The following is a 72089-nucleotide window of genomic DNA, read 5'->3' on the forward strand; positions in this document are numbered from 1 at the left end:
TGGAAAGAAGCAGTGGAGCCACGCGACGCCACACGTTACAGAAGAAGCAGAACCCCTCGCTGATGCTACAGTCTCTGATCTTGGAGTAGCAAACAGCGCTGTGAGTGCGTCAGAGAATTTCTCTGAGCCTGAGGAGCTTGGGGAACAGTCCATTTCGTCTCCGCACTCTCTTGAAAAATATCTTCCGGAAAACACTGTTTCAAACTCCGTGACTTCCGTCGCCTCCGATACGTCGCTTCCCTCAGGAAGTGACGACACCTTACTTTCGGATCAGACAATCTTGGGTACCACCAGGTACAACCTTCGACGAAGGAAATAGAACTACGGCAAGGGTTTTTCCGTGCATCTGGAGAAAGGAAGTGATTGGAAGATTTCTTTTGAATAAGAAAGTTCTGTTGAGCAAAAAGGGATTCTGCTGGCTAGGGTTGGGAAGGACTAAGAAATCGTGCAACCGTAGCGTCGCCAGCAACGAACATTGGGGTCGTCGATTGAGGAACTACGATGCCTGCCGCCTCCACTGCTGCTCCCCGCACTGGATTTATGAATAAGGGGGTGACCAACTTGGACAATGAACAATGTGCCTGGGCCCCAAAAACGTACTGCTGTGTTTTGATAATGATAATTGTTATTTTTGCAACTACTGCTGTAGGACTTTGGTATTTTGAAGAAATCTATCCTCTGAAACCTTTACTACCGACCGAAATTGTACCAACTGTTTTGACTCCCTCTGTACACCTTCACACTCTGTCCCCTAGAGACTCCCAACATAGACAAAAGTATCATAATAACACTCTAATGATAGTAATGAATGCAACTCATGCCATTTTTAATAAGAGTAATTGTTGGATTTGTACTCATGGGAACAAGGGACTGGGATGGTGTATACATCCTTTACCTTTAACGACTGCTTGCTATGCCTCTCTTAGAGCACTATTCTTTGGCCGATGGAATGATAGCATCTCAGGGAACTTTGATGGAACTAATCTGAATGATTTCGAGAAACGTGAATTAACTCCCCTGGGATGCTCGCTTTTTGCAAATAGAAGTAAACCTAATGTCGCTTCTATTAGGCCGTCTGATAAACTATCTCTTCCTTTTCAAACTCTAATTTCCTTTAAAATGGCTCCGATAGGCAATAAGGACGTCGTACCTCCTTCTTATTCTATAAATCATAGCCCTGACTCGGTCCCCTTTTGTGTACAAAGAAATGGCACTCGGCCAATGGGAGATTTTGAAGGTTGTAAGAACATTGTAAATTTGACTGGAGAAAACAGGCCTCTGTATGTAGGGGGGCCTGTTTATTTTGTTTGTGGTAGTTTAGCATTTCCCTGGTTACCCAAGGATTGGCAGGGAACCTGTTATTTAGGAATATTGTTACCCGGGGTATTTGTAGCTAGTACATTGGAGGTTTCTAAGGCTCGCCCACGGCGAGACAAGAACGGAGATACCCCTGGGCAAGTATTGGGAGATATAGTGAAATCAGTTGTGCCCTTTGGGGACAAATAACAAACTCTGAGAACATTAGGGGATTAGCAAGGGTACTGGAGAGAACGATCAACCGGACCACGGACATACTCTACAATATGACATTAGAGCAAAAAGCAATAAGATTGGTAGCACTCCAAAATCGGATGGCATTAGATGTCATTCTGGCAGAACGAGGCGGAGTATGCAAATTAGTGGGGTCCGCTTGCTGTCTTTTTGTCCCAGATTCCTCGCCGACAATTTTTAAAGCAATACAGAACTTGCATACTCTTAGTTCTGAAGTACATATCCCTGTAGGAGATTGGAATCTTAGCACCTGGTTCTGGGATTCTTTACGATCTTGGGGTTGGAAGGTGCTTTCTGTTTTTCTAGCTATTTTGGGGATCCTTCTATTCCTTTGTTGCTTTTTTCAATGTCTTCCGAGTATATGTGGAATGCTAGGGGGATGTTGTGCCCAAGCAGTGAGCACAATAGGGCATAGAATATATGCCCCAGATACAGCTTCTAAAGAATTTGTGTTACAAGAGGTTCTGATGAACGACCTAATGGCTATAGATATTACAGACAATGATTCGGGATGTATGGATGACAACACATGGAGTTATTTGCAAAAGCATTAGAAATGATGTTAGCACTTGGCATAGGCCAAAAGGAGGGTCTGTTGGAATTGAAATGATATTTTGCCTCCTATCGCAGTATTTGAAAGTGTGTTGGCCTACGCCAAGTTGTCTAAAATATCATGTAAAAAGACTCCGCGGCAAGGTCTTGACCTTAACGAAAAATTGTGTAAGTCGCCATCTTGGATTTAGCCGCCATTTTAGGTTCTCTTGTAATGTGGAAGTCACCCTGAACATCAAAATGGAGGCCGAATGACATTCTGAGTGAGATTCTGGCCGTTGTGACCTCCGCACACATGAATAAATAATATGCCTGCAGGCCATTTGTCGGGGTCGCGAACTGAGACCTTGTCCTATCCCTGACCTATGTGTAAATGTACAACTATATCGGCGAAACTGATCAAATTGCATAAATTATAGTATTGACCTGGCAAGCAACCCTAGGCCTGGTCTTAAGAATGGTTAACCCACGAAGGGGTTGGCCAGGGCTGGATAAAGAGTATAAAAAGCCCAAATATTCCAATGTACGGTCTCTCTACTAATGCATCGAACCTTCGTTGAAGTTCGTTACGTTACTCTGAGAGCCAAATAGCTATCCGTTTGTCAATTGACTTTTTGGTAACTGTTGTAGCTTTTAAATAAAGCACTTTATATGTCCTTTGTAACCTGTGCTGGTGTGTTTCCTTTGGGCTTCCCAGCCTCATATCAATTTCTTTGTTTTCACACCACGTAAGAGAGAGGGTTGGGTGGTCACACGATGCCCTCTTGGAAGCATCAAGGTCGCTGACTTTTTCAGCAAGAGGGATATTACTGCATAGGTAATCAAGAGTAGCCTTCGCCCATCTCGCAAAATAAGTAGGCTTCCCTGGAATATCCCCTTGCGTTCTTCCGTTCAAAATGTCCAATTTCCACTCCCTCAAGAACCCCAGCCACCTACGTCCTCTAGCATTTGTCTTGCCCACAACCATTTTGCTCTCCATCTTGATGGTCCTAAAACTGCTAGGGGATGTTTGATCTGGTGTTCCAAGTCACCTCCCAATATGATACAATCTACTGATGGGTCCCTGACCCAATCCGTAATAATTTTATCTATATGGACAAAAATGTCACTGTGCCCCACCCCCCGGGGGGGTTGTATACATTGATTAGTAGTAAGCAGTTGTTTCTAGAGAACCCCTCCCAAGTTATTTCGACTGCCAGGCCATTCCCTTCAAATTCCGAGGGGTATATTTTATTTGAAGGACTGGTTTACCCTGATGATTAAGCCCCCAAACGGGTGCCCTTTGGGGTCCTTATACGCTGACAGGGAATACATTACAAAACCATCCACATGGAAGTTGGCTATGAGCCACGTTTCTTGCAGCATAAAGGCAGTATGTTTAAATAATCTTGGAAGGAACCCTTCTCAAGGAAATGCGAGTGGCCTTGAGTGTTCCAAGAGGATATGGGTTGTTTGACCTAAATAAACTTGACCTACTGCCCATTTGACCTAATGTTTTTGACCTAACGTTTGGCCCCCTGAACCCACCCTAATGTGGGGGGAGACCCCCATTACCTCCCTGACAACCACCACCTCAACCTATTGCCTTACCCCACCCCACAACTATTCTTTAATTAAAGTGTACCATTTGAGCTACCAAATGAGGTCAAAAAGATGCAATCAAATGGGAGTAGGTCAAGTTGGCATTAGGTCAACTATGCCAATACCTTCCAAGAGGCCAGAGTGAATTTTCATTTTGGACCGCGCTCGACCCCAGATAGCATACCCTTCAGTCACCTCCATCCCTTTTCATTATCAAAATTCTCAGGAGTTTAACTTTTGCTGAAATCTTGCAAATGTGTGCCTCTGCACAACAGTGATCACAACTGTACCCCACTTGACTGGGACGGGTAGCTTGATCCAATTCCAACCCTAGGAACTCAAGAGATCCACATTGCGCTCTAATAAGGGAAGCCATCATAGGGAGACGACAATGAATCCAAGCCCACCCCCCCCCGCATTCTTCACAGATTCAATACATTCAAAATCACAAGAGTTTGGCAATCGAAGTGATGGCATTTTAGAGAAGGTCCTCAATAGTTCTTTTCTGTTCACGTGGCCCTTGTTACAGGCCAACCCTTTTCTGTTGATAGACAGTACACAGATGTCTAGACCTGGAGGGTTAGCACTAGACTGGGGGCGCGTAGTAGGTACAAACACAGGAGATTCCATATTTATTTATTTATTTATTACATTTGTATAGCCACAAATAGCCCGTGGGCATCGAGGCACTGTTACTTGCAAGGAACTTAGTTACAGGGAGGGTACAGCAGGTAAATGCATTAGAAAGTGTTTGTACACTGATACATGCATGGTACATAGTTGAAGGAGTACAAGTTACACAATACATTTGAGGTCATTCAGGCTGGGTTGATGATTGTGGTGCATATTTATGCGAAGAGAACAGTTTTATGGCTTTGCGGAAAGCCGTGAGGGATACCAGAGCATTCCAGTGTGAGGGTGCTAGGTAGGGGAAGCTGGAGCCACCTGCTCTAGTTCTTTTTACCAAGGGTACTCAAAGCATGTTGGCGTAGGGTGATCTCTTTGGTCTTGTTGAGGTGGAGGGGTGGATCCTTTTGGATAGGTATTCGGGTGCGGTGTGGTGGATGCACTTGTGAGTCAGAGTCAGAGCCTTAAATATGATTCTTTGTCTTATTGGGAGCCAGTGGGCTGATTTCCTGTCTGCAGTGATGTGCTCCTTTTTGGAAATGCCTTGAGCCGCGATCATATCCCCAACAATTGTTGATCTTGAGGTTGTCACTGCAGGTTTCACCGGTGGAACATTGTGGGAGACCACCAACGTCTCCAATTCAGACACGCTTGCATCATGGTCCTTAATAAGCCAACTGGTGAGTGTCCGTTCTTGCTGGGATTGTCTCTTCTTTATACAGAGGGCTCGCTTCCTAGATTTCCTGCTTTTTGATTTGCGATTAACAACGTAAGATTGACACTGGGTGCAGTTTTAATTGCAGGCTTCGTAGACAATACTCTCTTTAATTTAGCGGTTCTCTGTATTTGTTTGCAGGTTTTATAAGTGAGGGGCATTGAGTAGATCCTACAGATGGACCCTGGGACACCGCCCAGTCCTGTGATGGAACCACAATGGGGGTGTTCATGCCAGCCCGGATCTTCAGCTCGTTGGGGGTGCAGGGAATTATCTCAGACGGAACAGTAGCACGTTGTGAAGGCATGTATGAATGTACCTCACTCATAACCAGACCTTGCCTCTTAACATCTTCGCGTATGCGGCCACATAATTTTAAAATATTTTTTATCGCATAGTGCAAAACCTCAAGAGACAGATCATTGCCAGTATTTCACGACTCATCCTGGCCCAGCATACTGCTATTGTCAGCTGATTCCGCTGGTTCGTCTCTTAAGCATCATGCAATGAAAAATCCAGGTTATCCCCGCAATCATTTCAGGGAGGCATGGGTCCCTTCAAAAACATGTGTGGGGAAGCCGACAGCCTCTGTGATGGCACATCGGTCAGTGGGACAGCCAGGGAGGAAGTGTGCGACCCATTATGAACAAGAGCTTCCACAGTCACAGTAGGTCCAGATTAACCATAGAATCACTTCGACTTTTGTAGGGAGTAGCATCATTTCAATACAGTGTTTCCATCGATGTCACAAAAGGACCCATCAGATGCCAAACTCCCTCCACTCCTTGCATTCGGCCCCTCCACAGTGGGTTGATCAGTGTCTGTGCGGCAACTGGCTGCCCTGGTCACACACCCGCTTTTAGTAGGTTTAGTAGGTTTAAAATACGCTGTAATGTGTCCAGCGGCCACCACACTTTCCTCGGGGGGAAGGATCCTTGGAGGTGACCTGTTCAGAAAGTCTTGCAGACTCTTCTGGTCTTGAGGCATGGAGCTCTCGGTTTACAGCCCTTTCATGTCCATTAGACCTCAAGTAGGACTTACCATTCCGGAAATTATAGTTAGTGTCTCTACCAGAGATTTTACCCGGCATTTCCACGTACCAAGAGCAGAGAATAGGAGTAGCACTAACAATCCTCAGGCAAGTAACAGGAAGGAACAGCAAGCCCAGCAGCCAGTACCACCTTTAATGGAAACTTAAAGTACCTGCAGTGCCTGACTGCAGAGCATAAGCTCAAGGGCATCCACTCCGAAGACTCTGCCAACGCTGAGCACGATATTAACAGGTTTATCATCCCGGCAGCCACAACCTGGTATTTACAAAGCCCCAGAAGCACACTCCTCGCCACACTCCGCGATGCTCTGCCTCCGGCCATGGCGTTTTAGGCTCTCAGCACACGGCAATGGCAATGAAAGAGTAGAAAGACTCCGGAAGTCTCCAAGAACAGCTGCTCAGTAGCACGAAGAGCCCTCATCGCCACACTACGCAAGCCTAGATAGCTGATGTCAAAGAGCATATTTCCTTAGTGGGCACAGAGCTCATTGCTATGGGAGTGACTACTGTCTGCATTAAACAGTGAAGTACATGCATCAACCTGTATTTTCACTGAGGTTAAGTAGATGGGTGTTAAACTATTTATAATGGATCTATGTGATCACTGCGTCCCTCACAATTGCGACAGCCGAAAATGACGACTTTCTTTTTTTTAAACCCTCTTTCCACCGTCCCTCACAATTGCGACAGCCGAAAATGACGACTTTCTTTTTTTTAAACCCTCTTTCCACCACATATATATGCGGGGGGAAACCCCTTTTATCCCCCATATTAATAGTATATCATATACCCCCCCCCCACTTATATATGTGGTGTAAAGGGGGTCAAAAAAAAATAAGTCGGCATTTTCGGCCGTCGTAATTGTGAGGGCGACATTTTGGCCCATTACCTTTATAATGAGGCCACAAACGCACACTAGTTTGCACATAACACCCACGCATATGCACACACACGCTCATGCAGACACACAAACAGGCGCAGGCATGCACACACACGCACAGGGCCAGTGCCCACTCACACCATTGTAGCGGTACTTTGACCCTTATAGATAACCAATGCCCTTCAAATATAACCCACAACAACCGCTCCTGCACCAGCAATGGAACCCACACAGGGCTTCATTACCATTTATGCATATAAATCCTGCAATGCTACTGCAAGAATCCACAAAGCACTTCCTGTTATTCCAATTGTAGGACACACAACTGAACACACATCTATTGTTACTCCTGAATCCTTGCATTCCAATATTAGGACCCACACACATTTTTGCAAGCAATGGCAGCATCAGCAGTTTAAGCTCCCTCACATGCAGCAGGCACAGCACAGAGAGCAGCAGTGCAGGCTTCACTGAGCAGCAGGCGAAGTAGCAGTACAAGCACAAGCCTACACACACACACACACACACACACACACACATACACCAAGACCAGGTAGCAGTTGGACACGGATCCCTCACACGCCTAGAACAGGTATTGTGTAGTCAAAAGAAACAAACACACACGTGAACACACCACAGTGTCAGCAGTGCAAGCTTCCTTCAAATATGCCTTAGAGGAACAGCAGAAATAAGGCGCCCTTCTTCCATGCTCCCTTTGTGTTCTCGACCATTCCACTTTTGCTTCATCTCTTTCTTCTCCTCTTGGTCATTTGAGAAATAGCAAATCACTTTGTGGGATGACAGCTATGCCTCTTTCATATTCTCTCTGGTATCTCACCTCCATCTCTACCTCTGTTATCAAATCCACTGTGTCTCAGGTTCCCCTATGCCCTTCCGCGCTCTTTTCACCCAGCAATGGCTCCCTTGTTCTTCTTCTCACTACCATCTCCTCCTTACATTGGCCCTGATCCAGCATTGGTTGCACCATATTCTCTCTGTCACCCTCACATCTGTCACCCCTTCCTCTTTGACTCTTTGATGTCTTCTTTTTTCGTGTTCTTCCCCTCTTAATTCCCATTCACCCTCCCTCCCTGCCTTCCACTTGTCCTCTTCCCTTTCTTTCATCCACTCCTTGCTTTCTTCCTGTTCCTCATTCTATCCTTCTGCCATTCTTTCCCTATTTCTCTCTCTTCGTCCTTCTTTACCTCCTTATCAGCCATACATCTTTTTCCTCTCCTTTTCTTCCCTTTTCCTTTCCAGTAGCTTCTTCAATGTTTATTTCTTTCCCTCGTCCTTGCTCCCACTCTCACATTCCTTCTTTCTCTCTTTCTTAGTCCCTCTCTTGCTGTTGGATTGTAGATGCCTTTCCCAAAAGGCGAGGCTCTGCCGGACTGTGCATTTCACTTAAATGTTCCTGAATGCCAACTTGCACACCGATGTAGCCCCTCGTACCAAAAGGCGAGGCTCCGCCGGACTGTGCATTTCACATAAATGTTCCTGAATGCCAACTTGAACACCGATGTAGCCCCTCGTACCAAAAGGTGAGGCTCCGCCGGACTGTGCATTTCACATAAATGTTCCTGAATGCCAACTTGAACACCGATGTAGCCCCTCGTACCAAAAGGTGAGGCTCCGCCGGCCTATGCATTTCACATAAATGTTCCTGAATGCCAACTTGCACACCGATGTAGCCCCTCGTACAAAAAGGCGAGGCTCTGCCGGACTGTGCATTTCACTTAAATGTTCCTGAATGCCAACTTGCACACCGATGTAGCCCCTCATACCAAAAGGCGAGGCTCTGCCGGACTGTGCATTTCACTTAAATGTTCCTGAATGCCAACTTGCACATCGAAGGCGAGGCTCTGCCGCACTGTGCATTTCACTTAAATGTTCCTGAATGCCAACTTGCACACCGATGTAGCCCCTCGTACCAAAAGGTGAGGCTCCGCCGGACTCTGCATTTCACATAAATGTTCCTGAATGCCAACTTGCACACCGAAGGCGAGGGTCTGCCGCACTGTGCATTTCACTTAAATGTTCCTGAATGCCAACTTGCACACCGATGCAGCCCCTCGAACCAAAAGGTGAGCTCTGCCGGACTGTGCATTTCACATAAATGTTCCTGAATGCCAACTTGCACACCGATGTAGCCCCTCGTACCAAAAGGCGAGGCTCTGCCGGACTGTGCATTTCACTTAAATGTTCCTGAATGCCAACTTACACACCGATGTAGCCCCTCGTACCAAAAGGCGAGGCTCTGCCGGACTGTGCATTTCACTTAAATGTTCCTAAATGCCAACTTGCACACGATGTAGCCCCTCGTTCCAAAAGGCGAGGCTCCGCCGGACTCTGCATTTCACTAAAATGTTCCTGAATGCCAACCTGCACACTGATGTAGCCCCTCGTACCAAAAGGCGAGGCTCCGCCGGACTCTGCATTTCACTAAAATGTTCCTGAATGCCAACTTGCACACCGAAGTAGCCCCTATACTATGAGGCTCTGCCGGACTGTGCATTTCACTTAAATGTTTGTGTGTGCCTATTGATGTAACTATATGCTTGGTCCTGCATACTGCGGAGTGTGACACTGCGCTTGTACTGTAACTAGCACCTAGATATCCAAGGGCGTTGTGCGCTTCTATAAATGTAAAAATTCATTAGTAAATAAATTCGATACAGGACATGCTGATCCGGGTCAGTTTTTTTCTTTGTATTCTGAAACCGGTACATCTAGATTTGTAATGTGAAAATCCAGGACTAGAAGTCTCAGAATGCAGAAAGGAATGTGCCTTGTTGACCTGAAAACGTATCTTTCTGCTGTCGGTAAAGTATAACCAAGACATTTTGCAAATGCTTGATGAGCATATGCAATGGAAGCTGCAAAACCTGACCAACAAAAAAATCATGTATAGACTTAAATTGGATCCTAGCCGACAGAGTGACAATTCAACAGCTTAATTACAGCTTGAATAACCGGCTTTCCATTTCAGTATATTGCAGTGCAGTAATCAATCTGTTTACAGGTGACAAACAAAATACTAACATCCGGTTTCTCCCAACACAGCAAATATGCTGCTGTGTTCCGTTTAGAAATAAATAGGGTGGCTGCTACTGCAGATCAATGAGAGCAGACTGGAGAGTAGAGCGTAGCATGACAGGTCGCCTAGCAACCAGACGGAGCCAGGAGGCAGACACAGGCAGCCCCGCTCACTAGGGCGCAGTCAAAGGAGGGCGGTTTAACCCATGAAGCGACACAACTGAAAAGCTGAAGGCAACGCAGCTACTACAGGTTTGCGTAATAAAAAAAGGGGGCGTCGTGGGGTTTCGTTGCAGCTATTCTCATTCAATGTAGACATCACGGTGCAGGCAATAAGTGGCACATTTTTAATTGCATCATTTAGACACAGCAAATTCAGATCGTTTTCAGAGTGCTCAATGCATTTCGTTTTAATGCAGTTGTGCCCCTAAATGCTTTAATACTTTAAAGTCGAAACACGTCTATGGCCCGAGATACGGAATGAACAATAGAAAACCGCACTTAATGAATCATACGGCCCTTAAAACATAGCTTTGTATTCGCTAATGCTGCACACCCACGGCATTTGCACTACATGTAATGTGGAGAGTCGGAAATCCAGTTGCTACCATGCCTTGCAACATTCAGACTCACTGGGCACAATAATGGCACTCACTGCCAGTAATTGCCTCCTCGTATGCATCTTAAATCGCCAGCTGCAATGTGCAGACTTGCAAATCCAGTTGCTGTTCTATGCCACATTCCACGAATTACACACTAATGCCATGCAAGGGATGTTATTACCACATATGCAGGCTCTAGTCATCATTGTCGCATAAAGACTCACAAATCCAGTTGGGTATCTAGTGATATTTTCGAATGGAAAATATCGAAAATAATTTTCAACGACATGAAAATACCGAATAATATATATATATATATATATATATATATATATATGGGGGTGGGGTGAGGTAGTAAAATGGGTGGGGAGGGGTTTCGGGTGGGGTTATTGACATGGGGAAACAGTGGGTTTGGGGGGGAATCCCCCAAATAAAAACATAAATAATACAATTCGGTATTTTTCAGTGTTTAAGTTTCGTGAAAAATGTTTTCGGTAAAACATTTTTCGAAAACATCACATAGCTACATCCAGTTGCTGCCATTATGTGCTGCTTTAATCCTCTAATATCACAGGAATGCCATACTTATACATGGTATGGCCATGATATGTAATGTGCATCTTCACATGTTTAGTTTCTGTCCTTCTATACTAAGATCATCCTCACATTCCCAGTAATGACATCCAGTGGCAATTAACCTTTTAGGTTTACACTACATTTTGTTGCTCATCGAGCGCATGACAACTAGATGTTGGACTTTTCAGTGTTACCTGTGAACTTCACCTGTCGGCATGGTAAAGTTCAGATTGGTAACTTCATGACTGTTATTAGTCTATGTAACTCTGAATGCGTTCCAAATCTTCTCTGAAAGTGCATTGAAACAGCTGAAAGGGCATTTTGCTTGATTTTAGCTCCCCAGCGGGTAGGGGGAGGGGGTGCCGGCCTCCCAGCCAATCAGAAGATCTGAGCCTCCTCGGAAGTGGGAGGACGCCATGTTCCTCGCTGGGACAACAGGTACCTGCGTGCCCTGCTCCCTTTCTCTCCTTTCCTCCACCTCAACCTAATTTCCATATCCCTCACCCACCCCTCCCACACTTAACTGGCACTCCCTTGTCCCTTGCCGGCGCCGGGAACACTTGGCATTCCCAGCACATCTCCGTCATGGCAATGGCTGCAGAAGAAAGGAATAAGGGACTATGTGTAGTTCCCTTCTCCCCAGTTCGGTTTGTCGTTTTCTTTCAAGTTACGGAACGGCAAGCATGCTGTTTCTCCACCTGAACAAAATATTAGCATCCCTGTAAAACATGCCCCTATGCTTTTGGCAATAAAACTCTTCGGGCAGGGGGGCTTTACCAGGACAGGTAAGGCCCAGTCTCCCGGTAAAGTAACTGGCCTGGGCATTACCTGGCCTGCTAAAGCCCCCACCATTTTCTCCAAACTTTTCTGCACTGGGTCTGGTAACCCTTGCACCAAGATGTGATAAAAGATTGCTATCGTCTTCTCCCATGGCTCTCGAGTTTCAAGGCACCAACGCTCTTGAATCTCTTGAATGTAACTAACAGGATCTTCGTCGTCACGCATTTGCGTGACGTAATAGACCCTATGCCTGACGTGTCTGGGTATTGGTTCCCGGAGCGTTTGCCACACTGCTGCTCTGCAGTTTGCAAATGGTGACCCGTCGTGGGCAGTGTTTTGTATAGTCACCCCTGGGAACCCTGCCCTCTTCCAAATGTCATCAGCTGCGTCACTCAATATGGAGACCTGCAATCCTTTGACGTCACCCACTGCCAGTCTGTGTCCTGCTGTTGGCTTCTCCATTTCATATATCCGTTTGCCAGCCCCTGCACTTGGTGAGGGAAGTCCGCATTTAACATTTTCCTTGTCTGTGTGTTTCCAGGGTACATACTGTGGTCTTATCCCTCCCCTCTCTAGCAGGGGCATCTGAGAATATGCTGCTCTTTCCTCTGGTGTTCATCTATACTGTCTAATATGGATGGGGCCTCTTTCATCCTCGAGATCTGTACATATGTCTATAGGCTCTATTGTGGGTTTCCATTGTAGTTGGTCATGTGCTCTAGACAGTCATCCTCTATAGTGTGCTAGTGCTGTTCATGTACGGTGTGGTGGCCCCAACCCTATTTGTAGTGTGTTGCGTTGGTTCGTCTGTGTCCTGTCCCCTTTCCCTTTGGTCCTGTAACCTACAATCCCATGATGTTCCTTCACACGTTCTTGTGAGGTAGAGTTTGCTTTGCCCCCTTCTCTCATCATCACTGCGGTTGTCGTCATTGTTAGACCCTTCATCCATGTTGCTGCAGAATCCCTCAGAGAGATTTCATTTTCGTGTGAGAAGGGCTGGAGTTATGCTCTAGATTTACATCGATCTCTGTCAAATCAAATTTGTTCTCCCCTTCTCGCACTCCCATGCGTGCTGCGCCACTTCCTAACAAACCTTCCCTAAGTACAGCCATGCTGTCTGGTTCCATTCACCTCTCCTCATCCCGTCTTTTCCTGTCCAATTCCAGTGCAATCTGTTCACCTAATGCCATTATTGATCGCGCATCCTCGTCCTACAGTGCCCGTTCCCTTGCCAGCCTTTCCAACTGTAACTTCCTCAGCCTTCTCGCCTTACACCTGTGTGTTTCCTGTTGTAATAATCTCTTACGCCACCATACCATTTCTTACTACTTTTCATCTTTCCCCTTTTTCTCCCATTCTTCCCTTTCCTGTGCCTTCTTTTCACTTTCGATCTTCTCCTTTCGTTCCCATTTCATTATCTCCACCTCCCTCTCCTTTCTCTGCTCCTGCTCTACGTTTTCCACCTTCTCTTCCCTTCTCCGTTCCCTGTCTTCCTGCTCTACCCTTGTTTCCTTGTCCCGCTGTTGCTGTTCCTCCTCCTCCACCTGAGCTGCTCAGTCACCCATTCTCTGTCCCAATTCCAAGCTTTCTATTGCTTGTGTCGCCCCTTCGGCTGCCCCTGTTGTCGTCCCCCTTAATTTCAGCAGTATATGTGCGGCTATCCATTCTTCCACCCCTATTCCCTCGAACTCTGTTTTCGCGTGCCGCAGCCCCTCCTCATTATGTTTGCAGCGGCTGTCGGCCTGCCCTGTTCCTCGCTGCTGTTCATCTTTGGTATATGGTGGTGGTTTATGCATTGGGTTTGAATACCCCGCTGCTGCCCTTAGTTCTCTCACAGGATATATTCCCTGTTCATAATCTGTGTCATCGGAAATTACACTAGGCGGAGCATGGGGAGGCGCAGATGTTAGGGAGAATTCTCTGTTTAGGCTGAATTTCCTAACCTAGTGAGTCCCCCAGCAGCTTTGCTGGATTTCTGGAGTTTGTTTTTTCTCTCCTGCCAAGAGTGAGTCTCTTTTCTTCACACTCTTGGACATGATTTGAGGGGTTCCTTTGACTGTTAATGTGTTTTATGGGCTATGGGGTCTTTTACTCCATAGGGTCTCATGTGTTTTTACTATGTGTGTTACACAGGACCCTCCGTGCAGTGACACAGGGGTGTCATAGTGACACCCCACCATAGACTCCATACCCTGGGACTGACTACTGTCTCCCAGGGCATGTAAAGTCACCATTGGCTTTACTAGTCCCTAATTATGAACAGAAACCAGTACAAACCATCATATTGTGGACGTACTAGTTGGGGCAATTCGATTGCCCCGGGGTCTGTTAGTCGAGGGGGCACGTCTCCGTCCCCCCTGATCGAGTTTTGGCTGGTGGCAGTGGATACTACTTTTTATATTCGACTGCAAATATCTCTCTATGGGATTTTCCCATTGTTCGAGGCTACCAACTTTAATTATTTAATTCTCATAGCCTCGAACATACCTTTGGTTTATATATTTAATATTAATTCGCCGGTTGGTATTTTTTGCCAGAACTCGATTCTAAAATGGCGTTTGTGTTCTCTTCTGTGACTCCAACCCAAGTCGAGCCCTTTGTTCCACTTTTTGGCGGGCTTCTCCACAGAAGCCTCCAAAAGTGGTGCCCTCTGTCTGGGTACCAAAGGGGGTGTGGGAGGGGGTTTAGGCACCCTGGACTGAGTTACCTTGGTAACTCAAGTCGCACTCTTGTGTGATTGGCCCATGTTTGATTGACAGCTAGGCTGAATGAATGGGGCTGTGCTGCATAAAAGCAGGGCTTTTGGGACTGGAAATTCAGAAGTCGCCACAGGACCTGAGAATCCGACGAGGGAGAAGCTGAGCCGACCTGCTACGACGACACCACCGGTGGAGACCTGCGGAACCGACTCACCACTTCCCGACGACAGAGAAGATCTCCCGGCTGGAGAGTCTTCTTCCCCTGACTGGTGGGCACAACCAGTTTACCTTCTTTTCCTCGCATCCCAGGACGTCTTGTGGTCGAATTGCTCTTGCCAAGCACCCCGGCAACCGGATAGCCACTTACCACTGGACCGCGAATAAAAGGACCGCTCCTTTTAACTGAGAACTCTGCGGCTGGTTTCTTCCCTGGCAGTGCAACAGACTCCTGTCTTCCTCCCCGACGAGATCCTCTCTTCCTCCGGACGAAGCACTGACTTGCATCTGCTGCCAGGAACAACTGCCCCCGCTGGAGTATTCTCACCACTTTAATGTACCGTGTCCGCCAGGCCTCCCTTTCTAAAGATTGCTACAAGGTAGTAATGATCCCTTAACCTTCTGGACTGGGCTGGCCGCCTTGACCATCTAACTGGTCCCTTTCTTTTGGTCCAACTTCTTTCTGAACCTTTTCGAGACTTTTGTGCACTTTTCAACCGTGTGACCTTGGACACATTTCGTTCTGATCCTCTTAAAGTGGATCCGGCTTCCTGAACTCTAACTTCACGGTTTGACCCTGCCTTTCTCTCTTGCTGTGTTCTTTTGAAAGTGTTGGGATCTGTTTCAATTTATGCTCTGCCTTTCTCTCCCTTTTAAACCGAATTATTAGAGTGCCATCTGCGTTAAGCGCTCACCGCTGTCTGAAAATAAGTGGGGCTTTACTTAAGACTTGTCTAATATTCTTTTAAGGGAGTGTATATCTTTTAGTGACCATGTTTTTGAACTGCTTAAAATTAGTGCCTGTGCGTTTTATTAGATGTGGTTTTAAATAAATACTTATATCTCTTTTACACCAAGCTCTGGTCAGTGTTATCTTGTTCTACTGTGTTCTTTTGACCTATTGTGAATACTCTGCATACTGCCTAACTCTTCTTGAGGGAAGTCTGACTGCTCAGCCACAGCTACCAAGTGAATCTGTGTGGTACAGACTACTACCAAGTGGGTTTACTGCCAAACACCTGTAGTCTTAAATCTTTTGCAGCGGTCCCAGAGGGAACTGCACAGGTTTCTGCCTAACACTGGTGTACAGCGGTGGGATTTGTATTGAGTATACACTTTAGTGTGCTTTTTGAATACTTTAGGACAACTAACCACAAAGCTTAGCACTAAAAAGCTGATTTCTAACTATGTCTGCTATGGAGAGTTATACCCTAGAATCATTGTCTGCCAAAACTGCTGATTGCTTAAAGTATTGTGTAGACATAAGAATCTCTCTGAGAAGGGCAAGAAAATAGAACTTATAGAAAGATTGTTAGAAAACCAAAGTCTGAGAGGTATAGAGGAATCTACCCCCCCCAGCAAATTTAGAAAACAGTGATGGTATTGATCTAAATCGAAGTCTTGATAATGAGTCAGAAGAGGAAAGTGAACCTAATGAAGTTAGCCACTCTGAGTCTCTGTCTGCCTTACCTACTGTACCTCCTGGGCCTATACCAGGTCCTACATTTAACCCTGCTTATTTTGAACTTGAAAAAATGAAGCTTGAATTAGAGTACAAACATTTTATTGCTCAATCTGAAAGAAGCCAAGAGCTAGAGTTCAGAAGAATGAATGCCCAGGCTGAGCAGAAGCAAGCTGAGTTAAGACTCAGAGAAATAGAGCTTAATCATGAACTAGAAATGAAGAAGTTGTCTGTGGAAAATGCTTCTCTCTCCTCTGGTTCCTCTAGGAGTTCCAGTCCCAAAAGAACCCAGATGCCTAATGAATTAGTGGATATGTATGAACCTAAGTTGGATGTGTTGGATTGGTTAAAAATGTTTGAGTATAATCATGGGCTCCAGGACATCACAGGGAATGAGTTACTTCCCTGGTTGTTCTCTAGGCTTCCCCATGTTGCAACTGATGTGGTAGTGGAGTTGGGGGAGTTGGATAAGAAGGATTATGAATGTGTGAAACTAGTTTTGATAGCTAGATTTGGGAAGACCCCTTCCCAGTACCTTAAGAGGTTTAGGACCCTCAAAAAGCATGATGGTACCCCTTGGGCTACCTGGGTGAATGAAAGTTTGAAAAACTTAGAGGGATGGATTAAGGGTTACAGAGTTAACACTTATGAAGGAATGAAGAATCTTGTAATGTTGGAGTCAATTTATGATGCCTGCTCTCCTGAGCTCAGACAGCACTTGGCTGATTCAAGGGAATTGGATTCCAGGAAGTTAGCTAAGGCTGCTGACTTGTGGGTTGCAAGAGGGCCACTCATAAGGATTCTGGTGCTACTCAGAAAAAGGATGAGGGAAAACAGCCTAAAAAGGACTCCAAAGAGAATTCTAATAATTCCAATTCCAAGGAGGGCCACAAACAAAACCAAAAGGGTAAGCCACAAGGGAAACCAAATCAGGCTAGTGTACCTTCTGGTGCCAAACCAGAAGGAGGTCAGAACAAGCCACCATTCTAGAAAGCATTTGGTAAATGCTTTGTTTGTGGCTCTATCGACCATGTGAAAGGAGATCCCAGATGTAAGGGTAAACCTTCAGGGGTCCAGCTTTTCTCCTTAGCCTTCGCTCCAGAGGAGGAAGTACAAATGGCAAGTGGAAACTTTCTATTGCTGGCTGATGAACCCATGGAGTCTCAGCCAGTGTTTCTTTAGTGTCTCTGGGTTTGTGGGAACAACAGAACTTAGATGTCTATAATTCTATCCCAGTTAATACTAAAGAGTATTATAAGGACAGTGTCCAGGTGAATGGGCAAGAGACTCCTGCCATTAGGGACACTGGGGCCAGCATAACTGTGGTGGACAAATCGTTTTTTTTTTCAGGCTGAGGATGTTGCTAAGGCACCCAAACGTCTCACCAAGTTAGCTGGAGGGCCTGTGCAGATGCTTCCCCAATTACCAGTTCTCATCCAGTGTAATGACATGACTGTGAAGATACCTGTCAGCATACAAAGTGAGGTGCCAGGAAGGGTTCTGTTGGGTAATGACCTGAAAACTCTTGGACCCCAGACCTCCTAGTAAAAGGTTACAGGAGCTCACCAGACCTGCAAGGGAGAGCACCATGAGAGGTGCTCCCAAGGAGATGATGAAGAAAGAGATCACTCCTGCTCCACTGGAGATGTCAGCTGCTGTCTCCAAGAAACTAAAAGGAAAAAGGAAACCTAAAACCTCTAAAAAGAACCTCACAGCCAGCACTCCAGTGCAGCCAACAAGGACTTCCCCTAGGTTGTCCAAAGTTACACCAGTAACTCCCCCTCCAGCTGAGGCTGAGAGGGAGGTACAACCCTGTGTGGTTGAACTAGACTCTGAAGAAGAGCTAGTGGGAGGCCAGGAACTCATTGGAGATCTGGATCCTGTTGACCATCCTGAGCTGCAGTCTTTACTGGCAGAAGGTGGACCCAACAGGGCAGACTTCAGTAAGGGACAGAGAGAATGTCCAACTCTGGAAGGTCTTTGCCACCAGGCAGATGCTCAGGCTGAAGGGCAAGAGCCTGGGAAATATAGGTTACACTGGGAAGATGGCCTCTTGTACAGTGAACCAACGGAGTCTGCACCTGGGGACAACAAACGACTTGTAGTACCCCAAGAGAACAGACCACAGTTCTTGCAGTTAGCCCATTAGATTCCTTTGGCTGGTCACTTGAGTTTCAAGAAGACTAAGGAAAGGCTCTCACTCTACTTTTATTGGCCAAAGATGGGGGCTGAAGTAGATAAGTACTGCAGGAGCTGCCACACCTGCCAGACTTCTGGTAAGGTGGGCTCCAAGAATGTGGCACCGTTAGTGCCTCTCCCTGTAGTGGGAGTCCCATTCGAGAGAGTAGAGATTGACATTGTTGGTCCCCTTGATCCTCCAACCTCCTCAGGCAACAGGTTTATACTTGTTGTGGTAGACCATGCTACTAGGTACCCTGAGGCAATTCCTATGAGGACTGTTACAGCTCCGGCTGTGGCTAAGGCCCTCCTTGGTATTTTTACCAGGGTTGGGTTTCCTAAGGAAGTAATCTCTGACAGGGGGTCGAATTTTATGTCCCACTACATGAAAGCCATGTGGAAAACCTGCAGAGTTACTTACAAGTTCTCAACCGCATACCACCCTCGGACAAATGGGCTGGTTGAAAGGTTCAACAGAACCATGAAGAGCATGATAGGTGCTTTAGAGGCCCCCCTTAAAAGAAAGTGGGACCTTCTACTTCCATGCCTTCTCTTTGCTTATAGAGAAGTTCCTCAGGAGGGAGTAGGTTATTCTCCCTTTGAACTTCTTTATGGTCATCCGGTCAGAGGTCCATTGGCCCTGATCAAGGAGGGGTTGGAGAGTGCTCCTTTCCCCAAGCCAGTCAGAGTGACTGACTATGTGATAGGTCTCCGAAGGAGAATGTCACAAATGATGGCAGAAGCAAGTGCTAACTTGAAAGCTGGACAAGCATTGGTCAAGCACTGACATGACCAAAAGGCTAACATGGTTGAATTTACTCAGGACCAGCTATGTTCTCGTTATGATTCCAACAAGGGAAAGGGCCTTGCAAGACAAATGGATGGGACCCTTCAAGGTTGTGGGTAAAATATCTGGTGGACTTGGGCAATCCCAAGGAGGCTCCAACAGTCTTCCACACCAACAGACTAAAAGCGTATGTCTCCAGACCTGATGTGGGAGCTCTGCTTCTAGCATCATCAGAGGAAGAAGAAGAGAGTAAAGCTCTTCCTGATCTCCTCAGAGGCTTACCTTTAGAAGAAAAGATTGAAGGAGTAAATCTCTCTTCAAATCTGACACCTGAGCAACAGGAAGAGTGCAAATCTATGTTAAATCAGTTTGCCTCCCTGTTCTCACTTTCACCAGGCTTGACCCCTTGGGGACAGCATGACATACTCACTGGTGACTGTCTGCCAGTCAAAAGCAGAGGATATCGAATGTCAGAGAATGTAAGAACCCACATCAAAGGTGAGGTCAGCAAGATGCTTGATCCCGGGGTAATAGAGCCCTCTACTAGTCCATGGTCTAGCCCAGTTGTGTTAGTACCAAAGGCAGGATCTAAAGAACTTAGATTCTGTGTGGATTAAAGAGCTCTTAATGCAGTCACTAAGACTGATGCCCACCCTTTGCCAAGGACAGATGAGTTGGTGGATAGACTTGGTGCAGCCAAGTTCCTCAGCACATTTGACTTGACGTCAGACTATTGGCAAATAGCCCTGACAGACCATGCCAAGGAGAAAACTGCCTTTTCTACCCCAGTTGGCTTATACCAGTTTAAGGTTATGCCTTTTGGCTTGACAAATGCACTTGCTACATTTCAAAGGATGGTAAACCAGGTTCTGAACGGGATGGGGGACCTCTGCATGGCATACTTGGATGACATAGCAGTGTTCAGCAATTCCTGGGAAGAACATGTGGACCACCTGAGATATGTTTTGCAGGCTCTTGGAAAGGCCAATCTCACCATAAAGGCAATTAAATGCCAGATTGGACAGAGTAAAGTGGTCTACCTTGGACATGAGGTAGGAGGTGGAGAAATAAGGCCTTTGCCCAGTAAGATTGAAGCTGTGCAAAACTAGACAACACCTACTACTCAGACCCAGGTGAGAGCCTTCTTAGGCCTCACCGGATATTACAGGAATTTCATTGAGAACTATGGGTCCATAGCTTCTCCACTGAATGTCATCTCCTCTCCTAAATTCCCTAAAAAGGTTAGGTAGAATGAGGAATATAATCAGGCCTTTGAAACCCTGAAAAAGGCTCTTTGCCAAGCCCCAGTACTCAGAGCTCCTGACTACCACCAAACTTTCATTGTGCAAACAGATGCTTCAAATGTAGGAATAGGTGCAGTCCTCGGTCAACTGGATGGGAAAGGTAGGGAGCACCCCATTTGCTTCATCAGTAGAAAACTGAAGGAGCCTGAAACAAGGTGGGCAACCATTGAACGAGAGTGTTTTGCTATTGTGTGGGCTCTGAAGAAGTTTAGGCCATACTTGTATGGTTCTACTTTTGTCATTCAGACTGACCACCAACCATTGAGATGGTTAATGCAAATGAAAGGGGAAAACACAAAACTATTGAGATGGTCAATCTGCCTGCAAGGGTTTGATTTCACCATTGAGCACAGGTCAGGGTGTCACCACCAAAATGCTGATGGTCTCTCTAGGATGTATGTCATCGACTAGAGGTATGAGATTCATCCAGGAGTGGATTAAATCCGCCTGTCCCTTAGTCTGGGGGGGCGAGTGTTAGGGAGAGTTCTCTGTTTAGGCTGAATTTCCTAACCTAGTGAGTCCCCTAGCAGCTTTGCTGGATTTCTGGAGTTTGTTTTTTCTCTCCTGCCAAGAGTGAGTCTCTTTTCTTCACACTCTTGGACATGATTTGAGGGGTTCCTTTGACTGTTAAATGTGTTTTATGGGCTATGGGGTCTTTTACTCCATAGGGTCTCATGTGTTTTTACTATGTTTGTTACACAGCACCCTCCGTGCAGTGACACAGGGGTGTCATAGTGACACCCCACCATAGACTCCATACCCTGGGACTGACTACTGTCTCCCAGGGCATGTAAAGTCACCATTGGCTTTACTAGTCCCTAATTATGAACAGAAACCAGTACAAACCATCATATTGTGGACGTACTAGTTGGGGCAATTCGATTGCCCCGGGGTCTGTTAGTCGAGGGGGCACGTCTCCGTCCCCCCTGATCGAGTTTTGGCTGGTGGCAGTGGATACTACTTTTTATATTCGACTGCAAATATCTCTCTATGGGATTTTCCCATTGTTCGAGGCTACCAACTTTAATTATTTAATTCTCATAGCCTCGAACATACCGCTGGTTTATTTATTTAATATTAATTCGCCGGTTGGTATTTTTTGCCAGAACTCGATTCTAAAATGGCGTTTGTGTTCTCTTCTGTGACTCCAACCTAAGTCGAGCCCTTTGTTCCACTTTTTGGCGGGCTTCTCCACAGAAGCCTCCAAAAGTGGTGCCACTCTGTCTGGGTACCACAGGTGGTGTGGGAGGGGGTTTAGGCACCCTGGACTGAGTTACCTTGGTAACTCAAGTCGCACACTTGTGTGATTGGCCCAAGTGGTGAGCCGGCCGGCTCACCACTTACCATGTTTGATTGACAGCTAGGCTGAGTGAATGGGGGTGTGCTGCATAAAAGCAGGGCTTTTGGGACTGGAACTTCAGAAATCGCCACAGGACCTGAGAATCCGACGAGGGAGAAGCTGAGCCGACCTGCTATGACGACACCACCGGTGGAGCCCTGCGGAACCGACTCACCACTTCCCGACGACAGAGAAGATCTCCCGTCTGGAGAGTCTTCTTCCCCTGACTGGTGGGCACAACCAGTTTACCTTCTTTTTTCTCGCATCCCAGGACGCCTTGTGGTCGAATTGCCCGTGCCAAGCACGCCGGCAACCGGATAGCCACTTACCACTGGACCGCGAATAAAAGGACCGCTCCTTTTAACTGAGAACTCCGCGGCTGGTTTCTTCTCTGGCAGTGCAACAGACTCCTGTCTTCCTCCCCGACGAGATCCTCTCTTCCTCCGGACGAAGAACCGACTTGCATCCGCTGCCAGGAACAACTGCCCCGGCTGGAGTATTCTCACAACTTTAAGGTACCGTGTCCGCCAGGCCTCCCTTTCTAAAGATTGCTACAAGGTAATAATAATCCCTTCACCTTCTGGACTGGGCTGGCCGGCTTGACCATCTAACTGGTCCCATTCTTTTGGCCCAACTTCTTTCTGAACCTTTTCGAGACTTTTGTGCACTTTTCAACTGTGTGACCTTGGACACATTTCGTTCTGATCCTCTTAAAGTGGATCCGGCTTCCTGAACTCTAACATCACGGTTTAACCCTGCCTTTATCTCTTGCTGTGTTCTTTTGAAAGTGTTGGGATCTGTTTCAATGTATGCTCTGCCTTTCTCTCCCTTTTAAACCGAATTATTAGAATACCATCTGCATTAAGCGCTCACCGCTGTCTGAAAATAAGTGGGGCTTTACTTAAGACTTGTCTAATATTCTTTTAAGGGAGTGTATATCTTTTAGTGACCGTGTTTTTGAACTGCTTAAAATTAGTGCCTGTGTGTTTTATTAGATGTGGTTTTAAATAAATACTTATATCTCTTTTACACCAAGCTCTGGTCAATGTTTGCTTGTTCTACTGTGTTCTTTTGACCTATTGTGAATACTCTGTATACTGCCTAACTCTTCTTGAGGGAAGTCTGACTGCTCAGCCACAGCTACCAAGTGAATCTGTGTGGTACAGACTGCTACCAAGTGGGTTTACTGCCAAACACCTGTAGTCTTAAATATTTTGCAGTGGTCCCAGAGGGAACTGCACAGGTTTCTGCCTAACAGCGGAAGGGTCAGATCCCTCTGTCTTTACCTCCTGCTAGTTCATCATCCCTACCCTTTCCCCCGCTCCCTCCTGGAACATACGCCAGAGTTCAAATATGGCCATGCGGTTGGCTAATTTCTTCCCCTTGTATGTGCTCTGTAAGTGTGTGAGTAGTGATTGTAGCACTTCTTTTGAAAAACTGCCGTTAGACGACCATGAGTTCCAGCTTTTCGGCTCAGTGTCCTTTGACCACTGTATAATATATTTTTCAATTTTGTTCTTGTACGGTAGCAAATGTTGTATTGGCATTACTCCTCCCACATCCCTTTATACATTGGATACATATTTTATGATTTTATCCCTTCTTTTACCTGACCTCTAATGAAGGATTTCGATACTACCCTCTTAATGGAGGAAAGTTACAATATAATGGTTACCACATTCAATTGCTACAAGCCCCGGCGGCTTTGCACCTTACACGCCGTACTCCGCGTACAGCACCTCCTTCCCCAGTACTGCCGTTCTCTGGCACACACCCTCAATCCTGCGCATGCGCCGGCCACGCACCACCACTCGTTCATCTCTCTACCAATCACAAGTTCACAATGCTAGCTCCTCACCGTCCCAACACGTCCTATGCACCAACCTATGGGTGATGTCACCAAACTAAAGTTCGAACAAGTAACATAGAACACTGACCTGTTGCTGTAGCCCCACACAAACCCCACGATAATCCCACAAAGAAAAACCCTTACAGCTGTCTTCCCGCCTCTCCAGGGCAGAGCATACTTTTATTTCTCGTGACTAACTGCACCCGTTGCATCACCTAACATGTGAAACGCCTCTCTCCAGGAGACTTAACCAGCTAGTTCACCTTCCGCAATGTAGGATACCTCCAGCTAACCCTTACAGGGATACCGTCATCTATGCTCCATGCTAAAACACCCAATTCATAGAAATACTTTATTTACATACTTCTATAGTCCACGCCAATCAAGTCTATAGTCCCGGTTCTCCACCTGAGCCTTTTACCTCAAAGACCGAACGCTGGTCTCTAACGACCTGTGGTATGGCCCTTCAGCGCTTTAGTCAATTCTGTCCATGTAGCTGTCTCTGGTCCCATCTTGTGCGTCTTCATCCACTCTGGGCAGTGTTTGCACTGTTCCTGGGCTGTAGGGTGGACTGAGAGGATACTTCCCATGGTACTTATCCATTGCGGATGTAGCAGGGATTGGTGCCAGCTCGTACGATCGGCAGCCATGTTGCCTTTGGTCCTTGTACCGGTTGGGGTGTCTTCCGGAACGGGGGTATAGTTTGGCCTCTCCTCTTCAACAATTAAACAGCATTAATTATACAATTCCATAAAAAATTGGGTTAAAACCTTCCATATTCATAACAAATTACAATAAAATGTATCATACAAATTATACAGATTCACCTAATAAGTTAAACGACTTAATAAAGCCAACAATCGCAATCATATCTGATGAGGACCTCCCACTCAAACAATGGAACCAAAAACCTTTTAAGTCAGTCACACTAACCACCAATAACATTTTCTAAAAGTAGACAGAACGATTTGCAATTTGTGCAGGACATCTGGTTAAAAGATGCTCCATCATTTCAGCAACATCCTCTTTACAATAACGTCAAAATGCTTCATTGCGAGTTATTTTTTATATACCTAAGCATCAGCTGTCTAGATGGAAGTACATTTAATCTGCACCAAATAAACTAATTTCTTATGTGCCCGTTGGGGTAGAGTTTTAAAAAATGGCGCTAGTCGGCACTAGGGTGGATTTCTACCTTGTATATATCATGCAGAACTTACTTGAAGGCAACCTGATTAAATACTTTGACAAAGATGGAATGAATAGGAACACAGTGACTCCACAGTGTGTACCTATTTCCTCGGATAAGGCTTCCTTTTAACATGCACGGTCTGGTACCTTCATATTTTACTCTCTCGAAATACCCCTACTTTATGTCTCTGTAATCCGCATGAGATCAGAATTTTCATATAACCCTGGGGCCGCATTCTTGGGCTGTGGTCTACCTGGGGTTTCATAGATGTATGCTATGTACCTGAACTACAGCAAATAATCCACCTTTTGAAGTGCTTCTCTCCCTTTGTCATTCAATACATCAAACATGGTGAGGATAACAGATGCCTAATGATGTCCCAGAGGACTTGCCAAGGTTCTATGTTATCACAACAAAATAAATTACTTTGTGGTCATTTATTTCTTTGCAATCACTTCGAACTTTGTTTGCGAATTGTATTTTTTAATTTGGGGGGGGGGTCCCCCCATGTTCCCTTTCACTTCCCTTCCTCATGTCCCAATTCTCTTTACTACTACCCCTAACCGAATCCCCGAATCCCCCGTTTTACCGCTTATCCCTTAGATACATATACCAAATTTGAAGTGTTTGCAAATAATTTACTTAGTTAAAACAACGAGAGACCCTTGTCAATATTCTTAGGACCGATTCACAGAAAAATGCACATCTCTGTGCAGTGTAGGTGCACATTTGTGAATAAGGTAGTGTGCGTATTTGTTAATTTCTCCTTATGCATACATGAAAAAGAAGTTTATAAACCTGCCTCCAAGTTTAGTTTCGTGGGTGGACGAGCAAAGGGCTGGCAACACGAGTAACAGGTGAACAGGAATCCCCAAACCTGAGTCAGGCTTGTTATGGTTTCATGACGATACAAGTATTGGCCTCACCCAACACGCACTGACTAATGAATAGCATTTGCATCAGTATTTGAAGCAAAAATAAACCACCATTCTACCACTGCTGGTAGAATGATAACACTACAATGGCTGAAGCAGGATTACAGTACCATGATGCCAGGGAACTCAAATTGAGGGCTGTGACCAGAGTGCCACTGTGCCAAGCATGGGCTTTGAGAACCTCAGGGCAAAAGGAGCAACTGCCCCACTTTTCTTTCACAAAGGAGGCAGGAGCCTCACATTACCCTGGTAAAGATTTTTAAAGTTATTTCTTTCAGACCGGTTTTTGCAAAATATAATTGTGCACAGTTTTGATGTTGCTGGAGATGAAACACCATTAGCATGCAAGCTTTTTCCAGGAACGGCACTGTTGGCAGTGAAGCAATGCTGTCCACCATCAGGGGTTGCACATCCAATGCTGGGTTCTTTTAAAGTTGAGTGATGAGACCCGAGACACAAAGCTGGAAAGGTAGCTACAGTTTGAGAAATGTCATGTGTTCAAATCTGTCTGTAATTCTTATGGTTGTTCCCAATTGTTTCTGAAAAATGTCCTATAAAACTTAAACTTTCTACCAACCTTTTTGAAAATATTTCTGGTTGTAGAATGAGTCTCATCCTCCAGAGAGGGGGGAATTTCAGCACTGATAGTGAAAATCTAAAATTGGTCTGATGAATGGTAAAGCTCCCGGGATCTGCTGGTGATCATGCTGATCCCAGACTCTGCTTTGAAGCAGGAAATAAGGCATTCTGTGGGTGCTGCCCCTCAGGTTAGGATTTAAGGGGTTTTGATTTCTAAGGGACAGAATACTGTGGGAATGCCTCCACAAAAGATGCATGTCAGAAACCAAGAATGTTAAACGTTAGTTGTATATGGGGCCCCCTTTCCCTATCAAGTACATTTTGACAGGTGGGCACACCCCTTTGTGTCTTTATTCCCACCCCCTTTTGATAGGGTTTTGATATCAATTTAATATACAAATATGAACATTATATCAAATTTATATCAGATTAATATAAACGGCTATAAAGTGTGTTTGTGTGTTTTGATATGTTTTGATAAAAAGTGAATCTAAACTTTATATAAAATGATTTTAATATAAAATGTCTATTAAAATGATTTTAATATCGGAGAGCGCATGTGCGCTACTGCTTGGTCAAGGGCATAGTGAGTTGTGGGGAGTTAGCTGTCAAGTGTTAGGTGGTGGTGATGCTTTAATGACGCAGGAGTTGTTTGGGGCCTTTATGGTATGATGTCAACATTTTATAACAGATTTTATACGAGGTTGTTGTATATTTGATATGCCTTTGAATAATTTTATATTCTTTTTATATAAAGCTAGCAGGGATTTTGATAAGAACCCAAATAATGTTTATATAAACGTTGAAAAATAATTTTATATAAAGCTGGTAGCATTTTGATAAGCACTTTAATGTTCATCATTTTATATAGATTTATTGGAGCTGTAATATAAAGCGAGGCAGATGGGGTGATTTTATAGATGTAATATAAAAAGGGTTTTGGCCTTTTCTAGGCATGCTGTTATCATTTTATAATGTGAAGAATAGGTCTGGAAGGGTTGTAGCTTTAAAATGTGAATAAAAATGATTTTATAATGGTGTGGACACACCCGGGCATGTTTTGTTTTTGAAGCGGACATTAAACCTTTGAAAATATAGACAGGCAAAAATGCCGGGGCAATGGCTTTTACCTGGGTTGCAAAGAACATTGTTCAGAGCAGCACAGCTGCAGGTTCATAGGCAAACATGAAACCATTTGAAAATATACAATGTTCACAGCAGAGTGCGAACAAATTAAAGGCTGTATTTCAGGGGTGTGTTAATGTTATACAGTGTGCCAATTCCTGTATAGGCTAGACAGCCAAAAGTATCTTTTAAAAAATACAGGGGCTTAACACAGCTGTATTTTCTGGCAGGATCACACACACACACACACACACACAGCAGCTGGGCTTTATCTATGAAGACGGCGGCACAGGCCAAAGAATTCACAGATGACGACACACGCGGCCCTGGGGTCTGACTCAGCTGTTGGATCTGCCCATGTATTAGAAAATATGTGAAACTGACATCAGAATGATGCAACCTTACAATGAAGCCCGAGGTGCGTGTAATCTCCAGATATCATGTGCTGGGTGTGTCTAAACTGCTTTGAATGAGCGCATTCATTGTAAAGTCACCGTAGCCCCAGGTGCATGTAATCCCCAGATGCCATGTGCTGGGTGTGTCTAAACTGCATTTGAATGAGCCCATTCATTGTAAACTCACTGTGAGTAGGGAGTTTCCAGAACCTGTAGCAGACCACTCGTGGAATATGCAGAATGGGGGATGTTCTGATAAGAGGGCTGAGGGCTGGGTGGGGACACTAACTGGATGTCTTTAAAACCCAGGCTTTAGAAGCCTGCCAGATTAGCGGTGTGTCCTGTGACGGAAGAGGCCTCATTTTTGAAAGAACAATAAGGTAAAATGTGTTTTATTTATTTATTTTCTGTAGCCTTGTACAGGGATGTGAACGGATTGTTTTAAATAAATAGCTGTTTTTCTGACAAGGCGGGCTTTGTTTTAAAAATGTACACTCTTTAAATCTAAAGAAGAGTATTTCTAGTGCTAGAAAGTGTGTTAAGGCACTAACATGTGCTTTTAGGAAATGGCAAAAGGTATGAAAATGTTTCCAAGGGTTTTTAGCCCAGCTATTTAATGTGCAATACAAACAAAATACATTCATTTTTGGGAGGACATGCCAGAATGAATTTGCGGTTTATTTGTCAAACACACATGTTGATGTACAGCTTGTTAATATTTTTAAAAGATGTGGTTGTTGTGAAAACCAGCTTTTATTTCAAGTTTGTTCCAGAATCTGGCATTGTGTATTTTTAAGTATGGGCCTGTTTGAAAGGCACAAAGTGACGCATTGTTGCAGCGGTCTAAATGCCACATGTGCAGGATGGTGTTAGAGTAGCTGGTGTAAATATTTTTATTCTAAACTATATGAGGAATATTCACATTCTGGCTTTGGAATGTGCCAGGCTAAATAAGGCAGGCTTGCACTAAACACTTGTATGTGCTATAGGGTTCTGGCTGCCTGCAGCAACGGTGCTAAGCCTTATTTGTAGATTTAAAAAATGTCTAATGTCTTATAATGCACACCAGTAAATAACCAGGTCATGGTTAAAGGGGCTGCACACACTACAATGGCACAACTTTGAATGTACATTTTTAAACCCAAAATTATTTAAAGATGTTTAAAATGCTAAGCCAGCCTATAACCTGTGAAAGCAGATATGTACACAAGCTACATGAGGCACTGTGAGGTGGCCGACAACACATTGGTTAATGTTAAACACCACAGCCAATGGGGGTAATGTATTTTTTATTTAACGGGGCAAAAAGAGAATTTAAAACAAAATGTGTTTATTCTTTGGGGGCAGGCAGGATTATCTGCCCGCATGCATTTTCATAGGGCTTCTGAAGTGTGCTTTAACAGTGGCAGGCAAGTGTTAAGTTACATGCAAAACTGGTTCAGGCGAGATAGTGTCATTTTGTAATCTGCATTTTATATTTGTTTTCGGGCTGCTAGTGTTTAGGCCTTATCAGCATTTTTAGAGAGCTTGTTTACGAAGTTTTCGGTATTGGGGATATTCTTTGTGCAAATGAAAACAAGGGCTCGGTCTTATCTCCACATGCCGAGCAGCGCACACAATAATGCTAGTTATAAACGTCTGTAAACATTCATTTGGTTTTAGGCAATTCAACTTTTTTAAATGTTGAGCTCTGACTATGCACACAAGCGACATGAGGCATTGCGAACTGGCACACAGCTCATGTCTGAATAGGCCTCTTTGTGAAGAAAATCCCACTTTTTTTATGACACACCACTAAAAACGAAAATGCTGATTTAAACAGTATTGCAAACACAGTTTAGCCATTGACAAACCCACTAGGCATGGCATTTATATAAACAGAGGGAAGACTGCTTTAAGCAGCCACGGTTTTATTTTATAACACATTTGTTATTTTAAAACAAATATTTGTTTTGGTTGGAGAGGCTATAAGACATGTAAGCTTATCAGCATTTTAGATAACCACCCTCAGAAGCTCCAGGCAGCGGGACATTCTATGTGTAAAATGAAAACGCCTATAATTAAGTATTTAGAAAGTGCTCAACACTTTTGGTTCTAGGGAAGCAGACGTGCATATAAGTTATAGGCACTTTGTGAGGTGTGGTTTTCTAATTGTGGACCCTTGACAAAGTGAATAGTCATGGCCTTTATATAGGCATACTGAAGCAGAAATATAATTTGAAGTAGTATTTATACCAAATATATTCTCTGAAAGCTCTGCAAGTTTTGAAGCATTCTAGATTATTTTATTCAACTAGGCACAGTGCCCGGTTGGAGAGCATTATTCATCAAAGGGGGTTCTAAAGGTCTAATTGGTTCAGTGTCCGAGGTCTGGCCGTATTGTCCAATGGGTGGTCCATGGGGCCGATGTGTGGCCCTATTGTCTGATGTGTGGCCCCTGTGTCTGATGTGTGGCCTTATTCTCTGATGTGTGGCCCCTGAGTCTGATGTGTAGCCTTTTTGTACGATGTGTGCGCCCTGGTGTCCAATGTGTGGCTCTTTTGTCCAATGTTGTGTTGTTTTCTTAATTGTGTCATGATTTTAAAAAATATCGCTGCAATATTGACGTTTTTGCCAATGTGTCACAGATCACACATGTGATGTGGCGATCCATAACGAGTTTGTCATTTTACATTTTCAGGACTGTGCGCTTGGTTGTTATAAAGGTTCCATATGCTGACTTCTGACTCTATATTGTTATGTTTTTTACAGAAATGGCTCTCAACAATTGGATGTTGCAACAGGCTGCTTCTGGAAAAACAGCCTGCAGCGATGGACATCTCGAGGGCGTTGGAATGGCGCAGCCTGTTGTTTCTGGATCCCTGTTTTTGTTACAGCATCAAGGGCAAATGGATTTGGATGCCCCGCCTTCACAGATGTCTTTTGTGAAATCATCACTGGGGCCTCTTGGTTCAGGAGTCTTTTTGCAATGTCTGCTGATAGAAAAGTATCCAAGGGGCAGGCTGCTTTGTGTGGATCAGTAAATTCTGAGTGTTTTGAGAGCACAGTGATGGGTTTTACTGTCTCTACTAGATCTATTGCGGGCGCTGGGATGAAGCCTGTTGTGCATGGATCAACATAGGTTGTACACCAGAGGAGCTGCTGCTAACAAGATCTCAAGCATTGAGTTTTGACAACCGGCTCTACAGAATGTGAGGCCCTGAGTATGGGTCATCTTGACTGTTGATCGTAAGGGCCCAAGGAATGTCTGGGGGGCCCCTATGATTGAAGTTGTTCTATTTTTGATTCTTCATAGGGATATCTTTTTTGGTGTCCATCATCAAGGGCCCAAGGAATGTCTGGTCCCGAAAGCAGGAGTTGTTCTTTTTTTAATTTGATTCATCCAAAGGGGCCCGAGGAGTGTCTTGGGTCCCTGGTGATTGAAGTTGTTCTTCTGATTTATTAATGGGTCGATGGATTGCCCGCAGCCCCAAAGAGCAGAGTCCTTCTATTTTTTTAAAAAACATATGTCATGACAAGGCTAACAAATGACAACCCAATGTTTTTTTACAGGAGTGATGGATGGGTCGCTATATGCTGAATGATTTATTACAACTTCTAAAGCTATGTTGTGTGTGATATATACTACATGTGTTTTATACAGTTTTCAAGCGATATATTATGTTTTTTATTTACAGCTTCTTGTTGGGTAAAGAATGACAATTCATTTGTAAGTATTTCCATAGTGCTTAAATGTCAGATATACATTTGGAAATATAGCAATGTTGGTTTTATTAACTCCTAGAAGGCTGAAAGGCTAACAACCCGTGCTGTTTTAACCTCGCCCTAGAACAGCACACATAGATATATGTACATCTTTTGTTAGTGCACAAGTATTTGTCAATATGGATATCATGCTGCAACAACCCTTTGCATGTGTGCTGACTGGCCCTCCTAGCTGCGGCAGTAGTTATTTGGCAAAAAACCTTTAGTAAACACCTACACTGCAATATCACATGCCCCTGATAATATTATTTGATTTTACAGTTGCTGGCAACCTCTTTACAACACTTTGCAACAACAGCTTAAACACCTTTGGCTTGTAGAAGGTATGCCCGAGCATCTCAATGACTATTGTGTATCACCGCCGAGCATGACGAATATGATTATCGTGGATGATTTGATGACCGAAAGGGGTCAGAACGCTGAACTAGAAAAAGCCTTTGCTCAATATTCCCATCACTGCAATCTGAGCCTTTGTTATATCATACAAAACATGTTCAACAAGGGCAAGAGCAAAAGATCTATAATGCTAAACGCTAGTTATATAGTGTTATTAAAACCCCCCTGTGATAAACAACAATTAGCCGTGATAGCCCACCAGATGTATTTGATCAAAATGCATTTTATCATGGAGGCTTTTGAGGACGCGATCAGTACGCCCTATGGATATCTCCTGGTTGATTTAAAAACAACCACTCTAGAGGATTATAGATTGTGCACCGATATATTTCCGGTCAAGCTACCCGTTGTTTATATCCTGAAAAACATTGAGCACAATACCACGTCAGTAGCCAGACGCGCTTTCACCATGTCGACATGCATAAGAAGAAACATTGCACTGTTGAAAATGCTTGTATATGCTACCACTCAATAATGCAAGGCCATTCTAGCCACGGCTTTTGACGATTTGGTGGCGGCTATTGCGGATATTGCTCAGAACACTTTAAATTGACATGTCCCCTTAACACACCGTCAAATAACTGTCTTGAAAAAGAAGGTCATCAAGAAACTGAGCAATAAGCAAATATCGCTAAGGGCTAAAAGAAAAGTGGTCATGCAGGCTGGCGGGTTCATAGGATCGCTCATACGCATAGCCCTACCGCTAATCACCAGCTTGCTCTGGGGACAATAATGGAACACACACACAAAATGTATTTGGTGGACAAGCGTCAGTTAGAAAACCTGACGACTTCCGGATTGGGATATACAAAAAGTTGCGACCGTGCGTCTCGACTTGGAAATGAAGGATGTTTTAAAAAGATCTGATTTAGCAGCGCATGATAAAGGGTCCTTATATTCGAATATAGTGCATAAATACCTAAACCACGGCCGACACGGCAATGGAGAGAAAAACAAACAATCTTTATATATGCCACCCGAAGTATCTAGTGTGTGAAGGATCCACCAGAGGCAGATCCGGTTGTGGCTGATGTGATAAGCACTCCTAACCTGCGTTATAAACCTAACACAGAACTATACTACATAAGATGGAACTTGCAAAAGAAGTGGCCGGCTGGACCGATATGGGCAAGTTTATTTACAGAGTGAGGGTTGTCAGTGGTTGTAACCTGCACAATCTAGTATGGGTCGCTACAAACGGACACCACACCGCTACAATAAATGCCCCCATCAGCTGGAATGAGTTTATGCAAGCGGTCACAGATTTAAATATTCTGACTTCGGTTGTGGGTAATGTCGCCCAACAATACCTTCTGGAGTGGCTAAAAATGAGGCTTCCCGCAAATCCTTGGCAACAACACCGCCCTTAAGTCAACCCTATAAACAGTCCCCGCTCCCCCAACCCCAAAAAGGAGTGGAATACCAGCTGGTTTAGGGACTCTTTACCTACCCCGTCATACATGACTCTGAAATGTCTAGGCTGTGCCGAAGGCGCAACATCCCTATATGGTTATCTGAATAACGCGACACACATCATTGTTGAATGTATATGTTTCTTCTTTGCTATATTGTGTTATAACATTTTTTCGTTTTGTATTAAATATGTCTTTTTTTATTAATAAATGTTTTCATTTCATATGAACGACTGGTTGTTTATTATGTTATATTATTTAGTATGTATAGTAACGTACAATGCATGTTGATTTTTAAAGCTATTTTATTGCTACATGAATCACTGTATAGACGATCCACATTTACATTTTTGACACATTGTAAACATTTTGCGAGATCGCTACACATTTGATAACATCATGTTGACAAATCTGGTTACCATTTGATAGTTTTGCATGCGATTGTTCCAATACATTTTCAAAACAGCCAACAGCGATATCCATTCTGACATTTGACTGATAAAGAATATACAGTGTTGACCACAGGTCACGCACGGCCTTAGAGTCTTGAACCAGTACTGTAATGTAATGTAAATATTTTGCAATGCTTTTTACATAGTCCATTAAAACTCTGGCGTATAGGATGTTGTGGGAAGTGTGCCAAACTGTCAAACACCGTCAGCACATCTTCCTCCAGCCACCAGGCTACCCAATGTGTTCCACTCCAGGCCTGAGGATCGGTGTTCACCACCAGACTAACCGGGCGATTTCTGGGTAGGCGCTTGGGACATGTATCGCTGGCAAACACACTGTGAAATGTTCTTTGAGCGTGTCTATGTTTACACAGAAATCTATTTATCTGTAGAGTATCCATTACATATCAAAAAGTATGTTTCTTTGCGTGTTGATCTCAAGAACGCTATCGGAAACGCTCCACACTAGCAGGGAATGCGTGGTGGTTAGATTTATTTTAAACTTTTTTCAGCGCGTAGGTTTCCGCTCTGCATGAGGTTGAAATGCCATGCTTATGCATTATCGGCTCGTTGCGTGTGAATGAAACTGGTACATCACGCATGTGTTTTCCAGTGACAGCCACCAGCCCCATGAATTCTCTGATTATGTTCGGCAGTCCAAAATTGGGAGTATATGCTTTGGCAGGAATCAGAACACCATCCTTATGCAACACTGCATAGGTCATGTTACAGTGCTTGAAGTCAAATTTATCATATGCACTGGTAAGCGCCATTGTTTCAACAATTCCCATGATGATTATTTTTGGGAGCTGCCCCTGAAACAAGTTGTCTTGAGTGGTGCTGAGGCTACCGATATGAATGCTGAAGACTTTAAGCGACTCTCTCCACAGGATATTTCACTTAAGATATCTGCAGCACCTCTGCATGCGCCAGTCTAACAGTTGGAAAGATGCTTACACGTTTAACGAATAAACTGGCCGATACAATGACTAGTTTGTATTGTTCGGCGTCCCCGCTCATGAGACAAAAAGCGTCCGTGCTTCTGGATAAGACCAATGCTGTTGAACAATAGTTTATCCTGAAAGAAAAGGTCAGCGTGTAGGCGCCCTAGTAAATCGAATACTCTACTGGTCCTAGTGTGAAGGGCTCTCTTCGCGAATCCCTTGTTATTACCATCCAGAGCAGTGTTGTCAAAATGTCCTGCATTATCGTAGAGACCCGCCAAGAGTTGCTATCCAGGATATCATGGCCATAATTTATATATAGGCCATGTAGGCGTACATATCATCGCTCCGTCTTATTATTCGATCACCCAGCCTCACGTTAACCTGATTAAACATTCGCCGCTTCCATCCGTCTTTGTTATTTTACAGGTTAGATGTAACAGCGTATCGGTCAAATCCAGATACATGTCGGTTGAGCCCGATACAAACAATTCTATGGGGGCTAGCAGTGATAGAGCTGACAGAGTCGAGACCTCGATAAAGAAACTGTTATCTTTGCTGGTATGTGTGAGTGGTACGGTAAAGAGATCGAGCTCCGATTTTACACATTCCCCCCAGGCTTCATGTAAGAATGCCATTGTTCTTTAAAAAATATCACTGCCCTTGTCTCTTTTAGAAATAACATGTTTCTACTTCCTACTCGACTGTGCATGTTGGGGTTTTGATCTGCTTTGTCTGGTGGGTTTTGGGGGGCCGTGCAAAAGGGACGCTAACCTCTTCCTCTTAACGCTCCTTTGTGGTTGATAAATGTTGCCTGACCCGTCCTGAGACTTCTTTTTCTGATGGCCGACCAGCTCAGCAACTCCCAGTGTCGCGCTTCCCACGATGCCCTTTGCAATATTGCTGGCCACCGTTTTCAGATGCGCTTTAGCTAATTCAAAACTGCGACATAGAAAGTGCATTGCATGTCTAAAAAGACTTTTAAAGAATACCGCTGAGTCCCGCCCCATACATTACAGGGGTTGTGCTAAAATATGGCTGAATGCCGTAACTGGCCTGGTCCATGTAATCTACCATATAGGCTCCTGGGTCTTCATAGTTCTTTACCACAGTAATTATAACACTGTTTTATTAATCTTTCAGCTGGAGCGACCTGAAGTGCAACCGCAACCAGATATTTCCGTATTCAAATGATACAAACTGTCCTTGGTCGTCTCTTATCTGTATGTTGATAGTGTCAAAATGGTTTTTACACACAGGAACATAATCAGGTTTACTGTATTGAATGTTCACAATATCGTTGTTGTTCCCTTTAATCTCCACGGTTCTAAGTAGCCGTGAATAGCTATCTCCTACCAGTTGATACTCCACATCATCTCTATAGAGCAATAAGCTATAAAAAATCCTGTTAATGTCGGCACAGGTATTATCCCACGGTTATTTACTTCCAATGTGTTGCACAGTCCCCAATATTTTGCGCAGTCTCCCCGCTGTTTAAAACCTAACAGATGGGCCTGGACCCTGTAGAAAAACGTTATGCTGCAGTGGGTCTAGTTGAACCATCATGTCCTCATATTCGGGGACATGACGGTCCAACTAGACCCACAGCAGTTTGGGTATGTTTGATACGGCCTTGTTGATGACTCTCACAAGTTCCTGTATATTTGAATAATGCCCCTGGGGAAATCCACCCGGCCAGAGTCTCAGAGGGTTTGTATGTTTTATAATAAAGGTAGTTACCCCCGGGGCTAATGTGTCCCACGATCGGACGTACCGAACCTCAGTGAGCGCCACCGTCTATTGCTCCTCTAGATACGGGTTGGGCCAGCTTCACAGTATAGTGTGATGTTTTGTTCCCTAGAAATGTCTTGGCGGAAGCGTTGCTGGGAAGCATAATATAAAAAGATACAGACTCCATTTTGACTACCGTTACCCACCTTCGATCTCTAGGGATCCGGCAGACACCCAACTGTTGAATTTGTCAGGACAGCCAGCTATTTAACTAGATATTGTTTTCTAGGTCCACAGCCCTTACTTTTTATGACTTTTTCGATTCTAAAAACCCGCTGTTGGTCTTTACTGACTTTCTGGCTCTCCTCCCTCTGGATCTCCTCCCTATAAAAAAAACCCTTGAACACCCTCGCCTGAATAATCAATTAGTGTGTATATATAGATACCCTCCCTTTGAGTCACTCCTTCTACAATAAAGATCTTGTTGCTGTAGTTCGGCTCATACCACTTTGTAAAGACGCCCTTGTGCTTTGAAATACGCACACGATCCCCCTTTTTAAGGGGTATAAGCTTTGTCTTTTTAAAAAGTCTTTCACCGCACTGTTTTTTCCAGACCTCTAGAGAATTCTGTGACGTTAAATCAGCAGGGATGGTTTTAATTAATCTATGATGCATATTGTTATATACATTTATAAATGCAGATAGCACCTCCACATATCTTCAGGTGTTGTTAGCTGTAAAAAATTACCAGAGCCGGGTTGTAAATGTTAGTATAAAACATTCTACAACAGAGGTTTTAACTTCAGAGTGTCTTACAAAGTGCTGCACCCTGTGTTGCTTTAGAAGATTCGGCAATGGCTTATTTAAAAACTCTTTACCAGCGTCCATCTGTAGTTTAGCAGGAACTCTGCCTTTGTTAAATATACTCATAAAAGCCGTCACCACGCTTTGGCCCGCTTTGTTCTTCAAAGCCTCAACATAGGCATATTTTGATAGAATGTTGACGGCTAGAATATAGCGAAACTGACTCAAATCGATAATATCTGCCTGCCATTGTTGCTTGACATCACATACTATGGTCATTCGCCGTTTAACATGTTATCGGTCTGGTTTGTGAAGTGTGTAGGCCTCCTGCCGTGAAAAGCCATATCTTAACAGCTCCCCGTGCCACCTTCTAACCATTGCTTCGCAGTTTACAATACAGGCTGTCAACCCCCCCAATAACTGCTAACATCTCCTTCATCATGATATATTTTCGACAGATTTGAGGCAGAAATGTTAGCCTGTTACAGCTCAACATAAAGACACAGTCCATTTTTATAAACAACCAATTTTTATCCACATTTGAAACATTAATTTTTATTAAAAATATATTCATATTAATATACTAAAGTAATCAGCCCTGTTATAGAATCCATAATACATGTGAATACCGACAAAAATATTGCATGCAGTCACTTCAATAAGAGCGTGTGTTGCATTCCATTATGCGCTCATTAATATATACTTTATCCCTGCCCAATTGGGAACTGTTTTCTCAATGATGTTTCTAACGCCTATCGAACACTTGCACCTAAACTTCATTTTCAAGAGCGGGTTATTCACAGATTCTATAGCCCATAATGTTTTAGATAGGCATTGCTCAGTCCCAGCAACAATCCTTATCTGTGTCAATGGCTTCATCAAGCGCAGCAAATCTACAATGCATTTAGTGCTCAACCCAAAACATATTTTACGTAGCAAATTATCTGCATAAGATAGTTCCAGACATTCGTGAGCATCCTGCTGGGGATCATTAATTTTATGTCTCAAATCTTGTTTTAAACACGCTTCAGCCACTATGGTGGTGACCCCCTGAATGGTTTGAATATCAGCACGAAGAGGGGCCGTTGTGTCCATGGCAGTCTCCATTATCGTAAGACAGGCCTTTCACAGACTGTTATCCCCCAGCTTTCAATTTGTTTTGAACAGCAAGCACACTGAATAATAGCACTGTCTTTAAGGCTGTAGGTCACCATCAGCAGAAGACAGGTTTTACACAGGCTATTTCACAATAACCTGTGTTTTCAAGCTGGTTTGAACAACCAACACAATAAGTGTTATAGTCTCTGTCACTGCCTCGATCAGCCCATCCCAGCACACGTGACCTTGGTTTTCATCATGGTTCCGCGGGCGGCTTACGCCTCTGGCGTCATCGCTGCTTCCACCTGCAGCGTCATAGCTTCACAGTCCTTATCGTCAGAGCTTGCATCAGCCGCAAATGGCTTCTCCATAACCGTATCGTCATTGTCCCAAAGCTCTACTGGTTCATCACCGGCCATTAAATCCTGAGCATCTTCCATACCCTCATACACCATAAAATCCATCAGGGTTCCTAGGGTTGTTCCCCCCTCATCGGAGCTATAGCTGATCATAGTCGCCATTTTCTGAATAGCCCTTGGTTAGCTCAAAAAGTGCTATGTTTTCCACCCTGTCGCAAAAAGTGATATATTCGGGTTCTAAAGCCCACCCCTGTGTCACCCCAGCCTTAAGCCTGCCCTTCCAATCAAATGTATATCAAACATTCTTAAAATATATGACGGCTTTATATAAAAGTAATATAAAATATATATATAACGTTTATATAACCGTTCAAGGTCCTAACAAATATACGCCAACTTTATATAACACTAATATGAAGTTTAGATAAACATTATTTCGGTTCTTATCAAAATCCCTGCCAGCTTTATATAAAAATAATATAAAGTTTATATAAAATTATTCAAAGGCTTATCAAATATACAACAACCTTGCACAAAATCTGTTATAAAATGATGACATCATACCATAAAGGCTCCAACCCACTCCTGCGTCATCAAAGCGTCGCCACCACCTTACACTCGCCGGCTAACTCCTCACAACTCACTATGCCTTCGACCAAGCAACAGTACACACGCGCTCTCCCATATTAAAATAAATTAAAATCATGTTTATATAAAGTTTAGATTCACTTTATATCAACATATATCAAAACACACACACGTTATAGCCATTTATATAAATCTGATATAAATTTGATATCAATTTGATATCATGTTGATATTTTTATATTAAATTGATATCAAAACCCTATCAAAAGGGGGCGGGACAAAATACACCAAGGGGGCGTGCCCACCTGTCTAAATGTACTTGATGGGGAAAGGGGGCCCCATATACTACTTACTTTAAACCAGGCCATGACAGAAAAATGATAAGTTTTTTTGCTGTTGAACAGTCCTGTTTTTTGGACTTCTGCTGGTCTTATCTTTCATCGCTGCACCCCCATACCACCCCGTACCCTCCCACAATTCTGCCTCACTTTTCCTCACTATTTATTGGCTTTATGGAGCGGTAGCACCCACCCGGGGTGGACTGGCCTATAGGGTACTCTGGAGATTTCCCAGTAGGCCTCTGCATCCTGGGCCTCTTTCGTGTGGTATTTAAGAATTTTCCCATAGGAAACGAGTTGTACTTGCTGAAAATGCATAATAAGGGTCCACTTTGAAAAATATTTCTAGGGCCTCTTTTTGCTCCCAGTACCCCGCTCGTTCCCACAAGGTGTGAAATCAGATGTTGAGGGTCCCACATGCCGGGTGGTCATGGCATCTTTCCTCTTGGTTTCTCTCAGACGGTAGGTATCATGCAGTTTGAAAGCATCCCAGAGAAAGAAACATTGACCCTTCCAATCCTGCCTTAGCCCTGCTGTTAAAATCACGCCCACGGCAAGTTAAACAAACCAATCCTGCTCCACAAGGAATGGGATAGCACTTTCATAGTGCAGAGACAATCTTAGCCAAGGATGGGTAGACCATGTTGTATTAATGCCCAAACTGGAGAGACAGTAATTAATGGCAATCTGTTTCTCCTTCGTAAGCATTGAGATGCGCCTGCTTCTGCTGCTTCCTCACTGTATAATCTGATCATCTTTGTCAGTGCAGCCGCATCATTTCCTAGATCCTCTGTGGTGACAGATGCCACTCTGCCATCGCTTCTCCTGCGTCCTCTGCCAGGAGAGTTTTGGCACATCATGGGTGCTATTATTTGAATTAAAGGTAAATTGGGGAGGTGAAAACTTTACACTGTATTTCCTAAAATGTTCACTGCTCCTATTTTTCAGATTTCTTTGTCAGTTCACATTAAACACACAATCCTTCACTCATCCCACCAATGGGTATCAGGTGGCAGAGCAGCTGCTTAGCCCACACAGCAGACCCTGCCTCTGGCTGAGAGTCTGCGCCTTTGTCTTCCGTTCCACCTTCCTACCAGCACAAAGCAGAGAAAGGAGGGGAGGAGAAGAGGTTCAAGGAAGAAAGAAAGAAAGAAAGAAAGAAAGAAAGAAAGAAAGAAAGAAAGAAAGAAAGAAAGAAAGAAAGAAAGAAAGAAAGAAAGAAAGAAAGAAAGAAAGAAAGAAAGAAAGGAAGGAAGAAAGAAAGAAAGAAAGAAAGGAAAGATATGGTAACAACGGTTTCCTCCTCAAGACCTAGGCCATCACGTCGCCTCTCGCGCCACCTGACTCGCTAGACGCCGCCTGCTCTTCTCCTCCCTGCCGCTTGGTACAGCTGTACCCCTCCTCTGTGCCCCTCTGTGTCCTACCGCTGCTGTATATCTGTTGTGTTGTTCCTCTGAAAAGCGCTCTGTTATGCATCTGTAATGTTGTATACCTCTGTAAAGAGTTGCATTACGTATCTGTATTGTTGTATAACTCTGTAAAGCGCTCGTTGCTTCTCGAAGCTAGGTCCGGGCTCAATAAATATCATATTAATACCATACTAATAAAAGGTTGATGAATGAAAGTGAGAAAAAAAAATCAATTATGCAAAGAAGACAATTTAAATGAAAATTCAAAGAAAGGAAACGCTAGCATTGGGGCAAGGTCCTGGGTTGAGTCTGCGGTGCAGGCCCTGTGTCCATGTGAAAATAAAACGCTTTGGACACCATTTTACACCTACTGCTTTAGCCATGTTCAAAGCAACTGCACTGTTCAAGCAAAATAAGCGCTATAAGGCACTTGATGTGATCCAGAAGGTGTCCGGTCAAATGGTCGAAAATAAAAGATCAGATGACCATTTGATCGAAAGTCAAATTGTTTAAGTAAAAATTGTCGAATTTTTTAATTTATTTATTTATATTTTTTTTAGTTTTGTTTGGAAGAATTAAAAAAAAAAATCGACCATTTTTTCGACCATTTGACTCTCGATCAAATGGCATTCGATCATTTGGTTTTTGACCAAATGACCTACAACCGATCCAGAATAGTGCTAAGCTATGGGGAAAGTATGTGGTCAATGACAGCTTTACCTGTGCTGTTCATGGGGTCTCCCCTACTGTCTATACGCACTTGCTTTGGAACATGTGACTAGTGTGTGAATGGCTTAATCATTGATATGTTCCCACACCCCAGACTAACTGAAACCGTTTTGAAGGGTGTTATGTTTGTAAGTTCAGATTCATGTAATAGAGCACAACGACCTTTAAAAAACAAAAGTAGCACCCTTATTTTCCTGAGAGCGCAAAATGGCGTGGGTCCCTGAAACGTGCTTCCTTGTTGTTTGCCACCTCTCCAATCCGTAGAATGAATTCAATTGCACCTCTGCTGCATCAGTATTCGGAGGCGGGCAGAGAGGCAGAGGTCTGTGGCGGTTCTGTCTGACTTTCAGTCTGTGCATAGTACGTAGGGAGCCAATGGAATGGCAACCACGATGCTCTTTTGCGTTGGGCACGGTACAACGTTCGTTCATCGACAGTGTTTTTTCGATGTTTTTGTTCCCAAAATGTCATCATGTAATAAATCCAATTTAAATCACTAGCCCCGTAAAAACTGTTCCTTAATTCAGCCAAAGAATCTAACCCTGCCTTAACTATTCTACCATACCTAAGAATCTGCTGTCTGCGAATCTTACCGAAGCTCTCACATTCCAAAAGCAGATGTTTGCTAGTTTCAATTTCCTGACATCCACACAATCTATAGGTATGCTGCAATCTGTCTAACCCGGTACGTGCCCCTATATTTCTAATGAGCTCACAAAAATAAATAAATAAACAAATAAATAAATGGTAAACTTCAGCTTCATATACTAATACGTAATCCAATTATAGGGGTATTCCTTAAGATATAATGGTAATGTTTAAATAGCTTGATGGTGTATAATATATTTTAGTGCCTAGATGCCTTTGGGTCTTAGTTCGTGCTCTACACATTTTCAAATAATAATAGTTTGTGCTCTACACATTTACAAATAATATTCATGACTATGGGACGGGTTAGCAAGTTTCGTAGTAGATTGCTCTTGTTCTAGGCATACACTGATTTCCTCACAATAGACTTACATCTTGTCAGAGTCAGATCAAGAATATTAGGAGGTAGGCGGGCGCACCATTTGATGGATTCGTTTACCAAACCATATAAACAAGTCGTGCTAATCTTGCAATACTCATTTAAGGAACGCCTGATGTATTATGCTCACTAGAGTGTCAGGTTCGGGATTGCACAATTTCCAACATATGCTTAGCCTGCGCAATCTTAAGGAGCTCCATGTATCATGAAGTTCAAGATATATGTATTCTGCACAATAGATGTTCAGGCAATTTTAGCAATATTTTGAGACAACTAGTCTCTAATTTCAATAGCTACCACTCCATACTTCCGATCCATATAACATCAGTGGGGGGATTTTAGCGAGGTATACTTTCACAATGGACTCGATGGAATAACCACCAACGGTGCACGCAAAATTTTTGATGGCACCTAATTGTTGACGTACCCCAGCTTCCACCTTATTCTACTGAGGGATCCATGTCAATCTATGATGAAACATGACCCCCAGATATTCAAATTGTTGTACAATATCAATCCCATTCTGATAAATTTGCCAAGTGTAGTTCCTCTGCCTTTTACTGCGATTGGGGCTAAATATAATTATTTTAGTTTTAAGTGAATTAATCTTGAAGCCCATTTTGAGTAGAATAATTACTGAGTTTATCGAGCAAACTTTGTAGACCCGTTGGTGTCACTCACCGGGTGAGATTCTTGGTGATTCTGCAGTGATCCGGTTGGGCTTGATTGCAGAGCCCTAGTTAGACCTAAACCAGGGCCTCCTCTCTGTTGAGGGAATATAACTCTTTTTAACGATATGCCCCCAGACTGTTAGGAACAGACTGTCAAGGGGGCCGATCACTCAAAAGAGCGGGAACACACACCGCTATGAGCACCAGCTGTAAAGGAAACAACAGTGTTTTAATAGTAGATAATGGTTGCAGCAAAAACACAGTTTATTGCAGTAGTATATACCTGAGCTAACTAGCAGCTAATCCTCTTCTAGACAACCTGACCCTGGAGAGAAAATAAACAATGGACTAAATGTTATTTCTATAGACAGGACAGATATGGAGAAGAATAATACTCTAGAAAGAGGGTCACAGTTCTTACCGTGTTAAGATGATAAGTCTAGGCACAAAAGAAATGAAGTCCCAAAAACGACTGGTACAAAACAACAGGGTTAGTTAGTATGGGTGCTATTATCCTGACAGCTCGCGGAACGTACTAGAGCTAGGATGGTGCACGTCTCAGCATAGCGTCCCAGTGTGCACAAGCGGCAGTGGCACGTATTAATATGGGACAAGTCACAACTTTTGGATTAGCAATGTTATCAAACACGGGATGGTGTATGTGGTAACTAGACAACAACAGCAGGTATGCCCAGGTAAGTAAAAATATACTTGTGGTGTTTCTTTAAGCTGATGCAGAGGGAGACAGCGAAGGCGAGTCCGTAAGGGGAAGTCTGGGTCTGGTACACTGGCGGTTGAATTCAAGACAAAATCAGAACCGAAAGGAAGTCCGTGAGCAAGCCAAAAGGTCATGATACACAAGAGAAGGAAACCAAGCCAATTCAGGATCACAAAGGTATGTCCGTAAGCAGGTGGAAGGTCAGTTACACAGAAATCAATCCTTGGGTCGGGCGGAGGAAATTGGAACAAACCAGGAATAGGGAAGAAGGAGGAACAACGGTACTAGGGAGAGTGGAAAAGTAAACAAGGAGAACAGGGATCTATAGATGAAAGAAGACGGAACTTCAGGAGCAGAATCCAACGTAGTAACTTCAATAAGAAGTGACTTTCCACATCCTTTAGAGCCTGAAATATTAACCAAAACGAGGCTCAAGGCTTCCCATTGGAAGGAGCAGAATGTTGACTCAAGGATGATGGGAATTGTAGTTCGACCGCGTAGCTACCCACATTACATCAACTTCCAGCGCTTATGGAAAGGGGTTGCAAAGCGCCGTATTTTATGAAAATAAAAAGTGTCCTTTCTGGCGGGACATTTCCAGGAGTTAACATGGGTAAGTGCAGATGTCCCACGAAGGGCCTGCACCCCCTGATTCATAACAGCTGGAGTACAATCCAAGATGGCCAAATCATCTGCATACCCCAACCATTCTATGCGCTGATTTCAAAGCCTGGGTAAGGAGGCATCCACCATACACAAGGCATTTGGATAAACCAGACATAAAGATATTAAACAGAATAGGCGCCAATGGACATTCCTGCTTCAAGACCACCTTAGTGCTCATAGGAGGTGTAGTCTCACCAGTCAATCTAGCAATCACACTAATCCCAAAGCAATGCCCCATATATAACCTATGCCACAAAAGACCCATCTGAATAGTGTTGAATGCCGCACTGTAGTCAATAAAGGCCACATAGGTAGTCTGCTGGCAAATTCTCCTCCGTACTTCAACTCTAGTAACAACAGCCATGATATTAATAAATAAATTAATATTAATAAATACAGGGTTCCTTTCCCCTTTCTGAATCCCGTCTGGTATCGATGGATACTTTTACTCTCAGGTGCCCATTGTTCCTGTTCCAACAAAAGGGCCTTGGCAAAGATCTTAGCAGGTGCATCAATCATTGCTAGAATCATATAGTTAAACGGTTCATGCCTAGGGCCCTATTTTGTGTACTGGTATGATTATGCTTTTACGCCAGGATGGGGGCACAGTGTTAGTAATACTTATAGCTTTAAACACAATAGAAAGCGTGTTACACCACCAAATTATATTCATCTTCATTATATAGGTACATACCCCAACAGGGCCTGGGGCATGGGAATATTTTACAGACTTGATAATAGCAGATAACTCTTGAACTTGCAGTTTAAACTCCCATTTATCATGACTTAGATCAATTTGGTATTCCTTAAGGTTGTAACATCCTATAGTCGCTCTGTTATAAAACTGCCATGCTTCGTTCGTGGAACCCTCCATCACCAATTGGGAGACAGGTGCAGGTCTGGTCAATTTGCATAATTGTTGCATATATTATTAGATCTAATAGCCATGATCAGATCTTGCCACTGTGCTACTTTCTTTTAGCTCTTTACGATATTTCTTTGACCAACTGGAGTATTCCTTATTCCTTAGTTTAATATTTTGGCTAAAGGTTTGAACATTATGCGTACTCTTTATTAAATGTCTCAAATATTTCCTCAAATTTCATTTTTCCATCCTAATTTTGTAATCAAACTGATACCAATGTGGATGCTTATTATCCAGGTGAGCTTCAGCATTGTGCGCAACTCACTCCGCAAAAATGTCTCCTATTATTCAGTCATTTGCTTCTATGTACAGCGTTAGATTGTTAGACGCCATTATATCGTAACCCAATACTTGTGACCAGAGTCGGAAGCGGCTGTGTGGAGGAGTGTCTCACAGTGTGGCTTGACTCGATTGTCATGAGGTCCTTTTTTCTAAAAACCTCTCGTGAGGAGCGCAGCGAGGAAGGCAAGCAGCGAGGAGTGGGCCGAGCGAGGGCCTTTGCCCTCCACGCTGCAGAGCTGAGGAGGTGTGGGCAGCGTTGAGCAAGTAGGTGTGTGCAGGATGGGCTGCGATACTGGCGGCAGCGGTAAGCGGCGGGCAATATTCGCCTCAATACATATTTTCCAGAGCTCCAGAGCTCATAGGTGCTCCTTTGATGCTCCTTTGATCCTGCTTTATTGCCATAGGTGCTCCTGGGAGCATAGGAGCTCTACAGCATGCATGTTGATATCCCCAAAAACAAAACAAGCAGTTTCAAGTTAACTCCCTTTTGAAAGGGCAACCTTTCATATTCTGCGGTTTCTTTGATATTTGCAATATACTGCATGAAAGTACTTGATCGTCATTCTTGGAAAATCAGAAGCATAATATACAATTTTACATAAAACATAAATATATATTTGGGGTTATCTTACTTAGCAACACACTCAGTGTCCATAGCATTCTATTACGATGTGGAACTGACTGGCATTTTGGCAACGCTTAATTAGTTTGGAGTTCGGCAGGAGAGTTTGGCAGTCTACGGCATTCTGCCCTTTAGAAAACACCTTGTTTGTTGCTGAGGTCTGTTTTCAGTGTTTTTCATTGCGAAGAGGAGCCAGCTTTTTTTTTATTTATTTTTTTATTTTTTATTAATATAGTGTGTTATAGTTATAAAATAAACTTTTCACACTTACACATTAAAATTCAAGTTCAGATATCTCAATAAAATAATTCTACAATTCTTTAGAGTCCAATTGTATAAAGACAAATCATAACAGACAAAACAAGAAACATAAAAACATAAACATAGAGAATACAAACATTAAAAATAACCTAGTTCTTATATTAGATTATCTTACTTAACTTATTCCAGCTGACTTACACCAAAAAACATCTGAATATTAAAGTTAATAATACACCTGATCTGTGCCTCATAATAACAAAATAAGAAATTTCAATTCTCACACTTTTACCACGATTGAGGAGCCAGCTTTTAGAACCTGCCACCCGCCGCGGTGCGGCCGAGGAGTTCGGTAGGAGAATTTGGCAGTCCACGACGGGAGATGACAACAGGACGGAACCATGAAGAAGAAGGTGGAAGACGTCTTTGTAGTCAACGCCATCGGACGATGAAAGCGGACTGGAACATCGCTGCCCCTTGAAACCAGGGACCTCTTCAAAAAGAGGTAAGACCTCTATTGAGGAAACTTCCTTGCTGCAAGAAACACTATGATCAGCGTTTCCCCTTACTCCCCTCTGAGTGTCAAGAACAGACATCTCGACCCAAAACTAACATCTACATTGCGGACTTGAATTTTGCCTGTCGAGTGTGTCCGCCGGAGGTGGATCCTCGGCTATCTATGGCTGAAAAGGAGTCTGGCCGTGGAGAAACCGAGGGGGGGTAGGAGAAGAGGACCGAGATAGCGTGAGCCTGGGCGTTGGAGGGTCACCGGGGGCCCTGGACTCTCATTCAGGGGACACAGAGACAGGGCAGAGCTACACAAGTGTACCAGTGCCTCATCCGGCTGAATGTAAGAACCCTTCTTCTAACGAGAAGCGGGCCCATAACCAAACAGAGCTTACTGATGGGATAAAATTCTTCAGAACCCACACAAGAACCAGAAGTGGCAATTCCCTGGTGCAACAACTGCACAATTGTAATTGACATTCACCCAACCCCTGCTTTTGAAAATCTTCAAAGCCCGCCCATGCGGAATAACACGAACAATTCTCAAAACGACAAAACGTTGGTGCAATTACAAATTCAGTCGAATTCATTGAAAGGGATAGATAGTGATGTGGGCGCCAATGATGATCTGGACCAATCAAAAGTGAGAGAAAATCCCCTAAACTCAACAAACATTGATGGGCAACAAGATAACCTAAAGAAATTAAAAAATAAAGCCACTACTCAGAAGAATCAGAAGAACCAGAAACCAAAGGATAAGAAGAACACTAACCTTGTCAAACAAAATGGCTTGACTCATTCTTTGACCTTTACAAAGAAAAAAGTGGCTCGTCAGAAAATCAATGACATGGATGTTAAAGAAAAACTGATTTACATAAAGATCAACCCATTGAACAAAGCCGGTACACCAGGTCAATCAATTTTTTCACAGTTCTTCTTTAAAAAAACATTAAATTAACCCAAAGCTGGGCGAGCTGTCGGACGCAGGAATTCTACAAGGGGCGGATGTAGCCCCAACATCCCTGCTCCCAGGTCTTCAAGTGTTCTTTTGGGCTGGCATGTCCACAGAAGCAAATAAACAAAGCACCGAGAACGGGCCTACCAATCAGAGAGAACCGATGGATCTCCAAGTAACGGAAACGCTGCTGCCTTTCGTGGATGAAGAAAAGGGTGAATTCAATACGCCGAAACAAACAGAGGGTGAGATCCCTCACACACCGAGACTCCCCGGGGTGGGAGTTTGTATTCCCCAAAGAGATGACGCAAATCCAGCACAGGAAAAGGGCAGTGAGCCCAAATCGACAGTTCTTGCCCTAGAACGTGCTTCAGAGGGGGGAAGTAGTTCAACTAAAGGACAACAGAGCGGTGAACCCGAACACCCACAATGTGTGAACCAGGACGAAACAGAGGAATGTATAATCCTCGACACACATCTACCAAAAGAGTGTGTAGTTCCCAAGAACAATTTAAAAATCGTGAGCCCAAATGGTGGGAAAACACTGATATCGGCAGTTAATAATACGAATGAAGCTGCTGACACTGAACCGAATGATAGTTCAAAGGGCTCAACCGACAGAAAATTTAAACATTTCCCTTTTCATTCACCTGTAAGAAGGCGAACTTCAACAAGATTCATGGAAAACTCGCAAAAAGAAACACCCACAAAAAAACCTGACTTAATGGCGATTATGTCCACTATAACAATCGCGTTAGCACCCTTTTCAAAACTCTATGAGTCGCTCAATGACACACTTAAGGACCATACCTCACTGTTAACCGTGATCTATACTAAGATGACTTTTTTGGAGGGTTTTATCAGTGCTCTACCTAAACCAAGGGAGCTTCAAGAATCAAGCACCATTCAAAGATCTGGGAAAAAAAATGATCACAAAGTACATCCAAAGGATCAAAATACTGAAACAAGCACGGTGGAAGTACCGAGTCAAAGTTCGCAAACAGCTCCGTGGAAAGGAGGGCAAAAAGATGAACTAAATTCACTTAGTAGACCTCAGGTGGAAACAAGTGCCCCAAGATATGTACCCAGTGTTTTCTCAGCCAACGGGTAAGAAAACCAATGAGAGAAGGAGGGTAACATTTGAGGGTGTAAAACCTCATGCAGAGGTAAACATAGGAGTTGAAGAGGAGACGGAGGAGGAAGCAGCACTTTCTGTGCTAGCCCAACGGGTGTCTTCTAGGCATACTCCCCATGCTAATGTAATTGGATCTGAAGTTATTAGATCTTGCAGTTCCCCTGCAAGCAAGAGAACTGTGATTGTCGACTCAGAGGAAATGATGGACTTGACGGATTTATCTCAATACTCCATAGAGGAGGTAAACCCAACCAACAGCTACAAAAGACTCCCAACAAGAACAGTAAAGGTAGCATTAATGGACAATCACCACCTTTTATGTCTTTAGATGACAGAAGGGAAAAAATTGAAAATGATCGAAGGGAACTCCCTCAGTGCAAGAAACCACAGGAAAATCACCCTCTGAGAGAACCAAGAAACAAGCACGGCACGAATGGACACGCATACAAACAGGACGATAAAAACAGAAGAACGCACTGCAGAGAGAGAAAAGACGAGAGACCAGCAAGGGAACAAAGGACACACAATGATAAAGAAAATTTGAGACACTCACAGGTTTCCAGAAAGAGAGAAGTGAGAGAAACCTTTAATAAGGACAAAAGAGTAACTTGTAAGGATAAAATAAAAAGTGCCAGAAACTTTTTTCTCGAAACTCTGACGGCACAATTTTGAACAGGAAAAATGTGATGACATTGCTTCAATGTATACCGACCTTAAGAGCAATTCAATCGGATGACATTAAGATTGTTGAATGCGGAATAAGAGGAAAATGAGAGAGTGTATATCTACATATTCCCTCTCCTGTCGTAAGGGCAATGATAGCACAAGCTGTCGAAAGCTTTCTGATACTGGGTTACGAACTAACAAACTATACTGATGTTGAACGGAAGTTGGAGGAGTTACCCCGAGACAGAACCAAGGCCCTAAAACGGGGGTGAACTCGTGAGGCAAGAACAAACAAAAACTCGTACAAGGGTCAGAGAAACATCTAATATAGAAAACAGAATGCGTGAAGCTTCCCAACATGAAAACTCTGTGGAATTATACCCAATCAAGCAGTCTGGTGGGGTGGGACCAGGACAGGCAACAGATAAAAGCCAAAAAGATGCTTTGTCTGCATCACCACAGATCGAAACAAGAGGAATTTTTGAAGACCTTTTGGGGTGTGTCGTTTTCCTTAAGGCCCGCTATCAAAAATAAAGATAACATTTAAGCCGGAAGAATGCAAAAGAGAAGATCCGTCACCCCTAAATAAGGAAAAAGAACTGAATTTAGTAAAAGAAGGACAAAAATGCAGATGGATCTCAAAGGAATTGAACCAGAGTAGCCGAAGTTAGCAAATCCAGAGAGAGGGACTTGAGGATGATCCGCCTAAGGAGCTACTGGGAAAGCAAACCTCTCTGAAATTCGGCTCATGGAATACTAGAGGTTTCGTACACTTATTAACACCAAGTGATGTGTTCCTAGGAGACTTCGACGTTTTGTGTCTCCAAGAGACGTGGTTAAGAGATCAACCAACAATGGACGGCTATGAGACATACCTTTCTCCAGCAGTGAAAGGGCCCTCAGGTCGACCTTCATTGGGTCTTTTGAGTATGATTCGATCAAAGAACTACTACTAACAAAGATGATCGAATCATCTCTATACTTCCAAGTTATACAACTTAAGTGGGAAGGGAGACAGCAATAAATACCAAAATCGAAGGCTGAAGATATGATAATAATTCATTCCTACTGGAATCCATTGGCCATAAGTGACGACCAGTTCTTAAAACAAGCTAACAGCTGAATAAAATGTCATCAGATTATCAATGATGTCACCTGATTATATGTGGAGATCTTAATTTAGAGTATCCTAAAGTCCTACGGAGTAAGATAAACTGTACCCTAAAGTCCCCTGCGATAAAAAGAGGCATAAAATGTGCAAAATTAATGAAAGCAAGAGACTTACATAATCTTCACCTTCTGAAAAATGATGATGACAACTTCATACCAACTTGGGAAAAGGACTTGCTTTCAGCTTCACTAGATCACATCTTTGTAACTCGCGAATTCCTTATGCACATCACCAAATCTCAGGTTATTCGCACCAAGAATAGTGATCATAATCTGCTTGAATTTGATTGGAAATCCCAACACGAAATACGAAAAACAATGGGAATGGAGATTGAAGAAGCAAGCGGAAGAATAAAACTTAAAGTGAAAGCAGAAGAGGTCAGAATGCTAACTGAAGAATACACCAAAAGAACTAGTTATCAAAAAGATAAGGTGGTGGACTACGACCAATGTTTAAACATCTACAAACATAAGATCAATAACCCAGTGAAAAATGCCAATGGTCATAATCACACTTATGATAAAAGCTTGGTTAAAGAAAGGAAGAAAGTAAGAAAGGCAGTGCGATTAGCAAATAAGACCTTCGACAAAAAGGATATGGAAGTAGTACTTGAGATAAAGAAAATCATATAAGAACTGGCTGAGATCCCGCAAGGCATCCATGCACCAGGCAGATGCAGAACATATGCTAAGACTGATAAACGGGCGAAATTCGGGAGCATTTTTGTCAGTGATCAAGACACTTTCAGGCACCTCACGAACATCCTCCATAATTATGTAGGAGAAGAGACGTGGATAGATCACTTCAAAGCGCTTTTCAAAAACCCAAATACAGGGATTACAAAAGCATATGACAGGACAAAAGCAAAATGGGATTTGCCTACTGATATAACATCAATTTTAACGAAAATCAAAAAACTGAGCACCTCCAGGCCCCCGGGTCTCGATGGTCTGACAAATGCCCACTTAAAATGGTACAACGTCCTTTCGTCACATGATTTTTTTCACTGTTTTTTTTACCGTGATTTTTTTTCTCGAAAAAAAACATCAAATTTATCCGATGGGTTTTTCCCCCAAAAAATTGTGGTAAAAAACCCTGTGAAAAAACATCCCGTGATGAAATGACATTGAACCCTTAAAACAGGCATCAGAGGAATGGGCGCTATTCATCAGCAAAGTATTTAGTACCATCACTGAAACGAAAACAATTCCCTGGTCTGGGAAAAAAGCCACCATAGTCCCAATTTACAAAAATGGACGCAGACAACACCCGAAGAACTATCGGCCAATAGCGCTTTTAGACCTTATTGGCAAAGTCTATAGCTCAACTCTATTGGAGCTATTCCAGAAGTGGGCAACAGACAAGGACTTAATGGATCCGTTCCAGTCGGGTTCTGTAAAGAAGGCAGGAACCGTCGCTAATATATTCCTGATTAACATCTTAAAATGTAGGACCAAGGAAGGAAGACGGGGCCTATATATGGCTTTCATTGACCTGGTCCAATCTTTTGACCAGGTCAATCTGGAGCTTCTATGGAGAAACTGGAAGCTAAAGAATGTCCTACAAACATACTGGAACATATTCAAGCTTTATACACGGAGACGTCCTTAACAGTACGCCTGAATCAACAGGGTATGCTGTCAATCCCTATACAAACATCGAGAGGGGTCAAGCAGGGGTGTCCTCTGGCTCCCATGCTATTTAATGTTTTTCAATGGGACTTCAAGGACTCAGAGATTGTAGTGAGATCTTATCCACCAAAAATGGGAGGAGAGGTGATATCTCGTCTGCTATATGCAGACTATCTAATTTAATTAGATCAAACACTGATAGGTCTGCAGAGACAGCTGGACAATCTGAGCCGGTATATCGGAAAGAACAACTTGAAGATCAACAAGTCCAAAACCAAGATAATGTCTCTGCAAAAAAACATCAGACCCAACATCATATTCACATGGCATTTGGAGGGTGTAAAAATCCAGACTCTCTCCAAATTCAAATACTTGGGAGTCATTATGAGTAACGACCCAATAGAAACAAACATGCAGCAACATCTATGGGATAAAGCAAAGAAGTTAATATATCAAGCGAAGGCTATTGAGAGGAAATTCTATCCATTTTCATTGAAACCATTTCTCCAATACTACCGGACATAGGTGATCCCATCGCTAACATATGGGGCTGAGGCTTTTCTGAACTTATCGGAGGACTTGTGGCTGAAATTGGAAAGCTACTTTTGGAGACAGCTACTGAACCTACCATCCTCAACGCCAATGGCTCTAATAAGAAGGGAATTATGTATTGGATCCCTACAAGTCATTGTTGAGAGAAATAGACTGATGCTCTTCAGGAAAAGGTTTGTCCGAGAGTGCTCTAACATTTTTGACATCATCCATAAAGAAATCTTTGAGTCAAATTCTAAAACCCTAAAGGGTTGGTGTCAGAAAATTACTTAAATATTGGAGGAAATAGGATCCTCCGAAGCCGAACTAATGAATGACCCAACAAAGTGGTTACAAAACTGGAAACCTTAGATTGGATAAAGACACAAGATAAAGCGGGATCGTATAAACTGGCAGCCCATATAACATCGATAAGCAGAAAGTTAAACAATACAATGCTATATCTGAGGATCTCCCCAAATAGACAATACCGACAAACTTTTATGAGAGCACGTCCCAATATTCTGACAACCAATGAAGTAAGGACAATTAGAGGAACCACAACCGCAAATGGATACAGATTCTGTGAGAGGCCTGACTTTAAGGAAACACTAAGGCATTTCCTTTTAAATTGTAAGAGCCTCACAAAGGAAAGAAATACTCATATGATTCACTTATTTAAGGATTTGCACTCCTAGGAAGAACCAGACTGGTGGACGAGATTAATGGAGGGTGAAAGGACAAGCAAAATAATTGCAGTGACGCAATTTTTGCAACACATTGATTTTGCAAAATCATAATCCAAAGTGGGAGCAGCTAAAATGAGTTGGACTGGGAATTCAGACTGAAATTGTAAAAAAAGTCTGAACATTTTAAAATAATAAAAAATAAAAATAAAAATGTATATCCTAACCCAGGAATTCCAGGTGATAAAGGTCAGCATTACGCTTTCTCACCTCAATTGGCATCATTGGTGTTATTTAAAGACCAACTGCAATGCTTGTGAATATCTTCCAAATACGAGTATAAGAAAGATCCAGATTAGACAGTTTATCATTGTCTGTATTTAGATTCCCTGCAGACCAACTAATACGATTCTTGCTAGAATTTAGTGCTATGCGGCCTGTTTTATCACACAGAATATCTGGCATTGGATCGCTATTTTGAAAAACAGCAGAATGTGGCCACTCTCCTTGCATGGTGTTATATTGAAATCAATCGGCAATGGGAACACAATTTCGAATGCAGACACATAATCGATCGTAGAGGCACTAAGGGAGGATATCCTAGTGAAAAGACCTGGTAGATCACTCAGGGAACGTCCATTAAGCATACACATCCTGATAGGTAAATAATTCAATCATAATTCATCATAAGTGGTTTGCAATAACACTGCATCAATTACCCCTTGATAAGAATGCAATTTAGGGGGAATCATTTTTGCATCAGAACCACCTAGTACCAAAATTATATGAGTGTTATAATACTATGATACCACCAACCAAATTCATTAAGGGTTTATTAGTCAGCTTCCTAGGAGGGTCGTACACATTTTTTCCATGGCCGGCCTGAAGTTTGCCAATATACATGGCAGTCTTGAATCAGAGGTGACACCTAAATCAACTATTCTAATGGAGTGTTTAACACTAATTAACAATCCTCCCTTTGGGCAGCCCAAGCACCCTTTCACTGCAGCTTTTTGGATGGTAATTCTCCCTTCCAGGATTATATAATGAGTAAGCCACTTTTCTTGAAGAGCGAGAATATCTGTGGTGTTTAAATTTTGAAAGAGCCCTGTCTTTTCAAATACATTTGTATTTAGGTTAATGGGCATGAGTGTATATTGGTCTATGGGGGTCCTGCCTGGTGTGGAGAATCCGATGGGATTCCCCCAAGAACCTGGTCTGGGATCCTTCTCATGTGGCCAGGGCAAGGCAGTCGCTTTTTGATCCTGGCACTGCGGGAGGACCACATGCGGGGGGGGGGGACGGAATCAGACCAGGAAGACTGAGATTAACCCCTTTTTAACTTTCTCTGTAACCCTGCCGATTTTATGGCCTTTTGCCATTCTAAAGAAGTGGAGAAATTGAATTTCCCAAAAAGAACTGCAAGTCCCAGAATCTCTCAGGGATTGAGAAGAAGGAGAGGGCTAAAGAGGCATACAGGAGTTCAGGTCAGTCAGGCAAGCCTAATGACTCTTGGCAAGATCAGGCAATTAGTCTTAAGGTCCTGTTAGCCCACCTGAGGGACATAAAAGGCTTCAGCAGGGAGGAACAGAAGAAAGAAGCTGGAGCAGGAGCTGGCAGGTCGGCAGTAGCAGAAGTAGATGAAGCAGAGCACAAGGTTGGCAGATCACAAGGAAGTATGCCCACAGAAGGGACGCTGGAGCAGAGGAAGGGCAGATTTCACCTGCAGGCTCTTAGTTGGTCCTGTGCTCACAAACCTTGTTTAGCTGTGGCAGCATTGGAGGAGACTGGAAGCAACATGCAGTCTTTCCAGGAGCGCCTAACTGTTAATGCAGAGCAGATGTCGCGTCTTTTCCCAGGGCCCGTGTGCAGAAGCAAGTCGAGGGAAACTGGAGAGTAGGACACTCTCCCTTGATGTTGCCTGATGGAAAACACATGTGCAGCAGAGGAGTGTGAGTCTCAAGATTGCCAGTAGCAGCAGCAGGAGACGAAACCAAGCCGGGAAGCAGCAGTAGCCCGCAGTCGTGATTGGGAGTCAGAAAAGGAAGTTCCATATTCCTGAACAAGAGAAATACCTAGCCGGTAACTGTAGCCAGATTATAATTGCACGTGTGCACACATCTAAGCAAGTAGAACTTCATCACTGAATTGGGAAGTCTTTCTAATAAGGAAAAGGTAACACATGCTTATTGTGAAGGCATCATGAAGCAAGACACAGACAACAGATTAAAAGTTCAAACTAAAATGGTTTATTAACATAAACGTCAGGATGGTTGAGGCCTAACTTGCCATATACTAAGGTGGGATTTCCCCACCTAATGAAACTAAGGATAGTCTGAGTTTGTAAGTTCAACTTAAAAATCTACCTGTGTCCGAAACCTATACTTGCCCTCACAGCTAAAGCTAAACAATGGGCCTCATTACAGGTCGGGCGATCCGGAATTAACAGTGGCGGTAAACCCGCCGCCACTGTAAATTCCGGACCGCCCGATCCCGAGTCCTGCAGGCGGGAGGTGATCTTCCCGCCAGGTCTGACCTGGCGGGTTGAACACCTCCCACCTGGAGGCGGACGTGGAAACACCAGCACCATCACGAGATGGTGCCGGTGTTTCCACTTCCCCATTCCCATTGAGTCCGATAGGACTCAATGGGAATGGGGATTTACACCATTCCGCCTCCAGGATTCCCAGGAAACCAGGGTCGTAATGCCCTGGTATTTCCGGGAGTCACGGAGGCGGAATGGTAATACGAGTCCGGCGGTAACCAGGTGGTTTTACCGCCACGGTTACCGCTGGACTCGTAATGAGGCCCAATGTGTTGGGATGTCAGCAATAACAGAAATAGTGTTCCAAATAAAGTTATGAGCGTCTTCCAGCTCTGGACTTGCTTTGCAGCTCCCCTTGCCCAAGTTCAAGACAGTTCCACAAAGTCTCTGGGTTCCCTTCCCCAAGAAGATAACATAGTTCCAAAAAGGGCTCTCGAGGTTCACTTCCTCAAGACAACAATGTTCATACAGTCTCAGGTTTCCTTTCCCCAAGACTTCAGTTTGCCAGCTTGCCAACTTGTACTTGGTCTCAGTCCCTCAATATTCAACACCAGTTCCACGTCAACTTTACACTCCTTCTAGTTTCTTGATATTTCATATAGATTGCTTTACTCTGCTTCACTTCAGCAATCTATTTCATACACTTGGATTTGCCCTCGGTATGTTTCTTTGGGTTTCACATATGGGGTATCCCCGGTCTAATCACAGTTGTTTGACCACACGGTCCACCCACTACAGGTTACGCAACAGGTAACCCTAGGCTTTCTTGCCCACACATGGGTTCTTTTGTAACTGCAACTGTGTTCTGGTTCACATTCACTTGGCTTTCTCCTTGCCAGCCATTTAGCTTTGCCAGAATGTGTTTTCCTTTTTTCCAGTCTCTTGACTTTGCCACAATGTACTCTTTCATACAGTTCACTTTGTGGTGCTCTCTTTCCTTCACCACATTGCTTTCACACTCCTCAGCAATATTCAACCTTTGCTTTTTTCTGCGTTTCACAAGATTGGTTCTTTGCTTTCAATATATTGTACTTGTACTACACACAAACATCTTGTCTGTTCATCATTTTGTCAAAAGCTTTCATTTAGTTTGTTTGTTCAATAGTTTGGAGCTTTTATTCTGTTGCTCATAGTTCATCTTAGTCGTATTATCATCACAACCCGTGGCTTTGGGTTAACTATATTTTTCATATCATCTTTCATTCATTCAGCATTCACATTTGTTCACTAACAGTGGCTGAAGTGTATGAAAAGAAGTAGTGGAACTATGTTCCCTACTGGCCTGCCACCTCTCCCAACCATCCCCATCACCACACCCCCTTGCACACATACTACAAACCCCCAAACACATGCGCCTGCTCTTTAAGGGAACTTTCAGTGCAGTGCACTGAAAGTGTAAGTTTCAACTTCTTCCTACACTTTTATTTTAAAACAAAACCATTCTGAAACTGCTACAAAAGTATAGGAACAGTAAAACTTAATTTAAAAAAGTAGAGGAGTACCGCTCCCAAGCGCTCCCGCCCACTTCGATCACTGCTCACTAACAGTCCCAAGAAGCGGCCCGGTTTGAGTGTTACCTCCTGTTTACTCACCGGTCCCTGGGGTCTCCTCGGGTGGCTGCTTCTCTTCTTCTGCTCTGCAGACACTTTTCCTCTGGATTGAGCTCACACTTCGCTCCTTTCTCTGTGGGTTACAGCTATTGGATATATTCCGTGTCCGCAGCTCCTGCTACGGGCATCTGACCAATGAGGCTCCCACCACTTTGGCCCTCTAACAGCCCACCCGGGCCTTGGCTCCACAGCTCCTTCGGGATACTTGCTGGCATCCTGGCTTCTCAGAAGCACCCTATGTGGCCGCCTCCTTCTGCACAGGATTCTCCCCTCAGGCCCACAATGCTTGGCCCATCTTCTCTCCTGCTGGTCTCTAGGTTCTCCTTTTCGGCTCCACCTTTTATACACCTGCAATCATTTGGCAGGTTGCAGGTGTGAGTCCTGTGGCCCAATTGCCTGACCATTGTCAGTGGAGTACTCTGGACATGCCTGACCCTTACACCAGTCTGTAGGTCTCTTCTTCGTCTCAGTACTAGAGTGGTGAAATGTCATATTGGTGTGCGCTACTCCTAGTCACCTCTTCCTTGCCCCAGTACTGTAATGGTATGAATTAGGGGAAATGTGGGGAAATGGTTTGCAACAGCCTATAAAGGCAGAGAGAGGTTGGTTCTCAAAAGAAAAGGTGGGATACCATGTCTGACCTGTGGATATCCTCTCCCTTATCCCCAAGGACCCTCCACCCAGGTGATCCTCCCTCGTATCTCCACCCCCAGGGCCAGGATCCAAAAGCGAGGCCTTTCCCTGGCCACCTGAGAAGAGGATCCAAGGGGAGTAGGTGTGAGGATACCCTCAGGTTTCTCACATACCCTTCCCCTATGTGGATTTGACTGGGGTGCTTCACATGGATACCGGGAGAGAAAGTCCACGTTACCTTACTCTCTGCCCTTCTGGTGTTCCACTGTGAACCAATAGGGTTGAAGGTAAGGTCCAAGAACACTGCCTAACCCAGTATTGGATTACCTCCTCTCATTAATCCACACCAAAGTGGAGTGGTCTGTTAACAGTTGAAACCTATGACCCAAGAGGTAGTACTTAAAATGTATCACTGTCCATTTGATTGCCAGTGCCTCTAACTTGGTGACAGAGTCGGTTTTCTCCCTGAGAAATAACTTCTGACTGATGTATAATATTGGGTCTTCCAATCCATCGTGGTTTTGACATAAAACAGCTCTCGGGCCCATTAAGGAAGCATCAGTCTGAAGGATGAACTCCTTAGTGAGGTCTGCTACTTTCAAAATGGGGCTCTGGCATAGGGTTTGTTTTAAGGTCTTGTAACAGATCTTGTCTTCCTCCTCCCATCGGATCTTTTGGGGCTCAGCGTTTTTCAGTTTGTCAGTTAATATTGAGGTTTTACTGGAGACATTTTGAAAGAACTGGTGGTAATAACCGATTAGCCCCAAAAAGGCTCTGAGATCTTTCTTAGTTTTTGGTGTGGGGGTATCGAGAACAGCTCTAACTTTCCCCTGTTGTGGTTGGACAGTACCACTACCCACAAAAAAAAAAAAATACTAAACCGCAAAAACAATGCTAGTTTGCATTTTCTGGGGTTAGTGGTCAGCCCATCTTTTCTTAGCACTCTCATGACTGTGTAAAGCGGTGCGAATGATCTTCCCATGTCCTGCTTGGTATCACAAGTTCATCTATATAGGCTCCACAAAACTCACAGTATGTCTGTAAGATTTTATCCCTCATCCTCTGAAATGTTGCAGGAGCACCACATAGAACAAACGGTAGAACCTTAAACTGAAACAGTCCTATGGGAGTAGCAAAGGCAGTTTTCTATTTGTCATGTCCATGCAGCGGAACCTGCCAATACCCTTTTGTGAAGGAGACTTAAATTGCTGCAGTGTTCTTTGCGTTGGTCAGCAGTCTTTGCGATAGATCCAAATGCACTATACGTGGACTTGAAGAGCCCAATAACAGCCATTGTCGTAGAGAGTGGTGTGGGACCTGCAATGGTGATACCACTGGTGAGGACGCACGACCCCACCCATGGCAGGGGCACTGCTGCATTAAGCTTCAGTGTCCTGCTGCAACAAGGCGCCCTCCTTTGGATAACATAGAGGCCCATGGTTGGTGTGCCATGAATGGACCATCAGAGCGAGGTCTGTCAATTCTGCTTACCAGATAAGAGAGGTGGCATCGTCTGGGCCATAGATTAGAGGCACAGCAGTTGAGTAGGGCGAGCTAGGCTGGTTGGATTGCCTGAATCGATTCCCTCAAGAGAGATCAGTAGCCTGTGAAAAATTGTGAAATGTGTGCCCAAGGGTTGCCAGCTACTTGCTGGCCACTCTCCTGGTGCTAGAAAGGCCATGGGGGCATAAGATGGTAATGGCGACCCCTTGCTCATTCCTCGTGGCATGTCTAAATGGAAACAAGCAAAGTCCTATCGCCTTTTCCTGTTCTGGAGGGCGGATTGAGGGAGGATAATCCAGGTAAGATAATTTAGTTAAAGACTTCAAATAGTTGTAAAGAAGTGACAGCGTTGTCAGTCCATTTTTCTTTATAAAAGAGCGAATATCGCCAGAAGCTACGGCACATTCAGTTATGGCCCTTAGTTAATCCCTATTGTGTGTGACAGTAATAACCTGCCAAAGCATCCAAACCCATCACTTAGAGATTTTGGTGTAACATCTTAGCAGAAGTCTGCTATTGAATCACTTTTCTCAATTTGATTTTGTTCCAGGAGAAAAACATGTTTGGCTGAGACAGCCCTGTGTACCCTCTGCCAGCTGGAATCAGAGCTTTAACTCACGACTGCTGTCTCCATCCTGGGGGAGCGTCTCCTGGTCACATTCATGGCTGGCTTTGATCAAAGTCCTGCAAGCACAGACAGGCTGGCACTTCACAGTTCCGCAATGAGGCACATACCAAAATGTCAGATCTGTTGCAATCACCCCATCTATAATTCCCTCTTAGGAATCGATGACGCGGTCATCATTTGGAGATAGGTGTGAGTTGCAATCCTTGCCCCATGTGATTTAACCAGCCCTGCTGCTGAATAATCTGTTTGTGAAATTGGCAGGCTGCAGTGGCCCCACAGAGATCTTGCAATGCACACTGGCTGAGTTTCCATATTTATGGCATTTAAGCTGGATTCTGCCAGCATATGAATCGGTCAGCAAAAGCGCTTTGGCTTGCCGCTACAAACGCTTAATTCCACCCAGTGCGCTATTAGTTATCAAATTACTTCAATCACATTCTTTAGTACCAGGTGTCTCCCTGCTTGTCCAAGAGTCTTCCGCTGTGATTTTTTAGGTAGGCGTTTCCCTAACACCCTAATGCTGGAAGCGCCTCTACTGTTGTTCCTTTTAAAGCAAATTTGCCTTCAGGCATGGATTTAAGTGGGTCGGGTCCCCGGCAGACTCCCAAATCCTCGATTGAGCCAGGGTTGTGCCAGGACTCACACTACCCCAGACAGCCCCAACAATCGTTTTTTCATTCTGAGCGCCAGTGTTGCGTTGCATTGTGCTATTACTTCGGTGGTGGTTGTCTTCTGTTTCATTCATATATTGGTTGACACATAATCAATGCCAGGATAGACTACTGTAATGCCCTCTTGACTCGGATCACTAAATACCAACTTCAGAGAATGGAAGTAGCCCAAAATTCGGCAGTCCGGCTGGTTTTCAATCTACCTTGAAAAACTGCCATCTGTCCCTTTTGAAGGAACCTTCATTGGTTCCCGGTGTAACAAAGCATTGTGTTCAAGACCCCATGCATGGTCTTTAGGGGGATCAATGATCTGGCCCCAGTTTACCTATCATCCAGGATTACTACATGCTGCCCCAACCGTAGGTTACAATCTGTTGGACAAGGCTAATTGGTGGTTCCTTGTTCTAGAACCTCTACATGGGGTGACAGGCGTTTCTGCTGCATAGGCCCCCGAACATGGAACTCACTCCCAGATAGCTTAAAACAAATTCAGTCACTGAGCATTTTTAGGAAACAACTGAAGTCCTATTTGTACCTGTAAACCGTTCTTTAACAAGTTCTTCAATTCTGCGTGATTTGTGTTTAACGGTCATCTGCACCAGATGCAGGTTTCAAGTTTCCCAAGTGGGTATGCACTTTATAAATGTACAAAATAAAAATAAAAAAACATAACGCTCATAACAGACTTTAGGTGTCAATCAGTCTTTTGTATACCACCAAATAAATTGAGCACCTATGAAATAGTACAGTGACACTGCAGGCCACTCCCATACTTGTTGCCCACACCCCCGGATACAGCACCCCCCCCCCCTCGATTTCTCAAAGCAATGCCTTCAGCTTTTGCCAGCCTCCTTATCAGGTTGGGTATTTGTGTCTGGGATCGTTTATTAGTGTATTTCAGTGTCAATTAACAACATTGTTAACATAAATATTCAGTGGCTCTTCAATGGGGTCCAAGAGTCATGTAATATTTCCTGTAATCTGATGGGAAGGTGGGGGGGTTAGGATTTTTATGACATCCACCCTATTATTTTTCTGAATTTACTCCGCTGATAGTTGTACATGTAAATGTTTCAAAATGTCAAACACATGGTGGTCAAATGTGTTACAATCGACACTGAAAAAAAACGACGTAGTTTTGTGACAGATTATTCAGTGTATCGCGGTTATTCAGCTGTGTCACGTCAGGCCAGCGTTGCTGCACTGCTACGTGGGCCAAACTCACACAAATACGCTCTGTGCTCATCAAAACAAATTCTTCTATCCCCGCTCTGGCACAGATTTCTTTTCGTTAAAGCTGTTCTGTTGTTGAGATTGAACGAAAACCTGTCACTACGCATTCCCCACACATGTTTAGGACAATGAGACAGCGCTTCCTGGCCTAGTACCAAGCGTTAAAAAAACGCTCAAATTAATACACATTTTAGAAAAAAATATCTTTCTGAAGGAAGCCGGAAAATAGTGAATTAAACATTGGTAGTTGTGTGCCAGAGTGGTTCCTGATTGCCTTGACATGCTGTAAACTGATTAGTGTGGACCCTCTACCCTCAAAACATTTCTGCGGTAAAACTCATTGGGCCTCATTCCGAGTACGGCGCTAACCAATGGCGCAATTAACGCCTTGGTTGACGCCGTACCCGGACCGGCAGCGCCTTGGTGGATGGTGGAATTACCGCCCCATTCCAAGGGTGGCGGGGCGGTAATTCCCCAATCCCCATTTACCCTTCCCCATTCCCATTTTTGCCCCATAGGGCATAATGGGAGTGGGGAAGGCGTTAATTACGCCACCGTAAATTACGGTGGCGTAATTAACATCAAGGTCCCTTAGCGCCATGGTTTTTAACACCTGCTAAAAGCAGGTGTTAAAACCTCCATGGCGCAAAGGGAACTCGGAGTATGGCGGTAAGGGATTACCGCCACCGCTCTCGTTAGCGGTGGCCGCTATCCCTTACCGCCATACTCGGAATGAGGCCCATTTACCTTTAGTCCATACCGGAAACATGCAGTAAGGGCAAGAGTCTCCATGATCGTTGGTCACCCCGCAAAAACAAAGGGGAAAAAAGTGCATTCACTCTAACATTTTTCGATATAAAATATTCGATATATTTTCTTTCAATATATAATTTCTCGATATAAAGACATGTTACGGAAGTTTGGATGTATGTGTGATTTAGGATGTTTTTGTGTGTTGTATTTGATTTCATTTTTGTGTCCCTGGTGATTGGAACTATGTATTTCTGTGGTGACAGAATGTATACATGTATAAAGAAGTGCTTCATTATTGCAACAACATTCTGTCACCAAATCCCAGGCTTTGCTATCACATGACTAGGCATACCAGTACTAAATACCCTTGGAATTGGAATTAGGACTAGGAGCCATGCTGGTATTTTACTTAAAACTAATGGGACTCTCTCTGTGTTTGATGCTATCACTACTTTTCTTTAATGAAAGGATTTGATTGTAGGAAGAAATGTAAACAAAATAGCTATGATTCAATATATCATAAGAGGCCTTTGAAAACTCAGTTTGCAAATTAATATGGTCGATGTTCTGCCAAATGAAATATGTTTTACTTTTTTCAGATTTGATTTAAAGCGGGCACTTTATGTATTTTATACACATTCATAATTTGGATGTTTATACCTAATGGTATATGTAATCAATTAATAGACCTTGGAAAGGTTTTATAATTGTTGTTAAATGTTTTTATGGAACCAGCCGGAATAAAGCTATAAGATATAATATTGTATGATATTACCAGGTACTATGCGTATATGACATACATTAGAATGTGTCAAGGGGCAAATGAACGCGTCATTCATTACATAGGGCCCTGCCCCACCTCTATATTATGCAAACGAGAGAAGTACATCATTTATGGCAACTCCCATTCCCTGCCTCATTATCACAAGCGTGAGAGACGCTATTCACTAAGACAACCCTAATAACCTTATCCTGTAATAATAGAAGAAGAGATGAGTCTGCAAGCTCAAGAAGATATGAACATGCTGTAACTGAGGATGGCGAGAGCAAGTGACATCACTGCCAAGATGACACAGGTAGATGCACTAGACATGAAGTAGATATGCACTCACAATGAAGAAACGCAGACACTAGGTCAAACTTGCATTTAGGCATGAAGAATGTTACCAGGACAATATATACAGTAGTAGCACAACATACATAATCAATATATACACTGAAACGCAAGATGAAGGATGTACATACAAAGCTTGCTACATAGAACTGAATCAGTAACGAGTGGCCCTGTTGAATACAATGGACAGCTAAACCATGTTAGAGTGAATGGGAAGCCTTGAAGAAGCCGGGAAACTGCAGGAAGGTTTGACTTGGTGGAATTGGCTAAAAATCAGTAAGATGGCAACCAATGAAAATACCCATCATGATTCCAACATATAATTATTGCATTGGCCAATTACCTGTTGCTAAGATGATGTCTTTCTTACATGTATGATATGATATGGCATTTATAACATGCCTATACACAAGTGTTTTAAGGCGCGACGAGGCAAGAGAGGGGGAACAGAGGGAAGACAAAGAAAACGATCTTACTAGGCCAGGTGACATTGAGATCGTGCAAGTGCAGGGGAGGGGGGAAAGGGAAACGGGGGGGGGGGTGCGAGGCAGTGCACTACATATGATCAACATTAACAAATAAATAAAAGAAATAAATAAAATAGGTAAAAAGTGCGGCCCGCTTGTGGAAAGTGCAGGGGTAAGTGCAGACATCAAGTGTCAAGAGCTGATAGGGGACGGTAGGGATACAGAAACAGCCCCCAAGGGCAGGGGTTGACAGGGAGGCAGCGCAGGTGTGCAACTGGCAAGGGTCGGGGACCTAGCCCAAGGGTGGGGACCCAGCCTTCTGCTGCACTCTGCTGGGCTTTTGCTCACTTTTTTTATGGGCAAACCGATATGCCCTTCAGGCTGTGAGTACTGGGAGACTTTGTTTCCCTTATTCTTTTAATTTGTTGCCATCTGTTGGTAACATTTTATCAGTGCACAATGAGCTTACAGTACAGTGCGCTAGAGTCCTTTTTTCATTTTTAATGCCCTAGACACCCTCGAAGAATTTTTTGTGAATGTACAAGAGTGTCCAGGACAGAGCTGGTGTCAGCCGTTACTTTTTTGACTCTTTTCTATGGTCCAAACCGTGTTTACTGCATTTGGCCCAGAACAGTGGCCAGTGCCTACAATGGCCATGCCACAAGGTCCTGTGTTCTGTCCTTTGACCATTTTGTCCCTTTGCCTTCCCCAGGTTGAGCTGACCTGGGAAATTCCTTATTTGGTCATGCAGACCTCTGTGCAAACCAAAGCTTTCACGGGCTACTGCATGCCTTGTCTGTGTGCCTGCAGGATGTGGGCTGGAGCTGTCTAGTTCCAATACACATCCTGCGTACCAGGATGTCTGGTGTGCTGGGATGACTGGGACCACCGTGGTCCATGATTGGTCATCATCTGGGATTGCTGAATGTGAGCAGATCTCTTATTGGTTTCTCTTCATTTTGGCGTGAAGGAGATTTTGGATAAGAGAAGGCACCTTACACCCATTCCAGGTCAATATTCTTAGTTCACATCGAACTTAGTAGAGGAGCCAAGTATCCTGAACCGCTGAAGCAGATCTGTGGAACTGCTCATACCCACTGTAAGGTTTGGCACCCTCGTGTTGGAGCCCCTGTTTCGCACCGATCACAGAAGGCCCATTGGAATGGTGGGACTAACTATTCTTGGCACCTCTTGCTTAACCCATAAGCAAGCCTTTTCGGAAGTGTTCCTGCACCGCCCAGTGATCTGACCATCTCGTACGGGACCTTTGGCCTGGAACCATTGCCATCTGGAGTTCCAACCTGAGCCGTTGGAGACTGTAAGCATTGGGTGAAAGGCACTCTGCCGCTGAGTTTCGTACACCTAGCATTCCTAGGTCTGGAATTAGGAGATTATGCCTGAACCTGAGCATACACAGTAAACGTTTCACCCAGCTGTAGTGACAATCTTCGTGGGTACCTTGCGGATGTGCCTCGATGTGCCCTAAGACTCACTGGAGTAGAACTGGCCTGATCCCTTCACCAGGACCAGAGAAATCGCCACTGTCCTGCCACGGAATCAATTCTGGAATGCAGCCCCTGACAGCAGCAGAGCAGCGTAACTGCAGGATTCGAACCTGCCAATGAACTGGACTTGACTGGCGAAGTATGATCCGGAATGCGCTGAGGGTCGGTAAGTACTTGCATCCCTTTACCGGTGGCCCCTGGAGCATCCAATGACTTATACGCACAAGCGTCCCCTGAGGGCCGCTCTTCTTTGTTGAGGTAGCCTGTGCTACCAAGCTATTCCCAATTCTTTGAACCTGTTTTGCCATCTTGGGGAGACCCTCCTTGAATAGTGGGAAGTTATTCTTCATTACCTCACCCACCTTCCTGAGCCAGTAGAGCCCCCTGAAGAAGACTTGTTTTGAACTTAACTGCATGATGGAGTTATCCAGCCCTGAATGTACTTTTGAGGGCAAGGCTCCACACTTCTTAGGGACTGGACTACCTATTAGTTAGGGTTTGAATTGTTGAAGGACTGCCTAAGATATATTTGCTCTGTGTGACCCCTTTCTTTGCAGGTTGTGGATCTCTAATTGTGTAATATTCCTTTAGGCCACTAGTTACTGTATATATATGTTTCATAGTTAGTGTTGTGTTAGTTTTGTTAATACTGCTGACATTTACTTTGTGTTTGATTTAAAAGGCCTTTAATACATTTATATGTATTTTTGATATATACACCTGAGTGAGAATAATTTGTAGTGTCGTTTAATGTGTGTGCTCATTGTGGGCTTTCAATCACCCATCCCTCCTGAGACCTAGTCTTGACCGCCGCCAATGCTACCTTAATTTGTCTGGCTTGTTCAGAAGGGTAACCTGTTCCAAAAATCTAGACTGGCCTTCTGAACCTCTGCTCACCAGGTTAGAGTTCAGAAATCCATCTTAACAGGATTGTACAGAACAAGTCCCCTAGAAAGATTACATTTTGAGGACAGAGAAGATGAGGGAAGTGATGGAAGTTGGAGGACAATGCTTTCAGATGAGGAGAGACATTAAAGTGATAATGAGGAAGGGGAGGGGACCACACAAGTTTTCTCCATGGGTTTGAGCCCAGAGAAAGAGCTAGCATGGTCTGATCTGGAAGAACCAGAACGGGAAAGGCCAGAACCTGTACCACACCCCAAACGTCCAAAAGGATGAAGGCATAGTTTGGAGGAGACAACCCAATATGTAGACATGTTAAGAACATTACCAGGATGAAGGAAACCCAGCATGACAGACTCTGTCGTCAAAACTAGGGGTGCAGCTGGATGGGAACATGGGACAGGATTAATGCAATTCCTGTGGTTAGAGAAAGGGGTAGGGTGGCCGCAAAAGGATAAGGATAATTAAAGTTGTAATTTACCAACATTGACATCGGGAGCGGCTAAATGGATTTATGAATTAAAAAGAATGACAGAGGGAATGACATTAGCAGTGGGTGACTTAAATATCTTGCTGCTGCCACCTTTGGGGAGAGAACTGTTGACATTTGGAAATGAGTGGGGTACCCTGGGGTGATATCGCAGGATACGACTCATGACGGAGCACCATTTAATAATTGTAGGGCAGATGTGTGGAGAGCACTTAGAGTGCAATATCCAGATATGTCAGACATGAACGCAATAATGACGCGCAAAATGCATGATGACGAAGACCAAGTGTTTACATTCAAGAGATTCAGGAGAGGTGCTGTCTTGAGACAAGGGTACTGTGGGACAAGAAGATAGCTATTTTTTTTATCATATATTGTGTCAGGGGTTACCCGAGCCAGTGGAGAGACAATTGAAAAAAAGAGTGGGAATGGAAACAAAACCATGACCAGAGATCCAATTACCTTCAGATCACCATTGGCAATTATTGCAGGAGAAAGACAGAAATACAGTTGAGGAAAGAAAGTTGGAGGAAGAAAAGTTTGTTCAGAAAAAACTTTCAACATTTTGCTTTCGGAGACCACCGAGAGGTGCAGGCAAGACGGACGCCTGATAGGCTCTGTTCCCTGCCCTGGTGACTCATGGAGCATCTGCAGAATTGAGGGGCTGGGAGCCCCCACACTGGCTCCTGGGATGGCAGACAACATGCTGCTTTCAAACAGGCATGCTGTGTGAGCCCTGACCCCCACACTGCAGTGAAATTAGACCGGGGTGAAAGGGCCAGTGGGCGCGCGGCAGGGGGTGCATGGTGCAACCTGTGTAACGGCCCAACGAAGGAGAACTGCAGCCAAGTGAGTCGGGGAATGCTGATTACCCAGGCGGCTGCAGTGTGGTATGATAGGAGCAGGTGCTGAAGGACAGCAGACCGGACCCCGGCAGTAGAGGAACACGACAGGATCGGTGCAACCCACCTCCCATGAAGAAAGCCCAGAGGCAGTTAGGAGAGCCTGTGAAGCAGCCCAGCTGCAGCTGGGGCTGTGGAGGGCTTGAGAAGCAGCCCTAGGTGCCCCCCCAGCAGCAGCAGTGATGGAAGGCATTTAGGACTCGAATAGAGAGTTACTTGCTGTGGTGGAACCTGAGAGGAGAATGGAGTGAGCAGAGCAGACAGATAGCGGTGGCCAGATGCAGTGGTGGACCAACAGTGTGGTGTCTGCAGGTACAGCAGTAGGCCCCAGAAGAGCTGCAGGAAAGGCCTGGTGAAGAAGCTGAGTGACCCCATTGGGGAGTGACCGGTGAGTGAGCCAACCTGCTGCTGGACCCTCATGCGGAAGCTTAACCTTGACACTACCATATGGGGACAATTGACCTGGTGCGAGGGGCTGTGTGGAGAGGACCACCACCCCAGGTGGGTGGCATAGAGACCTAAAGTCCCATATACCAAGATTGAGGAGGCACTGTGTACCACAGTGGCCTGACTCCAGTTGGGGCAGCAGAAGGTGAACTAGGACACCCAAATAAACCTCTGCAGGAGCAGAGGGGTGCTGTAACCTCATGCTGGTGGGTGGAGTGTACAGAGTGCATAAAGCAGAGAGGACCTAGAGGGCATAGGTCCCAGGTACAAGTGTCCCACTTTAACAGAATAGAGCTGGGAGAGAGTGGGGAGGACCCACCTGCTGCGAGAAGTGCTGACTGGTTGGACACTGGGACTGTTGACTTAGAGTTGGGGGCTGAGTGAAGAGGACCCTCTGGACTGGCGGAAGACACCAAGGTGGTGAGATCTGTGGTGAGTAGAGGGGTATGGACTGGTGCGGGACAGCTGGTGTTGATGAGTTGGCGAGTGAAACTTGCCCGATACCAGTACAAGGTGAAAGAGGGAATGGCGACAGAAAAGGGAGAAGGAGGGCCTCACCCATGTACCGCAGAGCTTGGTAACATCAAGACAGACATATAAGCAACCCTGGATGAGATACGGATCATGAGAACCGATATTGGTGCCAAAGTGACAGCCCTTTCTGCGAGGTTGATCACCCTAGAGGACACGATGGAGGATTTGGAGCAAAATCACACCTCGTTTGTGTTCCTGGAGACACAGGTGGTGGCCTGCTTCCAACATGTGGAAAGGCGTGAGGAGGAACTCTGGCTCAAGGTGGACGACATTGAAAACAGAGAGCGGCGTAACAACCTCTGCTTCTTGGCCTACGGGAAGGGGAGGGGGGAATCTGGGGTGGGTTTGGAGTGCTAGATACAAGAGATCATGGGGATAGTCCTGGGCTCCAAGGAGGGTGAGACAGTTCCCCTGGACAGAGTAAACTGGCAGAATGGGCGAGGGCGGGAAAGGAGGAGGGTCTCAAGCAGCTAATTCCACGGGAAACAGAGGGTGAGGGCTCTAACCTCACCTGGAGTGGTAATGAGAACAAGGTGAAAAGGGGATATGGGTGAGTTGCGGATAGCCACGCTAAATGTTAAGGGGCTGAATTCCCAAAATAAAAGGTCATTGACGGGTAACATATTTCCAAAACAGCACTTGGCACTGCTCTTCTTGCAAGAGACCCACTATAAACAAGGGCAGAGTCCTCAATTTAAGGTGGGGACATTGGTAAAGTGCTCTGATCTTTACATAAAGACCACAAGAAGAAGGGAGTAGGTATTATCCTGGCAAAGGCATTTAAGTTGGTGGTGACACAGGTTAAGAGGGGGTTCAGGGCTGGTTTCTGGGGGTGAATGGTCTCCACAAGGGTGTCAGGTTCACACTGTCCATGGTATACGCACCCAATGTAGGGCAGGTGAAATTCCTGTGTAAAATAATGGGGATGATGGAGAACTGAGGGGGAAAGGGTCACAATGGAGGGAGCACCGTGCTGGGACACGAGGATACACATTTTTCTCTCCCCCACATCAATCCTATAGTAGGATAGATAAGCTGTTGGTGCCACAGGAATAGAGGGAGGTTGCGCAAGGAACAAGGGTCGAGGTGATAACATGGTCGGACCATGAATTGCTGATTGGGTAATGGGGAATAGGGAATACACCACTGAAGCAGATGCGATGGTGGTGCAACGACACATTGATGAGGGACCAGATATTCCACGATTTCCTGGGGAAGGAGATAGGGGAATATATTATATATTACCACTAACGATAATAGGGAGGTGCGCATGGCAATGGTGTGGGAGGGGCCTGGCTGAAGCTAAGATCAGGGGGGATTGAAAACACTCGAGTCAGGTCAGAGCAGAAAGAGGGAGAAAGAGGTGAACTCCAGGGCATGATGAGGGACAAACTGTCATGACCCTTACCCCTGGCCCTCACTGGCAAGTCAGCCTTCCAGTTAGGGCCAGGTCAAAGGCCTTAAAACCTCATCCAAGACTCTCTTGGACTCAGTCTTGGCACCTTTGGTGCCAGGCTCATAACCATCATGAAAACCAACATTGGAATGGGACTATTTACTTGGGACTGTTTAACTTGGAGGGTTCAGCCAACCTGGAGGCACACACATAGCTCAGTTAAAAAGAACTGAACTATGCGGTCTAGTCTTTTGGGTGTGGCAGGCCT

At 44.2% G+C, this 72089-nt stretch overlaps 1 long non-coding RNA gene across 1 annotated transcript; it reads left to right on the plus strand.

Annotated features, from left to right (window-relative positions):
* Nucleotides 1-10152: 10152 nt before the first annotated feature.
* Nucleotides 10153-33814, plus strand: LOC138527815 (uncharacterized). Its single transcript, XR_011284051.1, has 2 exons — nucleotides 10153-10245; nucleotides 30763-33814. It is a non-coding gene; the product is annotated as an uncharacterized lncRNA (long non-coding RNA).
* Nucleotides 33815-72089: the final 38275 nt, after the last annotated feature.

Source organism: Ambystoma mexicanum, chromosome 7q (assembly GCF_040938575.1).
Source record: "Ambystoma mexicanum isolate Mex_15411 chromosome 7q, UKY_AmexF1_1, whole genome shotgun sequence".
Lineage (NCBI taxonomy): Eukaryota > Metazoa > Chordata > Amphibia > Caudata > Ambystomatidae > Ambystoma > Ambystoma mexicanum.